Below are 72,089 nucleotides of genomic sequence, written 5' to 3'. Positions count from 1 at the left end.
TTGTCCTGGTGAAACACCCATCTCCTGTTAGCCAATTCTGGCCGTTTCTGGTCAATTGCTATATTCAAACGCTCCAATAATATCGGCGTTGCACTTCTTGAGTACATCCGCCAAAGCGGTGTTGGTTTTCATTTCCATTGCTTTTTCATGGTAGGGGGGTTTTCCGAGTATTGGCAACCCATTTTTTATATTTTTAATGGGTGATAATGGGTATAATGGTCGGATCATTCCGTTGTCGGATGTTTTTCATGGAGGCTGAATTTCCGGCGGAGGGGCCAAAAATATTTTCTCTTCTGGTTTTTGCAATAAAATCTCCTCGTCATATGCCGTTTCTCGCGCAATTTTGTAATGCAAAAAAAAATATGACAATCGCTTGGTGCCAAGTCCTGACTGTATGGCGGATACATTAAAACTTGCTAACCAAGCTTCCGAAGTTTCTGACGAGTCAATGTATATGTGTGTGGTCTAGCGTTGTCCTGGTGAAACACCCATCTCCTGTTAGCCAATTCTGGCCGTTTCTGGTCAATTGCTATATTCAAACGCTCCAATAATATCGGCGTTGCACTTCTTGAGTACATCCGCCAAAGCGGTGTTGGTTTTCATTTCCATTGCTTTTTCATGGTAGGGGGGGTTTTCCGAGTATTGGCAACCCATTTTTTATATTTTTAATGGGTAGCTACTCCAGGTTATACCGCGGGGAGGTCAGTGTTCACAATTGAGATGTCATGTTAAAGCCAATCAGAGCCGTTACTTGGTATTTATCATCTCCTACACCACCCTGTTGATCCAAACTCATTTTCAAAAAGTCCGATCTAGTGACTTCACCGGACCCTATGTCGGTTTAGATTCGACACTTTCCAATTTAAGGACCCAATCTGCAAAGACTCATCATTGTTGGTGATCGGTTAATTCATGTTTTGGTAGTAATGTGACTTTATTGGCCTTAAGACTATTTATTTTTTATAATTTTTGTAGTCCCTTCTCATTTCATATTCTTCAGGCCGTAACAAAGTACATCCGTCAAGAAGTACAAAATATTTCATTGCCATTTGTAAATGTTAACATCACATTTTAATATTCATTTGGGAAAGATTCAAGGACTCACACCTTTCTAACAGTTGTTGCTGTTGTTGGTTTTTTCTACACACTCAAATAAAACGGCATAAATAACGAATTCGCACAAATGAGGAATGGGAAAGAGGACGATAAATAAAAAACACAAAGAAGTAAAACAACAGAAAAACACCTTTGCAATTGTAATCCTGCTATTTAAACATTCTATCATTGTATTAGTATTACAAGTGAACACAAGGACCCTGGTATACATATCCATATCCATACAATTGAGAGTGCGTGTTGATTCTGTGTTTTTTACATAGAACCACCAAGGGAAGCATTGCAGCAGCGTTTACCCCCCACCATCATAGAAGTCAAGGGCCAAGGGATGGATACTAAAAAGTGATTTCTCATTTTCTTTTGACATGCAACACGAGGCAATTGAATAAATTTCAATTATTCATAACTTTGTTTTTATTGTGTAGACGAGCGTGGATTTTCAAATGTGGAGAAATTTACAGGGACAACGGCAAACACGAAGTCAAAACGCAGCAGCAAAAAGAGATTCAAAGTTGCCGCTGCTGATGTTGTTGCTGTTCGTTTACTTTAATTACAAAAAGATTAATTACTCGACTCGAATGGAAAACAAAATAAGGAATATGTCTTCTTGTCCATCACCACATTTCTGTGTCAAATGAATTTTAGTGGGGTTTTTTATATTTGTTTCTGTTTAAAATAATACGAGGGTGGATTATTCATATGACTTTATAATAATGATTCAAGAAAATAAGAACGAAAATGATGCACAAGAAATCGGGATGGAAAAAGGTTATGTTTTACAAAAATATTCCTTATTCGATTTGACTGAAGGCATGTCATCTCAAAAATAATCAGCAATAATTGAGAAGAGGTATTCCTGCATTAGAGTATCCAGTTTTACAATTTGAGGAACTCTTTAAAATGATATTCGACCTGTAGGTGTATGAGTAATCGACCTATAAGTGTATATAAATTGTAATATTAAATTTCGAACCTGGGCAATCTATTTTTAGCCCACCTAATTTGTAAAAAAATAAAAGGACTAATTAAATTACGAAATCTGTTTTATACCATTTTATTGTTCATCCCTTATCAAATCGAATCTTTCTAAATGTTTTCTTTTCTTTTTTTTTTTTTTTGTTCATTTGCATTACCACGTTTTATTTTCTTTCACCAACTAAATCTCACAAAAAAAATACAAATGTCAGATTCTATTAAATAATACAAAAAATCCAACTCCAAAATGACCCTTAAGTATTGTTATCCGAATAAGCTATGTATTCTTCTGTCTGCAAATAAAAACAACAACTTCTTCGGAGAGGGGAGGGTGAAAAGTTAATTTCACCAGAAAAAAAGATACTGGTTTTTTATTCAAGCATTTCATGTTAAATATTAACGTAATTCAAACTGAAAGGTCAAGTGGGAGTGGTATAAGAAACTGGCACAATACGGTAGGAGGGGAAACAGAAAATAATCTTTACATTTGATTTTTTTTATTTTCCGTTTCTTTATTCACCTCCTTCAAGAATTGTATTTGCCATGCGTCTTTTTTGTTGGCCACATTTAAAATGGACCACTCGGTGTGGAGAGTAGCCTCATAAACGGCCAATGGAGGATTGAAATTAAATTCAATATTTTTAATCATACTTCATTCGAACCAAAAATGGGTGAAGAAAGTTAAGAAAATAAGAGAAGGGTCAAGCATTTAACATGGGTGTATTTCAACAAGAAATGGTGAAAAGAAAATGAAGACTATTCACTTTTGACGTATTAACCCAGATAAGGCAAAGCCTTTTTTCTTTAATATCGAATATTTAACTTAAATATTTTAGTGGAAATTTATTCTATTAAACACAAGTAAAATATTAGTAGGTGAACATGATGTTCGAAATTTATAAAAATTAATTTATGTGTTTGTAATTTTCGGCATGACTTTATTGCAAACAAACAAAATTTAATACCAAGAAAAATGATTAACCTTTTTTGTTCCATCGCAAAAACCCAAATGACACGTGCTAGCCAGATAACATCTCTAATCTAAAAAACCTACATTTCAGGAGACGTTAAAAGGATATAAAAACTAATGACAAGCATTTAGACAGGTGAACAAATAAATGTCGGAATGGATGGTTAGACAAATGATTAAAATACGAAATGTTCAGCATTCATAAGCAGGTTAGTATAAATGAATGAATATTAGATGTAGAAGAAATGACCTTAGCCAAAAATACCAGAAATAAAACAATTAAGAAAACTACAACAACCAAGTTCAGTCATTATATACAAGAACAATGTAGCCTAACGTATTTATGGCATTTATAATGTCATTGACATTGGTAAAAATAAGAAGTGAAAACGTTGAGATTTGTATACAGAGAACGAAGTTAAATCGACATCAAATGTTAAATACAGTCCACCATATGTTGTTCGCTACTTCCATTGGAAAATGCGACTAAAATCTTAGAAAGACCAAAAATTGCCAGGTTGTTTAAAGGTTATGCTAAAACAGAGACTAGAGTTGGGTAGTTTCGATACAAACTAGTTCATTGGAAATATTCTTATAAAGGAACGATAGGAAATAGGACCAGTTTTTTAGTTCCTTAAGTTCCCTATCGCGATCTGGTTCCTTTCATTTATCTCATTCCTTTATTATGATATTGTTCATTCGCTCAAGTTCGCTTTTTAGATGATGTCACATTGTTCAAAATATATAAACATATGGGCTTCAATTTATTATTGATTATTTATGAACATAATGTAGATAATCAATTGCTCATCGTCCTGCAGTTGAATTAGAAATCGGAACTATATGGAGGAAACTAGGGTTATTTGGGATACCATTTGTATTTTGTTTTTGCAAAATAGTCAGGCTTAATCCCAGTTTGTTGTTTTTTATAAAAAACAACTATTTATTAGTGGGGAATGTATGGCATTGTCCGCCGAGGGGTAAGGCAGGGAAGACTATAGTTTCGGATCTCGCCACTGATCCTCATCAGTTCCCTTAGTTTTTTGTTGGGATATTCTCCCCAGAAGCTATTAATAGCTTCTTTACAAAAAACCTTTCAAACCCAAATGTCTCTTGTGACAATTCGAAGTTCTTACGTTACCAGCGATACGACCCCAATGAGAAGTTCGTTTCATTGGCGCCTGACTTCGTGGTCAACAAGGCATTTACAAAAAAAGTTGTTTATATACCCACAAATAAACCTGAAAAGTGCTTAAAATTTATTTAATGAACATCTATCCATGTTTAATTTCCTCTCTACAAAAGGGACGTTAGCACAAACAAAAAACTAAGGGAACTGATGAGGATCAGTGGCGAGATCCGAAACTATAGTCTTCCCTGCCTTACCCCTCGGCGGACAATGCCATACATTCCCCACTAATAAATAGTTGTTTTTTATAAAAAACAACAAACTGGGATTAAGCCTGACTATTTTGCAAAAACAAAAAGAAACTATTTTTTTCTAAAAAAGAAACGAGAAAGATCGATCCGCGCCGTGAACTAGATTTCCAACTTTTAAATATTGATTTTAAATATTGATTGATTCGCCGTTCGTTCCACGGGTTAATGGTATAAAGAAATATTAAATGGAAAATTTATATATTAAAAACCTGGTAAAAAAGTGTCAGTCGGTGTTGCCGAAAATTATATATATCCCCAGTCTATGGTTTGCGGCGGTCTTCGAAATTACACACAAATTTTATTATTAGCTTTATATAAGAAACATATTTTTATCAAAGAGGTTTCGGAATCGAATCCTAGTTTATACGAGAGCCAGACATGTACTCTTTCTAACACCGTTGGAATTTTTGGATTCCGATGTTCCAGTGAGGAGTTATCATGCCCGCCATCAAAAATAAGCACTTTTCTTTAATTACAAAAAACAAAAACAAAACAATAAAACATTTTTTTTTTTTTTTTTTGTAAATTATTTTTCTTCTCTTTTAAATCTTCAAATATAACTGCAATGTTACAAACCTTAACAAGCATTGATATTGATTTACGAGAATGGGGGGTTCCCTTAAACGACACTTTCGAAGACAATCTTGAATTTTTTCGTTCTTCGGAATTATTTTTTATACAATTTCGATTCCAACTTCATTTCGAAAATCAAAAATGGTTCCGACACCTTATGAAATATTTTTTAATTCTCTCAATATATACTATACGAACCACCGCTTATTTTTTACAATTAATTGTGAGACTTAAAAATAAATATATTTATTTTTGACCATAAAAGGTTCGTACGACATGAATAAACTTAATTTAGCATCACTTTTTCCGTTAATCCATCGAATTGGGTGTGATAGAATTCCATATTTCACTAATTTTTCCTCCAGTTTTTTGGGATTAATATCTTAACCGGTTTTTTATTATAGCCCATACAGTTTCAATGAGGTTTATAAAGACTCTTCCCCTTACAATTGATTTTATATGTGAAGTTAGTAAAATATTATTTCTATTAATGGTATTTGAAATAATATTTTACTAACATCACAAATTGATAGCCTTTAAAAACTATTTTTTAACCCAACCCAATTATTAAAAAAAATAATAATCCACCCTATTGATGGCATTTGAAAAAAAGTTGTTTATATACCCACAAATTAACCTGAAAAGTGCTTAAAATTTATTTAATGAACATCTATCCACGTTTAATTCTCTCTCCACAAACGAGACGTTAATAAGAAAAATAACAATTTCTTTTTAATTAATATCAATCACATTTAATTTATTTTCGTATTTAAATAAAATTCTAAACATTACACATTATTTACATAACATAATAAATTAAATAGGGAATAACTCATTTTTATGTAAGTATGTTAAAAGTCAACATTGTTTTGTTCGTATTATAAGCCAGCCTCAGATGATGTTCAATTGTTTTTGGTTTTGTTTTTTATACGTTTTTGTAGCATTTTTGTGCTAGTTTTATCATTTTATAATTGTAAATAGAAAATAGAGGTTAAGTATTTTAATTTGTTTTTGGTTTTTTTGTATACATTAAAATCGAGTGCCTTTGTAAGTTCGCATGCCTGCATTGTGGTTGTTGTTCTTGTTATGTATAATTGTGGGCCCATTTCCTTTTCCAGAGTATCCATTTTTTTCTTTTGTGCATTGTTTCCGTTGATGGTGTTGTTGTTCTTTAATGTTTGCCATAATCATCGTTAGCATCAATAAGCGAGCTATTCAATTCCTCAAATAATTCATTTGATTGATGACTTCTTAACAAGGGATTATTGCCATTATTACCAAGATTGTTGTTGTTGCTGTTTCTGTTGCCATTTTGATTGGCGGCCGACAATGGATTTAAAGCCAGGGCGGCAGCAGTTGAACGTAATAGCAGAGGATTCCTCAAAGCATGTTGAAGTTGCAGTAAGCATCTGGAAAAAGTGATTCAATTTAATACTTTATTTTGATTTACAATTTTTGTTTTAAAGATTTTTACCTCTCAAGTCTCCTTTCATTTACATCTTGAATATCAAATATTTCGGGTAATCCCTCATCTTCACGGTGAAACACATTCGTGGCAGTATTTCCAGCACCATTTCTCTTGCCATTGGTCCAACCACGCGAATACTGGAATGTTTGTGCCATACAAGCCATCGAAAAGAAGAACAACAGTACAAGGACACGCAACATGTAGTATTGGAATGTTTGACCCATAAATGCCATTGGTGAGAATATAAAGTTGCAGTATCGGGGTTTGATTACGGGCAAGCTGTGAACAAAATTAAAAAAAAAATTAACTTAATGGAAGTAATGAAGGATAACACGTTTGGTATAAAATTGGAACATGTTTCGTTATTACATTGTTTTAGAAACATGTTGCAGACTTAATGTTTGCCATACGGTAAGGTTCATGTCTTTGAAATTTGGTCATGGGAAATATAGCATAGACATAAATCACGTGTAAGGAAATTGTGCATATAAAATTTCCCACATGCTTAACAAGCAATGGCTCAAACCATAAATGACGTTATACAATCAAAGACACCATCCAACTCCATCGTTATAAACAAACAATTCAAAATAATTTTTTATTTATTTTTTTAGAAATATTTTTAAAGCAAATTCTGACGACGGTTTAAATTTCCTTAGGAATATTTTTCCAAGTAAAATTAAAAGCTGTGGTTTTGTGGAATATTTGGGACTTGGGTGTTGTTTCTTAAATATTTTTAAAACCATATCTGAGCTTTAGCTCGACCTTTGTTTAATATTTTTTTTTCAAGTGAGCAGTAAGCCTGGAATATTAAGATTATTTTTCATGCTACATCTGAGGCTTAAGAGCAGCGTTCTTAAGAAAATTTTTGAAGCTATATCAGAATTGAACACATTTTTAAAGCAATGTCGGAGCCTTATAGTTATTTCCAAGCAATATGTTAGCCCTTACACGTGGATTTTTTAAGAATATTTTTTCAAGCACTGTCGAAACATTATACTCGGATTTTTAAAGGATATTTATACACTCAGCCTTATGGCTAATGAGGGAATATATACTTTGATGCGGCAAAAATGTGTCTCATTGAAATATTGGTTTGGACCCCATGAATCTTTGGACTAAATCCGTTTCAGACAATTTGGAGTCGATTTGCAAAACCCCGTCCGACCATCTGACCGGCTGGTGCGTACAATAACCCTCTAAGGGAGTAACTAATTTCATGCAATCATTGGACATCGTAATATTTTCTCCAAACATAGTTCAAATCAGATGATGGGGATTATCGGTCCACTCCTTTGGTACCTCCCCCGCTAAATGTTCATAATTTTGCTAAAACATAAATTAAACAATATCATGCGAAGTTTGAACCAAACTTTGTACAACCTAATATCAATATTAGGCGAAATGTTTGTCAGATTTGAGCCAAACAAAATCTTTACCAAGTCTAGATCCGAAGGTGGGACCCGTCGCCCCTCTCCTTTTGGTGTTTCTCCCACAATGGGTCAATATTTTATAAACTTGTAAAGTTAATTTAAAGCGAATTGATCAAAATTATAATTACTTAATTCACTCTTCCTTCTTAAAATATATATCACCACTTTAATAAATCCACAATGTGTCTTTCAAAATTCTATATTTCTCGTATCTTAAATATTTGGAGTCTTATTTATGATCACAAAACTGTTCACACTTACATTTAGCGTACTTTGATAACTACGAAGAATACACGACCGTTGTAATGTGATTTGAAATTCAAACTGAATACCAATCTGAAATATGTTCGTGGTTTTATACCGAGATTCTTTGCTGAAACACACACACACAAATAGGATAATTTGCAATTTACTAAAGGCAGAATTTTCCACAGCAATTATTGCCTCAAAGTGAAGAAAAAGTAGTATTAACTAAATACACTGCGAAAACTGTCCCTCCTTAGAAGCATACACAACAGCATTCAAATCCTTTAACATTGCCCCGACTCCATCTCACAGTGTACCAGTACCGCCTTCTTCATTTAATAACACTTGTTTTATTTTGTTTAGTATCGGCCGAAGGATTAAATGTTATTAGCAGGCAATTGTTTTTATTCACTTAACCAAAAACGAAAAATACAACTACTACAACCACAAGAAGTCGATATGGGGATATGTGTAATGTGTGTGAAAAAGTGAAAACAAAAACATCCTTAACAAGAAACATCCCATTCGAGGATGGATATTTTGGTGCCGCACCACTGAATAAATTGAATGCATTTGTTGATTAAAAAATTATCACCTTCACTTCCAGCGAAAAATCTAACCCTTTTCGCAGATACTCATCTACGAGTAACATAAAACTCATTGCCGCTAGGCTATGCTAAAAATACGCAGAATTCCCATTGTCCGTCCAGTTCGTCCTCAGATTAACCACAAAGATGTCTATGCAGAGATTGACTACGAAAGGATTATTGTGAAGGTTAAGAATGATAGATAATTACCCACGTGTTTGATTTTTTATTGTGTTAACACAATGTATGTGTGTACGTACATCTATATAACCATATTGTTAAAACGTTAGCATTACTCCCGAAAAAGAAGCTGTATTGGCATACTTATGACCTCTTTATATTCAACTATGTGGAGTATACATATATTATTGTTTATGGAAAATTATCTTATTATTATTACATCAGAATATAAAGACTGCTATCATAACCCGATCTGTTAAAAATTACAAATTCTGCATTCTATGGCGTATTTATTTACTCCTGAGGGACACATCCAGGAGTTGTAGTTGACCTTTAAATTTATACCAATTTTTTAATTTGAATTGATTACAAATTGTTTTGTATGTATTCGAATATTGCAGTTATACATAAATATTTGCAGGAGTATACCTATTCTAATAACTATATTCTTAAGGATTAAATCCCGATAAGTAAGCATAGCATAATTACAGAAGGTAGTCTCATTTGAGAATTTTATGATGGCACCTTTTTAATTTGGAACTCATCTATCAATTTTAACTAAGATAAAAAATATTAATACATTTTTAGAGGTAGGCAACTTCAAAATATTTATAAATATAAATTAATTGTCAATTTTTGCCACTGAACACATAATATGCGTACATTTCGAAGGAAGATATTTCCATTTAAATTTTGAAAGCTGAATACTGTCAAAGGCAAATTTATGAAAAAATTATAAACATATGACTTCATGAGACTACCTTGTATAATTATGCCATGTAAGTAAGTTTAAACTACGCTATATCCAAGTCTAAATTTTTCCACTTCAACATGAAACTGTGAGCTCTCAAATCCTGATTTGGCACCCGAAAAATTTTCTTTATTCTCGCAAATAAAAATCAAATTGAAGATACATTTCTGCAAAGTTAATTCCGAACTTTGCAATAGTTGCAAAATATTGGGAGATTAACATCACATAAACCATTATTGTCCGTTGGCCACGTCCCTTCTATGTGTACAATTTCGTGATGTTCAACTCATAATTTTAACCTTTGGGGTCATCTAACAAAAGTCAAGGTTATTACCTGGCTATATCACCTTTTCATTTAAAATTTCGTGACATTCGGGTCATTTTTGTAACGTCTAAATTCCCGTAAATTTTTTCAGATAATTACCCAAAACAATATGTGGTATTTGGTAAGAACCTGACCTACATTCATATCGACTCAACTAGTCGATATATATTTTGGACTGCATGGTGGCACTCACACATATAATACATTCTAAAGTTCCAGTCGTTGTTGCAAACGGATATATATATATATATATATATATATCCTCAGACTATGGTTTTGCGGGGGTCTTCAGAATTACACACAGGTTTTATTATTCGCTTTATATAAGGTATATGCGGTTCGGTTTAAATCAAATTTACAAGTTTATAAAATATTGCCACTAAGAGGGGAGGTACCAGAAGGAGTGAATTATTATTATTATTATTTATTTATTCATTTCAAAGCCAAGCCAAAAAGCCTTATATGGCCAGTATACTACAAAATAAACTTAGACCAAATTAAAAATATAAATTTTAAACACTAGTATTTCTTTTCATGTTACATTTGTTCAAGCTCCATAAATATTCATTAAAAGTAATAGAAAAAAAATCATTTGAATAAGAACTACTCTGAATTGATTTACAAAAACATTAAAGTAAAATATTAAGTAATTACAGAAATTTATCTTCAGTATTCAACTACTCAAATTAGTCCCATCTTCGGACTTGATATATGATAAAAGATAAAAGGTTTTGTAAAGCGTCGTTCAATTCGGACATTCCATTCGCCTAATATTGAAATGTAAATATTGAAAATTTTTACCATTTGTGGGGGAGGTAACAGAAGAAGGGCAGCAATCGGACTTGAAAAATAATGTTGTGCAATGTTTGGTCCAAATCGGATATTCCATTAGCCTAATAATGAATTTATAAAAGGTATAATAAATGTTGATGTTTTGTCTAGCATATAAAAGATGAAGTGGACCAATGGGCCCCATCTTCGGATTTGATATAGGCTTGGTAAAAATAGTAGGCTGTGCAAAGATTGGTTCAAATCGGATAGTCTGTTTGCAAGATATTTTAAAATAATTTTTTTGATTGTAAATTTCCACCATTTTGTGGGTGAGGTACCAGCAGGAGTGGACCGATATTCCCCATCTTTGTACTTCAAATTAAGTTTGGTTACTCCCTTCGAGAGTTATCGCGTGCACCAGCCTGCCAGGCAGACGGACGTACATACGTAAATCGACTTCAATTGGTCTAAAACGGTTTTCGTCCAAAGAAACATGGGATCTAAAACCAATATTTCGAAGAGGAACAAGGTGTAGATACCCTCATTAGCAATACGAGTAAGGCTGAGGGTGTATAAAAGAGATTTTATGATTGATTAATTTATAAATATTATAGGGTTATCAAAGTAGGCAATGTACTTGAAGATCCGATGTCTTCAAGTTGAATTTTGTTCAGCGATGTACGAAAGCAACATAAGCAGAGCTGTCACTTCATAAAGAGAAAACCAACGGTTTGTTGTGGTTTGTGATCCAATGTAGCCCTTGTAGCTAAATATCACTCGTGTCTAAATGCTGAATAGATGGAATATCTGATGCGTATCTAGGGCCAACATTTCATAGACACACATTAATTTTTTAGAGCTTATATTTGGTATGCAGCTAATAGATATATATTCTGCAGTTCACATGTCAAGGCGTGATTATGGACGACACATATCAAAAGAAAAAGTCTAAAAAATTCAAATTTTTGGTAATTTTATGAGCTTTTCAATATATAGAGAAGAGTCCAAACATATGTACAGTATTCATTTGCGTGCAGTCCAAATTATTTAAATCGCTTCGTATTCGAATTGTACGAATTCTGCCATCATAATTATTTTTAAATGATTTTTCCGTCAATTTTGCATTTGGTTTTCTTGATATTGGACTTTTATCTTTCAGAAAGAACGATCTGTATCTCCCGAATGCAAGGATTTTGTTCATACCTTATTTAGGATAGTTGCATTAAATTTGTGAACAGAAAATTGTTCTAGGGTTGCGGAAAAAAAATTCGTGACACAAAGGGCTAAAAATTTCTAATATATTGTAAAAACCAAGGCCTATATAAGGTCGGCCAGTAAGCACAGGTGAGTATAAAGTTTGCTGTCAAATCATATTTTGAAATCTATACATACATACAAAATTATGTTAGACAAAACTAAAATATTAATATTTTGCCAAAATTCAATTCAATTTTAATTTATGTCGTCTTTGTGAAGTACATTTGGACTATTTCAAGATTTTAAAGAAAATTTTCAAGTGATTTATCTTAATAAATTATAAATTGTGTTGTGTTTTGATTGTGCTTTTTATTTCAAGGCGAAATAATTACTTTTCGCCTCGGCAAAAAAAATGATGTCAAACTTAAGTTTTCTCTATGAATTCGCTTACTGGCCGACCTTATATAGGCCTTGGTAAAAACGAGGGATTGATAAGTTTGAAAAATTTCATCGGTTTTATATTTTAAATAGTCATAACCGTTATAGAGACAATTTAACTATTTCTTAATATACACTAATCAGCTGTTAGTTCAATTATCGCAGCTTTTAAAGCTTACCATTTACCAGCTACTGCTATTCAAACGTTTTTATTTTGTTTTGACACTCATTCACCAAAAAGTAAATAAATACACAGCAACAAGTTATGTGTTTAGATTGTGGCGAACAAAACAAAATAACAAAAACCGATTGTATGTAACACATGCGCGATACATGTTATAACAAAATTTTCCTTTTGGGGGAAATGCCGATGTGAAAAATGTCAACACACACCAACCAGTCTAACGGAGGAGTTAAATTGAACGAGTCTGCAACTGATAACAAAGGAAACGAAAAATTGTGTTTGTTTTGCTCGCATTACAATTTTGTGTATAACAATTAATGGAAAATTTTAAGAAAATTTATTAAAAAAAAAGTCTAAATTAAAGTTAGTAAACAACTGCAGTTAGCTGTGTGGAAATTGTTTTACAATATAAATTCTATAAATCTAATATGAAAAGTATATAGTATAGTAAAAAAATCTTATAAATTCCATTATTGGTGACTACAACTGTATCCATATGTTTTATTTATTCCATTACAAATAATGTCTAAAACTTGTTCCACGACTGGTAAAAGTCAAGTGCATACATTTTTCATTCACGTGTTTTAATAATTCTTCAAATATATTTAATTAACTATTCCGAATCTTATGATGAATATGGAAAATATGGGTCGTCTACGCAAGGTAAGTATATTCGTAAATGTGTGTATGTGTGTCTCTGTGTGGGTGACTAACATACAAACAAAGCAATATTGTAGTAGTTATTTATGTTGTCGTTTTACGATTTTGCATTCCTGTCGCACAAACTGACCTTCACATTGGCTTTTAACCAATTCCGTTGAATTTGTGGCCAAACAAACACACAAAAAGTGGGTGGGAAATTTTCTGAAAATTGAGTACAACTTCAAGAAATGCATGCTTATTTACATAAAACAACAACAAAGAAAAATGTAACTACCAAGTCAACTATAAATTTATGTCTCTTTGAGCAGTTTAATTTGACGTTTTAATGCAAGTTCAATTTTTTTGCTCAAATTATAAACGAGCAGGTTGTTGATGTAACCCAGCAAACAAAAGTAACATATAAACCACCTTCATGTAAATATTCTTGGGATTGGTTCCACGATAGAAAATATATAATTTAAGGGGTAAAGGTACATTCTTATAGACCACACCACATTATAACAGAGTTGAACCTAGTTTGCTTTAACATGGTTCAGATGTAGATCTCAAATATTTTCTTCCGATTTCAGATAAAGGATGCACAAAGACACCACATTCGCCAAATTGACGCCAAATTTTGCATGAGTTGCATACTAGAATCTAGACAGATTTGTCCTAATTTTTGTTGGAGTATATTGCAATTTCGATAAAGGTCTTATATAGATTTTAGTCCGATTTCATATAAATGATGCAACAAAGACCCACAAGTGGGGAAAATGTGGGGAAAGGAACAATTGTTCTATTTTTGGGCGTGGATTAAAAAAAAACAAGGCTATTTGTAGACGTGTATTTAAAAATAAATACGTTTCAGGACTATTTGTTGACTTGGTTTTTAAAAAAAATATTTCTCCAAGACTATTTATATGCGTAATTTTATTAAAACCATTAAAAAAACTATTTCAACAACTATTTGTAGGCGTGGATTTTTTTAAAAATTATTTTTCGAGGACTATTTGTGGGCCTGGATTAAAAACTAATATTTTGTCAAGGGCTATTTGTAGGCGTGCAATTAAATAAATATTTTTCAAGGACTACTTGTAGGCATGCACTTAAAAACTATCTATCAGAACTGTTAGTAAGCGTGGATTTAAAAAAAATACTTTTCAGGACTATTTGTTGGATTTAAAAAAATATTTCTTCAGGACTCTTTGTTGGATTTAAAAAATATTTCTCCAAGACTGGATTTTCAAAAAATATTTTCCAAGTCATTGTAAAAAACACAGCACATCATCGTAAGTCAAATCGTTCTTAGGGCGGTTAGTTAGCAAATAATTATAATATTTTCAATGCAAATGTCAGATAAGGATATTAGTTCTTAATTTTGGTAATTTTTTTAAATTTGATTTCAGGTCTTCTTGATCAGAAAATTGTGAAACATAGCCTTCTTAGTTTTTACTTAGCCAATTCCTTTCACATACCACGGCTGCAATTTTTTTAATTTCCACCTTTTAAACGCTTTTAGTTCGCTGGGTGCTGCTGTCTCAAAAACTCTCCCACACCCCGATCCACAATTGGCCACCTAGACAGGCAAGCAGTTATTAACTAAAACTGAATTTATATTCACAACACGAGTTGTCCATTGTCAAACAACAACAAACCGACAACTTGAAACTAAAACTAAACGTTTTATTAGTTGTTGTTGTTCCGAACAAGCAATGAGCAGTGGAGTGACCATTGGTGCTGGTCAACCGTTTATGTTTCATTGAGAAGCATTTTAGTAGTTTGCTAAAATTCAACGGTAACGGTACTCATTTCAATTCAATCATCAGACGAAAACAATTTCGGTTGACATCAATAATTTATCATTACACTGATTCTCATTTGAGCAACAAAATATTTATTTTTTAATTTCTTCAACAGCCGGCCACTGCTGGTAGTAATGATACCCAACTGTTACTGAAATCTTCTCCCAACATATTGGAAAATTTTCCCTACGAGGATTTCAAATTGAAATTGGATCGTTCACAACCGAAACGAATGACGTCACCACCAATACGCCATCAACAATCCGCTGGCTCACGTTCAAAGTCACCTCTGTTTTGTGACACTCTGGAACGTCATGCCTTCATGCAAAATGTCATTAACACCAAGTCGAACACACGCAGCAACTATGATGTGCGCTATTCATCGCCCAGCCAAAAGGAGGCCACCGTAAGACGCAGTTTGGAAGAGATTTCCAAAGATATCAAAGAAATCGAAGACTTCCTCACGGTCACGGAACATGTCCTGAAACAGGAGCGCGAATTGGACATCGAAATGGAAATGGAACAGAAAAAGAAATGCAAAGCGAATGGCAATGGTAGTCCCAATAAGGAGAACAAATCTCCCTCGCCAACCGGCGGCAATCGTTCGCGACGTAACTCCAGTAAATCGGTGACCTATAAGATCAATTCATTTCGCAATCGTAAAAAGAAATGTGGATCACCGAGGTTTCTCAATTCACGTTTGTATTTTCGCAATGGCCGTATAGGGTGTTTGGAAGCTGAGAATGCCACCTCCAATGTGGAAAGTACCCATGCATTGGTCAAGCACATTCTAAAGTATGAAAACGAGAAGCCACTGGTGAGTCCGGAAAGTGTGAGCAGGGTATTAAATGGTGGTCCAAGAGATTCACCTCCAAGAAAATTATCAACCATAAGTTCCAATCATGTCCCTCTGCCAGGACAAGTTTCGGAAAATCCCAATGGCCGAGAAGAATCATTTGAAATGCAACCTCTACAGGATGTCATATCAAAGGCAGCTGGAAAAGTTCTGCTCGACCATGGAGACTCAGGAGTTCATAACTCCCCTCAAACAGAAAGTTTTGGTTCTAATAGCCAGCCCTTGGTGGATGAAGATGAACAGGATGTGCAGATTTGTTACGATGAGTTACCGGAGCTGCCCAATGAAGAACAAAATATGGGTGCTCTTATGGACAGTGAACTGGATGTCAATGACTGCGAAGTGCCGGCACATGTGATTATTAATCGTTTATCGAGTGCCGATAGTTTAGATTCGGATGGTCAACAATTTCTGAGGGACCAAGTTCGGCACCTGGTGAGGCGATTCACAGCACGAGCTAATAAAATGAAGACGCGCCTCGAAATGCCACCCACACCCAGCAGCAGTGCTTCTTCGCCATCTCCACCGCCACCACCCATTCAGCCCAAACCGCACATGACTTCTTTGCTTCACAGGGGCCACGAGTCGCCAGCAAAGAAGCATCCAACACCGGCACACACTCCGAATAAAAAACCTCTTTTTGTTGCCGACAATCCCCGTTCCAATGTTTGGCTTTGTTCTAGTCTCTGCAGCACGGATGATCAGAAGACATTAGATCCGCAAGGAACTCTGTACATCTCATGGTTATGTGTGGTCTCAATTTCATTTCTTTATAATGCCTGGGTAATACCGTTGCGGTCCACGTTTCCATTTCAAACGCCGGAAAATACCAACACTTGGCTTATTTTGGATTTTTGTGCTGACATTGTCTATCTGGTGGATGTGGTGTTCTTCAAGCATCGTATTATGTATCTCTTCGAAGGGTTTTGGGTAAAGGATAAAAATCTGACACGCAAGAATTACATGAGGAAACTGCAGTTTAAGGTAGGTGTAGCTACAGGCACCGAATCGAGAGCTGTAATTAATTTTTAATATTATTTTCAGTTGGACTTATTGGCCCTACTACCATTGGAGTTGCTGTACTTCAAATATGGAACAAAAGCTGTTTACTTGAGATTCCCACGTTTCCTCAAGATTCAAAGTTTTTGGGAGTTCTTTAAGCTGCTGGATCGTGTAATTTCTTCGCCACATATTGTAAGTATTTCGTCGATATGGATGTGGATTGTTTGCCTAATATTTTTTATTATATTATTAATTTCTTCCATTATCTTCTGATCTAGGTTCGCATAGCCAAGACACTTTTGTATATGCTGTACATGATACACTTGACGGCAACATTTTATTATGCCTACAGTGTTTATGAAGGTAAGTCCGAAACAAAAACATGCAATTCCATATTATATACAACTAATTCAATTCCCGATTAACAGGTCTTGGAACCAATCGCTGGGTATTCAATGGTAAAGGGCATCCATATGTACGCTGTTTTGCTTTTGCCACAAAAACTGCAACATCCATTGGTAAATTTTTTCAATTCACCTCTGGTGAACCCTTCAACTAATATCTCCTCTCTCTCTAGGTAAAAATCCCAAACCGGAACATGAAGGTGAATATCTTTTCATGACAGCTGCCTGGCTGATGGGTGTTTTCGTTTTCGCCTTGCTTATTGGTCAAATAAGAGATATCATATCGACAGCAACTCGGACCAAAAATGAATATCGCCAGCTGGAAGATGAAACCCTGGAATATTTGAGACGTCTGAATCTACCTCAAGAAGTACAGAAGAGAGTTCAAATGTGGTTTAAATTCACCTGGGATCAGCAACGTACCCTCGATGAATCCAACATTTTGGATTCCCTGCCCATTAATTTGAAAACCGATATAGCCATCTCGGTGCACATACAGACCTTGTCTAAAGTGCAACTTTTTGCCGACTGTGAAGAGGCCCTGCTCCGTGATTTGGTATTGAAACTAAGAGCTGTTACCTTCCTACCCGGTGATTATGTTTGCCGCAAGGGCGAAGTGGGACGCGAGATGTACATTATTAAATTGGGACAGGTGCAGGTGATGGGTGGACCCAACCATGACACAGTCCTCGCTACGCTATACGAAGGTTCAGTATTTGGTGAAATTAGTTTACTGGGTATCAATGGCGCCGATCGCCGAACCGCAGATGTACGATCTAAAGGTTATGCAAATCTATTTGTTCTTTCCAAATCGGATCTCAACGAAGTCATTGCCTATTATCCCAATGCCCAATCGATTCTTAAGAAGAGAGCTCGAGCCCTCATGCGTAAGAATGCGGCACGCGAAAAGGAGGAACGAGCTCGAAGTGCCGAACAAGCCGATGTGGTTATTGGAAATCCAAAAACACCTGAAAATCCTCCGAAACTTTTGCAAACCGTTATACAGGCATTACCCTATGAATCGCCGGCTGTTATGCTCATTACACGTGGCTCGAAGCGTATGCGTAAAAAACGTCACTCCGTCAAAATGGAAACCATTGAAGATCGAGAAGTCGAAGAAATCAATGAAGGACTGAATCATACTAAAGCAAGAGATAGTTTTATGTTACCACGTGATTCAAAATCATATTCACCGGATTTGTTATCTTCAATACAACGCGAGTTGGAGAATAAAAATCAATTTATAAATTTAACGGATTCGGAAAAAGCTTTGATCATTTCAACATCTAGTCATGATTCGGTACGAGTTGAGGATATTGAAGAGTATGGAAAGTGAAATTAAAGTCAAATTAAGAAAGAAAATGGAGAAGATGTATTTTATACATGGATAATATACTGGAGTGACCAATATATTTTGTCCTAATAGTATTTACTACATATTTACATACATATGTTAATTGCCAAAACCACTATTATTCAAAATAAATGTGCTTTTAATGTTTTAAACAAAAAAAAATATTCAATATCAATTGAATGATGAAATGAATTGTGAATAAATTAACGATAATTGCAGTAAATAATAGACAAAGAATAGGGGGATTGATTGATAAAGGATTATTTATTAAATTATTATTATTCTGCTAATTTCCTCAGTTATTCGTTCAACACTTTTTTGGTACATTTGTATCGAAATTATTTGGAAAATACATGTGCGAATTTTGTAATACTAATGGAATGCAAAACAAGTCAGAATCGAGTGAGTGGAAAGTCGGTGGTTGTTAGCAACAGAAAGAGTATTCAAATAAACCGTTGCAAAAATAACAAACTCCAAGCACATCCGAACGATTTTAGTCGCATTTTTCAATCAATCTGCTTTCCAAATTCTTTGAGGATCCCATCATTTTTCAACCACTATGACCACAAGTACACAAAAAAGTTTAATTAATATATTCTTAATTTCATTCCTACTAAATGTTCCCATATTGTACATGTACCTCGCTTAGAATAAAAAAACCATGAGAAAGCCACTATTTTCAAAAAAATTAAAGATTTCATAATTATCACAATTATTTTCCTACTTCGCTCAACTTTACCACTATTTGAGCTCATTTTCCTCTCTCTCTCTCTTAAAGACAAATATATTCCTCCCAAGAAAAAAAACAAACACCACAACCACCAGTTATTGTTCGCCTGTGTTTTGTTTTGGTATCGTTCTCCGATTTCCAAATACTTGGTGGCTGTTATTTTTATAAACGTCTATTTGACTACTGTTTCTGTTGCTAACAACCGCCGATTTTACATTCCATGGCATTCCATTGTTTCTTTATTTCAGACAATCTTACTGACCTCTGCATTGGTGTTACAAAATTCACATATGTATTTTCCAAATTATTACGATATACATGCTAAGTACAATATATGAAACACCTCTGCATTGGTGTTAGAAAATTCGCAAATGTATTTTCCAAATTATTTCGATACAAATGCTTAATACAATATATGAAACATGTGTTGATGCGAACAACAAATCAAACAGAATGTTTAATATTTTTCTAATGGAGAACTGCTTGAACATGTATGTAAATAAGAAAAACGAAGAAGAAAAAATAATATCAAAATATAATAATTAAATTTCTGTGCCATAGAAACTCGCCGCCACCACCACCAAACACACACACACCAAAATTGTTTCTTACTCTCTCTCTCTCTCTTTCTGATAAGAAACCGGTATTTAAAGTTTTATGAATTGCATTCATAAAATGCAGAAATCCCGACATTTTCAACACTTGCTGAACACTATTCATATAATATACGAATTATTCACTTCTCAGTACCTTGAAGATTTACATACTGGGTTCTTTAACCAACCACAATGGCTACAAAAGATGCTACGATTTTGGAGTTATATGTTCTAATCGGGTATTATATGTTCTGATCGGGTTTAATTTGAATTGCGACATTGTTTTTCACGTCTATATGTCTTACCTCTCCTTTTTTAATAAAAATACATAAATTTGTAGGTTTGAAACTAAACTAAAAAGTTTATTTTTATTTGTATGTAGCATTGCATGAGAAAACAAGAATATATACTGCAAATTATTGTATGATTGATATATGTGGGTAAAACAAATAATACAGCAATTATTTTAATTAATAAATTCAGGTGCTCATTCATCTAAATTTCGTATTTGCATTTCTAACTAAAAAATTCAAATAAATTATGTGTATACGTATGTCAATTGTTGTTATAATTACAGCTATGACAACAAATTGTTGTTTATTTTTTCTTCATTTTTACACAGATCAAAAATTGGGCCTAAATATATCTGGGAATTTTGTTAATAAATTTTCTTTAATCTTTTCATAATTGTTTCTTTTGTTTTTGATATAATACAATAAAATATTTTTTTATATTATACAGTTAAAGCTCATTCAACATTAAGTCTGATATTTAACTTAAATAAATAATACAATTCCTTGAATTTTTAGTTTTCAGTTTTTTTTCTTTTTTTATAATTTTAATTTTATTAATTATTTTCATTCGCATTAAAATCAGTATGGACTTGGGAAATATCACGGATATAATAAATTCATCATCACTTCTAAGACGGATACTGACAGAAGATTTGTGACAAAAATGAAAGCTTTTTTAATGAGTTGCTTAAAACAAAAAGAAGAAAAAGGTGTTTTGTAAACAGCCTGTATGTTTTTTGTATGTATATAATTTTTTCTAGAGTGTTTTTTTTATTATACAAATATTTATATATTATTTAATAATATATGAATATAAAGATTACGTTTTTATTTTGAGAGTGGTATATATTTATTACGTAGATTTTTTATATAATTTAATATATATGGTTGAGAGGCTATAATAAATGTTCACATTTTGCTATGCCGTGATATATAAGTAGCAAGCGATGTCACAATTAGAGGCGTTTGGCAATGTCGGCATTCATAAAGTAAGGGAAAATTTTTGAAGAGACAATTTTATTCTGAAATTTGTGATTGTAAGCTAATTGCAGCCAGAAACCTGAATTAATTTAGAATTTAAAAAATAATTTGAAATGAATTTTATGTTTTTACGTAGAACTGGGTAATATTTCTTTTTCCAAAATTCAATTCACGTAGAAATGGTTTTGGAGTGCTTTTAACGCTTAACGTAAGGTTAGCATTTGAATGAAATTTCGCCGCCATGACAGCCAAACATTGATTATTTTTCCATTAATACATTGCTGTGCATTTAAATATGTAAGTATGTATATAAATAATTTCTTTTTGAGTATAGCTCTTATTTGTTAATGCTTTTTTTATTATTTTTGATTTACGTTTCTTGTTTATTTGGTTTTATTGTTAAGTCATTTCGGGAGAAAATACGCATCGTTTTCGAAAGGCTAAAAATGCTATATTTTTTCTTAATTTTTTTTTAAATACAATTTTTGTTTCCTTTTTTACTTTTAAATGGACAACATCGAGTTAAACGTTTCGTGGAGATAATTTGTTTTAAAAAAAAAAAAACTTGTCTGGTGTTTTTCTATATTTTGTAGATGTTTTGTTTTTTTAAATCGTAAACATTTTTTATTATTTGTGTATATAAATATTGTATGTAGTATGTGAATCGGAGTTGTATATATATGTGATCTATTTTATTTTTTTATTTTACTATTATTTTTCTCTCTTTCTCTTTCTAGGAATACTGTTTAGACATTTGTTGAACTGGGTCTCATATAATTTGTATGGGCGTATGAACGCAACAAACGATTGTAGGGATACTGTGCTGCCGGCCAGAGTTCGGGTTTTTCAGTTAGAGTATCGGATAAGGCTTGTAATAAAACATCTGAAAACAAAGAAAAAAATATATATTGCGTTTGTTCGTCTTTGTTCTAATAGTTTCTATGATATAAATAAATAAATTGTAAATAAAAGAGATCCAATTAACGAAGCGGACATAACTTTGTGTAACGAGGAATTTTAAAGATTTTACTGAAGAAATTTGTACCTATTACAACGTTTAATAAATATAATTATGATACAGATATAATTTATGATATAAATAATAAGATATGTACAAATAACATGTGCATATATAATAAATTAAATTGTTTAATCTCTCGAATATTACTTACGTATAACTTTTTGTTCCAAATCTAGCGGTATGACACCCAATTCATGTTCACGTTCAAAGAAATCCATTAGCTTTTTAATTTCACGCTGCGCTTCATCGCCATGTGTTAGAGATTCGGTGAACATGATCTGCAAGATCATCAATTAAATACAAAATTATAAATAATCGTTGTTGAACATTGCATCTATTTTAATATTAATAAAAGTGTACAATGGTTGACTGGCTGACTTAACGATTCATCAACGCCCAGACAAAACGCCTGAACTAGAATCTAGAAATTGGGGGTTTCAGATAACTGGAACGGTACGAAAAGTACGAAATATGGTTCCTGTTTATATTATGCATAACAGTAGAGCTAGAACTCTTAAATTCGGAATGAGGTTTACTGATGTACAAACTAAAATGTACTAAATTTCTTACAATTTCGGAGTGTGTCAAATTGGAACGCCAATCAAGCTTGAGAAGTAGGGTCGATATAAGGGGATGATTTTGGAAGTGTGTACGAGTACTCATATAAACGAAAAGTACCAAACTGTACCAATTTTGATAAAATATAATATTGGAGGATCGAATGGAGCTGGAATTTTGAAATTAACATTACAGTCGGAGTCTAGGATTGGCCTATGTAGGTAGTTTTGTACTTATGTGCACGAAAATACTAAATGGTACTATATTTGATACAATTTTGATTTGGGTTCACCGATAGAGCTGGAACACTGAAATCTGGAAATAAGATCACTACTACATTGTATAATTGAGGTATGTAGGTAGTTTTGGAAATTTGTACTTATGTGTACTAATTTGGATTTTAGATGAACCGTTAGAACTGGAATCCAGGAATGAATGTAGTTTTGGAAATTTATACTCATAGGTACTAAATTTGACACAATTTGAATTTTGGGTGAACTGATTGAACTGAAAAAGTAAAATTTGAAATAGAATCACTGTTGCGGTGTAGGATTGGGGTATGTAGGAAGTTTGGGAAACTTATAACAATGTGTACTAAAGGACCTGAATGTAAATAGTTCCCACATTGGATAACGAAGTGGCGGGCATATGCTAGCGTTGTTCAATATTTCATAAAAAGGTTGGAAACTTAATATGAAATGAAGTACCAAATTACAGATTCTTAAGTGGGAAAATTGTGCTAGAAACAACCTGCCGAAAATTAAACGGGCCTTTGTATGGGAGTTATGTATCATGGTAAAACATTCAAAATACCGAACATATCATTTTACCGAAGACGGGTCTGGATCTTTATAAGAGGACTGTGTTTAAAATCGGGTATTTATACATAAACTAAAATAAGAAAGGTGTACCCATAATTACATAATTGTATGTAAAAAAAATCCAAAAAGCCCCCTCTATTTAAAATGATAAGAGGTGAAGAATCGTGTGTGATCCCCAAACAAAAGAGCAATAAACAGAAAGTTGTTCGTGGAAGGAGCTTCCAGTTTCTTGGAAGGGTTTCCACAGGCCCCCATACACGTCCACACTCTATTTTCGGCAATTTAAATATTCTATTCTAAATGTTCAAACTAGGTTATTCCCTACAGTTGTCATCTAGGGGTCGAGGCCGATTTTAGTTAATATGCTTATTTTTGTCTAAAAAAGTATTGACTAAATATTGCGATTAACACACATACACGTATTAATACACATACAAACTTTAGAATGTCGACACATTCATAATAGTTTTGAATAATTATTTCTGACCTACTTACCCTAGCCAACTTATAAATTATTTCCTCTAAATTATATTCCTTGTGATCACAGTCGGCAATTTTAGGACGTCTTTGTTCAGCAGTATCATCTTCCGAAGTATCTAAAAAGAAAACAAATACCATTCATAAAAACCACAAAAACCTACAGGAAACCCCCCACATCCATACATACCTTGCCTCACTTGATTGCCCTGGTTCATGGCTTGAAGTTTATGCCACAAGGCTATGTTGTCCAAGGCTTTGGCTAAATTTAGATTTTCTGGCTCCTCAAGATTTTGTTCAAAATTTAAATATTGTAAATCAGGCTTAGGTGTAGTTGTTGTAGTAGTCGTGGTGCTGGTAGTTGTAGTTGTCGTAGTGGACGGTTTAGTTATAAAGCTTTTCTGTAAAGCAAGAAAAAAGTTAACAATTTAAGGCGACATAAAAACTAATTTACTATTTTAAAGTGTTAGGAACTCACCTTGACAGTATTGTGATGAATTTCCTCGGGGAAGATACGATTGGCATAGGATTTCTGTAAATATTCAATACCCACTCGTATTTCATGTAAAAATTTCAAAGCATCTTCACGGCTCATCTAGCAAAAATATGGGCGTACGCAATTAACAAACTACGTTCCGTGTGTGGGATTAAAAAGTTGTTTATAGTTACCATATCCTGCTGAATTAACTCCTCCACGGCTTTGGCCACTCCAGCCTCATCGCCAGTCCAGAAAACATATTGAGCCATATCAAAGGAAGAATATTGGCCATTGCCGTGCTTCAATAAACTTTCAGCCGTCTAATTAAGAATATAAATAAAAAGCGAGATTATTAAAAAATCACCTTAACTATTGAAAAATTAACGAACACATTGAAATAGAACGAACAAAGCGTTTTTGTTTTTTTCGTATTGAAGTGCGAACAATTTTGTTGCTAATAACGGCCGATTTAAAAATTTTGTTTTTCTTATTTTTTTTGAGGATGCATTGCTAACTAAAAGGCGTTTAAGAAACAGAACAGAAACAAAGGTCCTTTGTATTTGGTGTGGGTATATTTTTATGTTTTTTTTGTAGGAGGAACTCTAACTCTATTTGTATGGAAGCATAAAAACCTTGGGAGTCATATGGGTAACAGATCGCCGTGACGTTGACTTCCGTAAGGCTGATTCATCTTCAAGAACTAAATCACCGATCACTTGGCGTTCGGGTTCTTCGTCCTTTCTCGGTTTCTTGGTAGTACGATACGGTCTATAGGTATAGACTTGTGTGGGAGCTTGAGTTGTGGCAATTGTAACAGGCACAGTGGGCACCTCAGCTGGAGCTTCAGTCACTTCAATTTCGGACGGTTGATTAATGGTTTCAACAATATCGGATTGTTCTGGTGCTGGTGCAGGTGCCTGCTCAGCATTGTCAACTGCCTCTACGGCATCTTGATTTTCTACAGCCGGTGGTACAGCAGGCTCACCAGCCTCTGCTGAAACATCCGAGTCATTATCACTTTCATCACTATCGTGTTGTGTTGGTACTTCGGGTTGTGGTGGTGGAGGTGGTGCCACAGTTGTAGTAGTTGTCGACGTTGTCGTGGTAGTCTTCATGGTTGTGGCAACCGGCGTGGAAGATGTTGTTGTTACATTCGGAAGTACAGGATTTTGTCCATAAACGAGTCGGGCAGCACCGTACATACCCAAACGGCACTACGAAACAGTTGATGTTGTTTGAAATTAATTGACAGATTTACAAGAGAATTTTGAAATAAACAAGGTTTCATTATACCCTACACCAAATTTTTTATAAGTTTTTGGAATTATTATTTCTACGAGACAGTCTATACTGATTTTAATATTTTGAGGGCTAAGTATGTATTTCTAAGAATTTTGTTTATATATATTTTTAAAAAGTTGACTCTTTGTGGGACGAAGAACCAGAATAATTGGTACTGTAACCTCCATCTTTGAACTTGATCTAGGATGTACAATGTTTGAATCAATCCGAATACTCTCGGAGAGGTACCAGCAGAAGTGGTTCGAAAGACTTAATTATACCCAAGACTTGATTAAGTCCGATTAACTCCTTCTGGTCAATCTATACAAATAAAAGAGTAAAGTGATTGATTGACTGAACTAAACTATTCATCGTCGCCCAGACGAAACGGCTGAGACTAGAATCTTCAAATTCGGGGAGAGTGCCACTCATAGTCCAAAGGTGTCAGATTAGGCTGGATGTCTGGAAATTCGTGCTAGTACGGCACGAAAAGTACTAAACATGGTAACATTTATATTTGGCGAACCGATGGAGCTAGAACTTTTAAATTTGGATTGAGGGTCATTGATGGAGTGTAGGATACATGTACCAATTCGAACTATAAGTATCTGAAAAGTACTAAAATGTACTAAATTTGTTACAACTTGCGTATCAAGGTTGATAAGTAGGGTCAATATTAGGAGGTAGTTTTGGAAGTGTGTAGCAATGTATACGATTAATAGTTTTCGTACGAAATTTGGTACAATTTGAATTTGGAGAAACGGATGGAGCTGGAATCTTAAACTGTGAAATTAATATTACCGTCTTAGGTAGGATATGTAGGTAGTTTTTGATATTTGTGCTTATGAGTACGAATGGTACTAAATTGTAATATATTTGGTACAATTTGGGTTAAGTTGAACCGATAGAACTGGAACACTGAAATTTAGAAATAAGATTACTACTGCATTGTCGAATTGAGGTTTCTAGTAGTTTGTGAAATTCATACTTTGGTGTACTAAATTTGGTAAAATTTGAAATTTGGGTGAACCAATAGAGCTGGATCCCGAAATTTGGAATTAGGATCACTTTAAGGGTGTGAGACGGGGTACGTAAGAAAGTTTTGGAAATTTATTATAATTTCTACTAAATGGTACTTAATTTGGTACAATTTGAATTTAGGCGAACCGGCAGAGCTGAAACACTGAAAGTTTGAATAAAATTACAACTGAATTGTAGAATTGAGGTATATTCATATTTTGGGAAATTCGTACTTATGTGTAATAAATTTGAATTTTGGGTGAACCGATAAAGCTTGAATCCAAAAATTTGGAATTAGGATCAGTTTAAGGGCATAAGATTGGGGTACGTAGGACATTTTGGAAAGGTATACTGATGTATACTAAATGGTTCTAAATTGGGTACAATTTGGATTTAGAGAAGGAACCAACAGAGCTGGAATCATGAAATTGGGTTATATAATTTCCTTTGGATTGCATGATGTAGGTAGTAATGGAGATTTGTACTTATGTGTACTAAATGGTCCTGAAATTTGGAATGAATATTATGGTATGTGGAAAGTTTTGGAAATTCGTACTTATTATTGTGAAGGAAGGTAGTTATGAAGGTTTATATTAATGTCTTCTTAATGGTGCTAAATTTGGATTTGTGGGAACCTAAATTTGAAATTTGTTTTTTATTTTAAGTATGTATTACAAGTGTACAAAGGGTTATAAATGATGCCAAATTTATGATGTAGTTTTGGAAATACGTACTATAAGAGAACATACGTACTAAATGGTAGTAACATTTTAAATAGGGTCGGTATTGGGTTTTAAAAAATAATAATGCTAATATTTTATAGATTTAGTTTGAATCGAATTGAATAACCGATTTGATCAACATCATATCGGAAACCTCTTTGATAAAAACATATACCTTATATAAAGCGAATAATAAAACTTTTGTGTAATTCCGAAGACCCTCCGCAAACCTGAGTGTATATATCTGTCCGCACACCGACTGGCATTTTTTTACTGTTTTAGGAACCATTGGCCATTGGAGGATTGAATAACTTCAAACTGAAGTACATAGGTCAACGTTGAACCTGTCAAATGGTCCTAGTTTTTTTTTAATGAGAACGTTTTGAATTTATGGGGTATATGTTTACTCCGGAAATGCATAGTTCGTAGAAGTTGTAGTGTGTTAAAGAAGGATGGTTGACTTTTAAGTTGATATCAATGGAATGGAAGTAAGCTATAAGGGACTGTAAGGTCACTTTAACGGTATTTTTCTCAAGTAAAAACAATAGTTCTGACCAGAGATGGTCCCTCAGAAACAGTGACGTAAATGACATACATTTCCGACGTATAATACATACGTCAGAAACGTCTGAAACCCCCCAAAAACCATTAGGTTTTTGACAAGATAGATATTCTCATTAATCAATTCGAAAATTACGCACGCTTTACTCAAATCCATATAAAATGTCAAATTTTCTTTTCAAAAAAGTTCAGAATTTTTTATCAGCACTAGTAAGGAATAGTCAGATGTACGAAAAAATAATATATATTCTTGAAAATAACTGTATATGGTTATAATATTGAAATAAATGACGTTTACTACATTTATTACATTTTATACAAGTATATGACGTTTTCGACGTTTACAACTTTTTGACAGTCGAAAACCTAAAAATTCGTCAAACGGACCATCCCTGGTTCTGACGGACACGATAATCCAGACCGTGTTGATCGATTGGTATTGCCATAAACAAAGCTAATAATATCAGCCTTGAAATCCGGAGGAGAATAGTTTTGGGCCAACAGATGCTACTATTGTGTAATTAAGCAACTCAAAAGCAAGACCACCTCTCGCAGACCAAACTCACACCCTACAAGACGCTGATTGTACCCGTGCTGTTGTATGGATTTGAAGTATCGGTACTTGCGCAAGCAGATGAGGCAGCTCTTGGAGTTTTGAGAAAAAAATTCTCCGGAAGATCTATGGGCCGATCTGCGTCGACGGTGCGTGTCGTCGTCGAATGAACCATGAGTTATACCATCTATAGACAGACGTATCGAGCTGATGCGACTACCTTGGCTAAGCCATGTTGTGAGAATGGATTAAGATGCCAACTGATGGTTCACGGGGAAGGCTACGAATCCGAATGATCGGAAAATGGTATTTTAAATAGGATGAGATCCGATAAGACTGACGCGCTTGCAGATGTTTTTTTAAGATTGGCTTATGGAACAACCATTCTGTCATAACTCAGCTATGTAAGTGTTAATCCCATCGGTCCATGGGATTTTTGTATGTTGACAATATTTTTCGTTTTTTTTTTTATTTTAATTTCGTTATCGTATCGAGAGTGCTTCTTTTATATTTACAAACATTCACAAACCAATTATTCTATTTTAAAATAGCTCAATTTTCTCTAATCTCACCTTGGCTTTTGGTTTTTCACCATTTCCATCGGTTTTACCGCCATCGTTAGTCTGTAATGTGGGTGGTCGATGGGCGCCGACACCAGCAGCACCGGATTCAGGTGGTGTTTCACCTGCACTTTCGGCCGGGACCTGTGGACCCTGAGTACTCTGCAGTTGAGGCGTTGCAGACTCCAGCTGTTGTTCCAAACCGGGAACCGTCTCATCGGCCATTATCAATGGTTGTGGTTCTTCGGCCATTAATTTTTCCGAATTTTGTTGATGACTGTAAGGCAAAGGCTCCTCGGGATGGATTTCGCGCAACTGTTCTAATTCCAAAACATCATCATCGGTCTGCAAAAAAAAAAATATTTATTGCAATTATATTTTTACGTTCAAAATAAAATTGAGTTCAACTTTTACCTGTGGAAATCCCATATTTTTATTTTGCATCCCCAATTCATTATCCATAGATCCTGTCGTAAAAAAAAAAGAAATTAAAATAATGTCATAATTAAATTACTAGTTCAAAGACATTATTCAATATTGAATTTGCCATAAAACGGATATCGAATTATCGGGGAAAATCAATTTCTTGTTTAATACATTGTCAAACGATTGCATCTGTGACCCTGAACATGACACTCAAAGAAAGTTGTTAGTTGAAGACATCAATAATAAACTAACGTATTCGAATTTATTTTACCCATCCAGAATCTGGAATATTAAACTAAAGCAACTTATGTTAAAAATGCGCATAGATCTATCAAAAGCATTAAATTGAACCTCCATGAACCTGTAATAAAAACTATAGCCACTTCAATTTGAAAATACAACTAAAACCCAAAAAATACGGAAAATGGGTGTTCCATCTTAATATGAGGGCTATACCAATTTGATAACCCAAAAAACGACAATCACTTCGAAGTTCTCAATGTGATTAAGACCTCAAAATATCTAAAAATCGTGCTTTTTGTTATATGATAGACCCAATTGAACACACATTTGCCTTTGGCTGTATTTTGATATTAATTGGCATGAGTATAAAACATGTTGTAGCAGTGCGTTGCTACCACACTGTTCGTACTCGGCTGGAGAGGACATGTGTCAATAATCTATTTAATCCATTTTAACTGAACGCCTAGCTCAGAGCAAACAATGTGTTATCACCCAACCGTTCTCGAATTTACATAATATAAGTGCTATGCAGCTAACCGACAAGCAAGCAACCAACCCTTCATCCATCCCATTTCCATTCATCTATCGACTATTCATCCATGTCGGGACTATAATGTAATGGCGTTTCAAAAAATTACGCTTTAAATAATATAATGCCAGAAACTATTACCTAGCGATGGCCTCACAACGGGTCGGAGAGCATTTGTGTAAAATGTCAATTGGATATATTCTAAGAATGTCGCAACAATCAAACATATATATACGGGCATTATTATGTGTAGGTATATAAGAATGTTACTGTTAAATTGTATAAGTATGATTGGGGTTGGGTGGTTGGTCGGTTTAGCTTGGCTTGCTTGTTTGCAATTGTGTCTCTCGTGTTGCAACATTATGTTGCGTATTAAATTTGCAATTGTGTATTCCCTCAAGTTGATTATGGAAACGATCCGGAAGCAGAAGAAAGAAAAAAAAACAAACAAAAATCGATGTAATGCAAAAACAATTTGTTTGTTACAACAAAAAACGAAAACAAACTACATAAGGGGGCCATCGTTGATGTAACGAAAGAGAAAGTAGAGAATGGTCTTTTTTCTAATTAAAACTTTTACAAGTTGCGGTTATCCGGGAGATATTGGAATTTAACAAAACTGCAACATTACGAACATAAAGTAGAGCAAAAATTGCTAAAGATATTTTATTAATCAACCCGTAATGCGATGGAGAATTATCGGAAGAAAAGGAGAAAGGAGAAACGTATTTTTAGAAAAAAAAAAGAAAACAAGAACCAGTAAGGAAAGTAGTAAAGTCGGACGGGGCCGACTATATGATACCCTTCACCACTATGGGTATATTAAACAGGACTATTAACATGAAATTGGATGAAATAAAATATGTGATATTTATCTAAATGTGAATCTACGTAGATCTATCCATAAAGTATGTAAATCGACTTCAAACAAATATAAATAGGTCATCCGTTGGGCTATGTCTGTCAAATTTCGTGCAAATTGAAAGATATATAGCGACTTTGGTCCACCATTTACATGAAATCGGACGAAACTATATGGGAGCTATATAGAAATCTGGACCTATTTTCACGAAACTTGGCAGACATAATTCTAGGCTCAATTCAGTACGTTATGCCAAATTTGGTGCAAATCGAAAGATATATAGGGACTTTGGAGCACCATTTACATGAAATCGGACGAAACTATATATGGGAGTTATATCTAAATCTGGACCGATTTTCACGAAACTTGGCAGACATCATTCTAGACCTAATTGATTAGGCTGTACCAAATTTCGTGCAAATCGAAAGATATATAAGGACTTTGGGGGCACCATTTGCATGAAATCGGACGAAACTATATATGGGAGGTATATCTAAATCTGAACCGATTTTCTCAAAACTTGGCAGAAATCACTCTAGGCTCAATTCAGTACGTTATGCCAAATTTCCTGCAAATCGAAAGATATATAGGGACTTTGGGGCACCATTTACATGAAATCGGACGAAACTATACATGGGAGCTATATCTAAATCTGGACCGATTTTCTCGAAACTTGGCAGACATAATTCTAGGCTCAATTCAGTACGTTATGCCAAATTTGGTGCAAATCGAAAGATATATAGGGACTTTGGAGCACCATTTACATGAAATCGGACGAAACTATATATGGGAGCTATATCTAAATCTGAACCGATTTTCACGAAACTTGGCAGACATCATTCTAGACCTAATTGATTAGGCTGTACCAAATTTCGTGCAAATCGAAAGATATATAGCGACTTTGGTCCACCATTTACATGAAATCGGACGAAACTATATATGGGAGCTATATCTAAATCTGGACCGATTTTCTCGAAACTTGGCAGACATCATTCAAGGCTCCATTCAGTACGTTATGCCAAATTTCGTGCAAATCGAAAGATATATAGGGACTTTGGGGCACCATTTACATGAAATCGGACGAAACTATATATGGGGGCTATATCTAAATCTGGACCGATTTTCTCGAAACTTGGCAGACATCATTCAAGGCTCAATTCAGTACGTTATGCCAAATTTCGTGCAAATCGAAAGATATATAGGGACTTTGGGGCACCATTTACATGAAATCGGACGAAACTATATATGGGAGCTATATCTAAATCTGGACCGATTTTTTCGAAACTTGGCAGACATCATTCTAGGCTCAATTCAGTACGTCATGCCAAATTTGGTGCAAATCGAAAGATATATAGGGACTTTGGAGCACCATTTACCTGAAATCGGACGAAACTATATATGGGAGCTATATCTAAATCTGGACCGATTTTCACGAAACTTGGCAGACATCATTCTAGACCTAATTGATTAGGCTGTACCAAATTTCGTGCAAATCGAAAGATATATAGCGACTTTGGTCCACCATTTACATGAAATCGGACGAAACTATACATGGGAGCTATATCTAAATCTGGACCGATTTTTTCGAAACTTGGCAGACATAATTTTATGCTCAATTCAGTACGTCATGCCAAATTTGGTGCAAATCGAAAGATATATAGGGACTTTGGAGCACCATTTACCTGAAATCGGACGAAACTATATATGGGAGCTATATCTAAATCTGGACCGGTTTTTTCGAAACTTGGCAGACAACATTCTAGGCTCAATTCAGTACGTCATGCCAAATTTGGTGCAAATCGAAAGATATATAGGGACTTTGGAGCACCATTTACCTGAAATCGGACGAAACTATATATGGGAGCTATATCTAAATCTGGACCGATTTTCATGAAACTTGGCAGACATCATTCTAGACCTAATTGATTAGGCTGTACCAAATTTCGTGCAAATCGAAAGATATATAGGGACCGTTTACATTAAATCGGTTAAATATATATATGGGAGCTATATCTAAATCTGAACCGATTTTTCCCAATTTCAATAGGGTTCGTCCTTGGGCCGAATAAGTGACCTATGCCAAATTTCATCTAAATCGGATTATAAATGCGACCTGTACTTTGTTTACAATTTAACACCAACAGACGGACAGACGGACGGACATGCATAAATCGACTCAGAAAGTGATTCTATGCATATTCTCAAAAGGAACTATGGGTCTATCTCGTTTCCTTTTGCCTGTTACAAACATATGCACAAAGACATAATACCCTGTACCACAGTGTGGTGAATAAAATAAATATATATATGGGAGCTATATCTAAATCTGAACCGATTTTTCCCAATTTCAATAGGGTTCGTCCTTGGGCCGAATAAGTGACCTATGCCAAATTTCATCTAAATCGGATTATAAATGCGACCTGTACTTTGTTTACAATTTAACACCAACAGACGGACAGACGGACGGACATGCATAAATCGACTCAGAAAGTGATTCTATGCATATTCTCAAAAGGAACTATGGGTCTATCTCGTTTCCTTTTGCCTGTTACAAACATATGCACAAAGACATAATACCCTGTACCACAGTGTGGTGAAGGGTATAAAAACGTGATCGTGAGTAAATCGAGATGTACAGAAGTCAGAATAAAGTCCGGAAATTTTACCAACGTGTAAAACACCAAACCGAAGTCTTTGGTGCAAGCACATCCTCCTATAGAGATGAAGAAGGAAAGCTGGTGGTAGATAGCGTGTTGAGCATCTAGAAGGGGCATTTTGCAAAACTTCTGATATCAAAAAGTGACGGTGCAGAAGATACCCCAGAACCAATAAGAGATGACGGTATAAAGTGTATACCACCTAGTCAAGTTGAGGTCAGAATAGCAATCATGCGGCTGAAGAGTAATAAAGCACCAGGTGCCGATGGATTACCAGCCGAACTATTAAAGACAGCTGGTCAGACGCTGATCAAGAGCATGCACCAACTGATTATTAAAATTTGGCTAAAGGAATGCATGCCCAATGATTGGAACCTCAGCATGTTGTATCAAAAAAAAGGAGACAAGGCGATATGTGCCAACTATAGAGGAATTAGCCTTCTTCCCATCGCATATAAAGTGCTATCCAGTGTGCTGTGTGAACGATTGAAGCAAATGGTCAATGACATTATTGGACCAATGCGGCTTCAGACCTGGCAAATCCACCATTGACCAGATTTTCACTCTGCGCCAAATCCTGGAAAAGACCCACGAAAAACACATCGACACATACCACCTATTCGTCGACTATAAAGCCGCATTCGACAGTCCTATCCGTTCGAGGGTGTTTAAAGTCATGTCTACGTTCGGCATTCCTCCAAAATTAATACGGCTATGCAGGATAACTTTAAGTGGCACAAGGTCAGCAGTTAAAGTCGGAAAGGATCTATCGGAGCCCTTCAACACCGAACGAAGGTGACAAGGTGACAGTTTGTCGTGTGATATTTTTAACATCATGCAGGAAAAGGTCATACGAGACGCAAAGGTGAATGCCACTCTGTACACCAAACAACACATGTTATTCGCCTACGCCGATGACATCGATATAATGGGTCGAACATTTGCGAGCGGTAACAGGTACATTTGAACAAATTGAGAAGAAATCTGCCAAGGTGGGTCTGGCAGTAAACGGCGAGAAGACCAAGCTGATGGTATCAATGCACAAAACGTCCAGTAGGACCAACTGTGGTACTTGAAAACTACAGCTTCGAGGTAGTTAAAGATTGTATATACCTTGGTACCGCCATAAATAAATCGAATGACATCAGTTTTGAAATTCGGAGAAGGATCGTGATGGCCAACAGACGCTACTATGGTCTAAGTAAGCAGTTTAGAAACAAGGCCACCTCTCGCCAGACCAAACTCACACCCTACAGGACGCAAGCATATGAGACAGCCCTTGGAGTATTTGAGACAAAAATTCTCCGAAAGATCTACGGGCCGATCTGCGTCGACGGTGAATATCGGTGTCGAATGAACCACGAGCTTTACAATTTATATGCGGACATCGACATAGTCAGTCGTATTGAGCTGCAGCGACTACGATGGCCAGGCCATGTTTTGCTAATTAATGATGCCCCAACTCAAAAGTCATATGAAAGCGAGCCTACTGATGATTACAAAATATACGAGGACGGGATTTATTCTCTGAGAAGTCAAAATTCTAATAAACAATCACTTTAGTTGGGAATGTGTTCGGAACTATTAAAATGTCTAACTACCCCATTTTTTATTTTTAAAGGATTTCGATGCCTAAATGTGGTCATCTAATTTCAAGAAATGGGGTGGGATCTTTATATGGGGGTTATGTAAAAATATGGACCTATATTGTCATTTTCTGTTCACAAAGAAAACGAACTTCCATCCACCATGCATAGTTTAACAGTGTTCGAATCATATTGTTGTTAATCCAATAAATTGAAATCAATTCAAAGGTTTTGATCCCTTTTATCTATTAATTAACATAAAAATATTAAACAGCATCCCATGCTCTATAAAGTTCGAGTGCAACCTGCTCTAGAACCTCTATTTATCTTATTTCATAATTCATTTATAATTAATTATATCCCTCAGAAGGTTTCTTAGTTATAAATTATTCAGGACATAACCTTAATTGAGAATAGACACACAAGTTCCATAACAACCATCTACGTGACTTTGAGGAATGTGTTTCACTTTCTTATTTGTATTTTTAATTTATTAATTATCACTATTTTCCCATTGTTAATGGCTTGAGGAGGATTTTATAAATTAAAAAGTGAATAGAAGTTTAAAATGCCGTTGTAAAACTTTTCATCTTTATGAAAAGCTAATGATTAATGCTTGCAGTGAAATAGAAAACTGATATAGACAAACTTTTCACGAAAGTCATTGCCATAGAAAAGAAAATTTTCTGTCCGATTATTGACATAACATTAGCCACTTATTTTTATGACAAACTTTAATTAAATTATTATTGTTGTTGTTGGTCGTCTGTTGCAACGCAACACCAACATTTTGTGACATTTAAAGAAATCATAAAACAGAGAGAGAGAGAGAGCGGTAGAGAAAACATAAAGTTTATGAAGCGTCTAAATGTTTGCTATTATTCGAAAGGTCAGACGAAGGTGATGTTACTATTTTTCTTATTTAATTGAGGTATATTTGTTTGTTTTTTTTTTTTTTATAAGAATACATAAAAGGGCTATTTTGATTGGTGTTCTTAAATTTAATGCAATTTGTATTTGGTTAAAATAAAAATAATAATTTTTAATAAAATACATTTTAATGCAAATTCTAATAATTCGGATTGTTTTAATGTCAATAGACGGGTTCGATCTTTGTCAAATTTAATGTGCTTTCAGGGAAAATTAACAATAGGGTAAAACAACAAATACGAAAATGTGGCGCCCAACTGAATCTGTATATGTGTATATACAAGGATTAACATGGAAATAGATTGTTATCCTCGATAATTTAGTCCGTGATCTAAAGCAATGTAAAAAAATTTTGGACATTTTGGTTTTAACAACAATCTCGATGACAATAAATCGCTGATTTCATATATTTCCTTTAAAGAAAATATACTCAACGGACACATAAACGTTTTTATAGACAAAAAATGTAACTCAAACCCCCACTCAAAAAAAAAACCTATCTACCAAAAAAACATAATAAAATAAAAAGTAAAATTTATTTATATGTCCTGTCCTTGGATTCCTTTTCTATGAACAGACCCAAAAAAAGAAAAAAAATCCACAGGCTAAAACATGAAAACAAAACTGTTGGCAATAAAAATAAATTCCAATGTGTCTCTCTATCATTTTAAACGTATTTCCATACATTCATACAAACATTTATTTGTGTGACGTCTTTACCAACCACATTCGGTATGCGTGCATGTGTAAGTCCTTTTTTTAACCCTCTGGGGAAACAGTGGAATACCAGCATGAACTGAGGTCATTGAACGTTTAAATGACATTCACTATCTTTTTTTATTTTTCATTGTTTGCTATTTGGAAGCTTATCTAACGCTTTGTGCTAGTCGAAAAAAATTGAAGGAAATACAAAATTTTTGTCACGAAAACACTAATTTCAATGTATAATATATAATAAAAAAAATATTGAATTTCATGCTTTACCAAACTTTACCCACATAGGAAATTTCCCTAGGACTATCAAAATGTCTATATTAGGGATATTCCAAACATTGAACCTATATTGAAAATGGTCTCACTAATAATTTCTTCCAAGAATGCCAGTAAAGTTCTAATGTACAATAAAGGTCTATTTATGTCTTACACAACTATGTTGTAACGCCGCAAACTATTAAGTATACCGATCGTCATATCTCGACTAGCTGAGTAGATATAGAAATGTGTGTCCGTCCGTCCATCCGACTGTCCATTATAATTTATAAACACGATACAGGCCACAATTATGGACCAATCGTCACTAAATCTTGCATGTAGGATGGGTTCTGGCCAAAGAATGAAATGGACCAACAATTTTATTGTTGTCTGTTTTTCGGCCGTGTATGTACACGGATGTGGGGGAAAATGTTGGGCTGATCGCTTTGAATTTTTACATAAAGTTCCGGTTATGGTCAAGGACAACGATTATAATTTTCAGGGATGTTAAGATGATGCAATAAACCGAAAACTTTATTGTTGTCAGATTTTCCAGTCGCTGGACCATTATTCTGGTATGCAGAACATTACATCTTTTACACGGTGAAGGGGATCTTACCAAATACATAGAACTGCTGTTTAGATGATGATCGCGCAATATTCCGAGGGTCAAATCAACCAAAACCTAAAGTGACCTAATTTTTATATTATGCTGTAAATATTCACCTCGGGAAAAAAGATTTGGAAAATGTGCCAGGCTTAGAACTACTATCAGAACTATACTGCTCCCCTCACTGGTTTACCTTTGTCACTGTCAACATTCCTGTGGGTCGTGCACCCATGATGATACCTAATTTCCCAGTAGAGATATTTGAAGTAGCAAACTCTTCAGTCAAACACACCCATCTAACCTTCAATACAGGTTCATCCAGAATGAGTGCAGTTTGTCTGCTTTCGTCCAGTTTTTGAACAGTTGTGTAGGTGGTACCAGAAGGGCTGGTTCGATGTACTTAATCTTCGGAATTGATCGAAGTTTTCAAAATGCCCTATCATCAAAACATGGTATTATTGCTTGCCAAAATCATTCCTTGTTTAATGTACGTCATCCTCAATAGGATCCCGAACCTCATTTATAATTGTTTTAAAATATATTATCAACCCGTATGGCAGTCTATCCACGATTAGCTTGTGAATTTAAGATTATATATATTTTGTGGTTAGGGTCATAACAAACATATATCACACCTTATAATATAGATGTGCAGAATATAAATCAGATGCTCTAAAAATAAATTATATGAAAATATAAAACAAGATTATGAAGAAATCTCTATTGCTCTCAATATTTTTAAATCTTAGTTAGCCGATCACTTCTTTCAACATACTTTCATTTAAATCCCCAAAGTGCTTATGGGTTAACTAACAATCATGTTCACCGAAATTGTTTTCGTTTAAAGAAATCCAATGTTAAACTGTTGGATTAAAGCCAACATCTTTATGTAGAACAACAGCAACAACAACGACAACAATAATAACAATCACAGACAATAACCAAGACGCCAACAGTTTTATTTTTCCACAAGAAAACCCCAAACAAATAGAAAACACAAAAATATATCGGAAATCGATATCAGCTGCAGATATTTCTGTCTTTTACTCTTTAAACAAATGTAACCCAAGTAAATTAAATCATGTGTAAATGTTGGACTGCCCTTACTGTAGCAACAACAACAATACATCATCATCATCATTTTGATTCTTTTACTGAATACTTACTGTGCAAACGAGGCATAACCAACGATGGAAAGGCCACGGAAGTGCCCATCCAACAAAACACCAAAAGTGATGCGAATCCCAACATCAAAGTGGGATTATGTAAATTCATGTTTGCGGGTGAGGATGACGGCAAACGGCGACGGTGCACGGACACGATTTTAATAAACTGCAAATAAAGAAGACATTTTACAAAAAAATAAAAAAAACATTTTTTATTGAATGGATTTTGATAACAATGGGTGTGCTATTATCATATCATGAACAATAAAACATTGTGAAAAAGGAAAAAAATGGATGAATAAGGGTATTGGTGAAAAGAAAATTTAAAAATAGATTTTTTCGTTTTCTTTCTTTATCTCTCATATTCCATTGAATTAGAAAGTTGATTGTTGAATTAGAAATGGAAACGAAAAAAATATGGATATTAATTTATTAGATTATGACATATTATTTTCAAAAATCTAATAATATTGTTATTCTATGCCGTCAAAAAATAGGAATTGACAATAATAAATATACATACATACTCGTATGTTGATACTATATGTACTCATGGTTACAAATAATTTGGTAATTATAGGATAACATTATGCAAATTGTATTCAATAATGTGTTGAGTGGAAATAATTAATACGACATATCGACGCCTCCGAACCATAGTATGCTAAGTCGACTTAGCATGTTTTAAAGTTCTTTACGTTTTTAGATACTACGGTCCCTAATTTAAATTCTCTGAAATGTTGGTAATCATCGGCCAATCCAAACCAAAGATATAAGCAAAAATGTACTTAGCATGGCACGTAAGATTAAAGAAACTTTCATACTTTGAAAGCTTCTACTGAAAAACTCACTTTTCAGACTTAGCATACTATTCTTCGGAGGCGTCGATATATCATTCCAATGGTATTCTAATTCAAAAATAATATTTTACTTCTCAGTTTGTTCTACTATTCCTTTGTAAACTGGTAATTCGTAGTGGCAAAGCCTTTAGACGGTGTGCAGTAAATACCTTGCTTTGCAGAATTATTTATTAAAAATTATTTTCTAACGGTAAATATATGTTAATAGATTATGTGTACACGAAATGTTGCATGTAGATTCGGTTCTGGCTAAAGACGTCCTCTATTGGTTTTGGCAATGAAGGGATAACATTTAGGGGATGAAATGGACCAAATCGCTGTAGATGCCACAGTTATGACCCGAACATCACTGAATTTTACACAGGGGAAGGGTCTGACCATGGAATAACCAGAACTGGTTTGATGAAGATGGGTCAATATATAACGGGTCAAATGGATCCAATATTTTGTGTGAAAATGACAAAATTTATATTCTAGGGCGTGAAAATATTTACACCTGAAGGTTATATACCACAAATATATATATATATATATATACCCGTGTAGTATATCCAAGAGGGGTGGTTGACCTTTAAATTGATACCAATTATATGTACTCGGATATAGGAGTTGTATAATGATAATTACATATGTCTACGTATTTTGGAATTGATTAGTCTAATGTCAGTCTAATGTTAACCATGTCCTATCAGGAGAAACAACAAAAATAACAAAAAAACATGTATCTATGTGAAAACAATGGCATTGCTTAGGAACAAATATGAGTAACATTTTTTGTATTTTAAAGCCCTCAAAGTCGTTAATATTTTCTATGATAAAGGAATATTTCCTATGAAAATGGACGTACCCGAAAAAGTTTCCCATTAGCAATACAGACTTTTCCTAAACAGTAATATTTTCATAAAATCTCAAAAAATATCCTAAACAGGAAATATTATCGGGTGGGTGCTATATGCAAGCATGGATTGGTAGAATAGACTTGTTATCAAATATATAAATATTGATATTATTTTGGTAGGTACAATCGCATTCGGTGAGAAAATATTTTCATAATCTAATTTGGCCAGGGATTATCATCACAATGACAGCTATCCTGCAACAACAACATTTTTTACACCAGATCGCCATAATTACCAAGCCGTAAAATTTAGACTTCTAAGTTTTTAACCATCCTCACATGTTTTCTTACCTCTCCGCACCAAATGTGAATATATTTCCAAATATGACAGTATTATTAGACAAGGATGAATATATCAACATTTAAAATTTTACCACAATTACAATTTAAAATACCCAAATTCAGGCGATAACGGTGCACTCCTTTGAAATTTATCCAAACTAGATCATGTCCAAAGTTGTGGCCCATTTGACAGTTGAAAAACATGGATCGAAACAACTCAATATTGAATACAATTCGCCGTAACATCCGCTAAAAACTATCGAGTGTTTGCCTAAGTTGCGGAATTGTTAGTAACTCCCCTATAGCAGACCTTGTTTAATACGATGTATATTGCACAAGAAACATTAAACATTTAATATCTTGCCGTTTTTAATAATTTCGAATAAATATAGCCAAACATGTGAATCTGATCATGAACATAAAGTATGTCATTGGGTCTCATGCATAAAACGTGAGTTGAGCTCGGACTCGATTTTTTGAGTAAAAGGTGCTTGTCGTATGCATAATAAAATTTGATGTATTTGCTTTTACTCACTGCTCACGTTTGATCTCTTTTTGCCAAGTTTGAACTTAGAAATTGATGTTGGATGAGATTGTTGTCATTTTCATATGCATAAAAAGAAGCTTTTGCTTACTTTTGTGAGCTCTTGCTTAACTTTTGTTGAGCATGCCTCTTTGACTCGCGTACACTAAATGGAATAATTATCAGTGATTGTGAACATAATTTATCACAGAAAATGATTTTTGAAAAATATTCCATGAATATTTTGTGTTGAAGCTTGACAATAACCCCCAAACATAAACCAAAACATGTCAACGATTGGTTGCGGCAGTCCAAAATCCGGATTTTATGATAGCCAACACAATCATCAGATCTTCACCCTATAGAAAAATTTTTGGATCATCATCATTAGCAAAATTCAAAGGGATTCACTAACAAACAAAATAACCTCTTCCCAAAGGTTCAGGATGTGAGGAATATCAAAGGATAAAATTTTGGATCGTATAGTTTCAATATCTCGTAGGTGTAATCAAAAATAACGGTTTTTCTGTCGATTACTAGTTAAATCTCCTTATTTATATTCTTAAAACAAACTTTCTCAATAATTTAATTTTCAAAAAAAAAAGTTACGGGTCATTAATACAGTTTGCAATTTTAGTTTCTTTAGTTTTGGCTACCAGTGCATATATTTTATGCGGTCTCAGGTGAATATTTCGAGATGTTATAAACGGAATGAAAAATTGAGGAATATTAGCCAAGTATTTGCAAATATTCGGGTTTCAACAGGCGGGTATGGATATAATTGATTTAGATCAGGAAAATACGTATACTTTAGGAGGTCTTCGACAAATATTTCAATGTGTGGCGTATATGTACTCCGCCTTATGGTGCGGATAATAATAATAATTTGTTCATTTCTTTGACACTTGGTAACTGACTTTTTTCAAGTAAAGAAGAAGTTTGATCTCAATTTGCTCAAGTATTTGCAATTGGTTTGAACTCATTTTTATGCATACGAAATTGAGCAGAAGCAGTTGCTGTTCGATCTAACTCAACTTACGAGCAATTGCTTACTTGACTCAACTCATCGCTTTTGCTCGTTTTTATGCATGAGACCCATTGTCTTACAAACGGAATGAATATACCCTGTAGCGTATAATTAATATGTATAATAACTCATACGCTTCCTGATATTAGAATTTTAATAAGACGATTATTTTTGTTTTAATTATGTAATTCGTACTAATAACTATTCCAGAATGTACCTTCAACAATTAGAACTAAAATAAAAATTTTCGGATTGGGTATACTGATCACTGGTATACAATTGCCCCATATGAAAAAAATATGTATATTTACTTTATTTCTTTAAATGTGTAATATTTTCTGTACTCGACGAATTTGTATTTTGTATTTACTGCGTAAATTATAAATGTGTTATATTAAATTATTTGTCTAAAAGTTTATTACGATATATGCAAATTCGTCCTTTGGAAAGCTTTAACATATGTCTCCCAGCTTTATTAGGCACACAAACCAATGATATATATCCGACAGTCTGTTTGACAGACTGTTTGACTACACTTAAGGGGACCCCCCCATTCTCGGGGTCAAAATTTTTGTTGACTTCATTCCAATCTACAATAATTCAAGAATGTCCCTGCAAAATTTCAAGTAAAAATCTCAAGAACTCTTGAAGATATATCCGATTTATTGTGTCAGCATCAAGTGACGGCTGAAGGGCTTCTCAAACTTTAAACGCGTTTTTCTCTAAACATTTTTTTGCGAATGGCGGGCACGATAACTCAAAAACTAATAACCCAATCGATTTCAAATTTTTACACGTTTCTCTGTGAGTGTATAGCTATCGTATGAACTAGGATAAAGCCAATCGGTGAAGATCTTCCTTATCTTTTAACTTGGTTTTTGGTAAAAAATCGGCGATTTTCCAAAAATATTTTTCCAAAGGTCCGCCATTTTGTTAATTTTAGAGCGAAGTCAATAATCCTAGTTCATACGAGAGCCAGACATGTACTCTTTCTAACACCGTTGGAATTTTCGGATTCCGATGTTCCAGTGAGGAGTTATCATGCCCGCCATCAAAAATAAGGACTTTTCTTTGATCACAAAAAACAACAACAAAACAACAACAAAATTTTTTTGTAAATTATTTTTCTTCCTCTTTAAATCTTCAAATATATATGTGCAAAGTTACAAACCTTAACAAGCATTGGTATTCATTTACCAGCCCATTTAAAATCTTAAAAATAAAAAATCGAGAATGGGGGGGTTCCCTTAAAGGATAAGGAGAAGTTATTGGGGAGTGGGATAGCGAGCGTGTGAATGTAACCGTTAGCACGATTGGCTAAAAATAGCTAAGCAAACAACAACAACAGCAATAGGAACACCAATAAAAATCAATACTAACAAAAAAGAAATAAAAAAATGAGAATAACAAACAAAAGAACGACGGAACGAAACAAAATAAAAAAAACAATAACAACAACATCAACATCAATTGGTTACCAGGAATAATACTATCATATATACTAATACTTTAAAAACAACAAAGAAACATACATATACAACACTATGCCACAATCTTAATCTTAATTACATTAACATAAGATGGAGTGTAAATATGTATGTGTATATATATATATATATATATTCTTAAAATATTCTTCTGAGACCATTAAATATTCAGTCCCAAATTTCGATATTTTAAGAGTTTTTGTCGCAGTTAGTGTAATATGGTATAAAATATTTAATATAGGTCAGACTCAAATTTCGATATTAAAAATAATGCGACTATTTCCAAAGAAATTGAAGTAATTTAAAATTTCGAATTTCTGTTGAATAAAAAAAACGATTTCTACAAACCTATGTAATTTTTTTCTCCACAGTTAAAATTGTAACGTCGTCGCCAGTCTTTGTAATCAAGACGCACTTGCCAATGCATTGGCAACTTCAATTTTAATATTATTATTAGATTTTACAATATAGACTACTTTAATAGCTTCACAATTTAAATCACAACATTTTGTAGCACAGTGTTATAGAAAACATATACATATTCACAATATAAATGTTTTTTGTATTTTGTATCAGATTTCTTGTGCCAACGGAAAATGTAATAAAATAAACTGGTAAATGGTGGCAGGTCAGACTTTTTGAATGGAACGAAGAGGGGAAGCACTCATACAAACCCACATACTACATTCTACATTCGTTATTCTAAAACAAAAGGGGAAACAATGCAAACGGAAGTTGCCAAAACACGCACACACAGATGCACACATACAAACCAACATTGCATTAAAGAACCCAACACTCCACTTCACAACAGCAACAACAACAATAAAGCACTAGATACAACAAGAAGTACTCAATTTTGAAAACTCCCACTTCTTCTGTTGTTTCACTTCCATGAAATATTGCAAAAAAGTAGAGAATAACAATAACACTCATCACAATTACATATATACAAGTACACTATACATTGGACTCTTTAATTTCTGGGCAATTCGAGAATATGTATGTGTGTATGTACGGGTTTTAAATAATTTTCTATGTCACCGCAGTGTCGTTGGCAAGGGAAATGGAGATGAAAGTGAAATCGGAATATGCTAGTTAGAGTGAACGTATGTGTGTGTGTGTGCGAGTTTTTCAAATGCACCCAATGATTAGAGACACTTGATAAAGGTCCTTTGAGGGCAATAACATAGAAACCTAAAATCAATTAACCATTAAAGCTGCTATACAGAAACATTGTTTTGATTTGGTTCCGAAACCAGCAAAGATACTTCCGCAGGTATATATTTAACTATGACACTCATTCGGAATAACAAGCAATATAGAACAAAGAATTTATTTTAAATCCTTCTTTCAGATATTCACCTTTATTTGTTAAAAGTTTTTGTTGTTGTTTTAATTGAAAATTCGTCTCAACTTCTTCCGTTTTATTTAATGTTTTCGTTTTGTTCTGTTCTTAATTTTTTTCTATAGTATATTTATGACCCGTTTAAAATGTTTTTGGTGTTCTCCTTATTTACGTTTCTTCCGTTGTAAAAACACTTGCCGTACAAACGCCACAGTTATGTCTTATCGAGCCGATGGTTACAAACACTTTGAATGGTGAAACTCAAATATTGTTATGCCTGAACCTATGACAACTGCCTTTGGCCACAAAGCTTTAGCGACCTTAGAAAGCTTTTATGTGTGTGTGTGTGTGTGTGTGTGTGATTGTATTCGAGAGTGAGGGAGAATCGGTATGACAGTGATTACCGGTATATGGTTGTAGCAATAAATTATATATTTCCACAAAAATTATCAATTCTAATTTTTGGGTCCTTCAAGATAACACAACCAACATCACATTTCGACTTAAAATTCCATACATTAATAATCAAATCATGCGGAGAATTTGAACACTCACAAATATGCATAAACCTTTATAGTACGAATTGCAAAATTTTGATTCTCGATTTTAGCCCTCCAATGACAATCAAAGGTAACAAAACAACAATAAGAGTTCCCTTATTTTTGTTTTAACAATCACAGTGACACCCAAACAGTTACAACAACAACAGTAATTGAGCTGATATCCGACATCATAAATTCCGCCCTTCCGAGTAATATCAAGCGTTCCCAACTACCTTCATGGGCGGCTAGCCTTCGTTGAGCTCCGTGGCAAAAAAAAAAATCCAACATTTCGCAAGATCTATATGGGAGTACCGCAAGGTGACCTATCTCCCACACTGTTCAATATGTATCTTGCAAAACTCCTTATTCCTCCACCAAATGTTTCAATGGTGTCGTACGCCAATTACTGTACGATTATTTCATCCGGTGTTAACATTTCCAATCTAACATTATCCACTGTGTCGTTATTTATTTTCTGTCAATTTCGAACTTGACATTTCCATTGAAGGTAGACGTTGGTAACGACATACAAGGCCATACTTATTTATGCTGCCCCATTCTGGACATATTTCCATAGCGACACTCAATGGAGATCATTGCAAACAACCCAAAATAATGCACTCCATATTACAACCGACTGCGTCCACAAGACGAGCGTCGATCACCTCCATGAGGAGACTAGGATACTGTCAGTCAAGCAACATAATGTGTTGTTGACTAGACAGTTCCACGTCATTCCATCGGACGTCAACAGATCGATACGAAATTCGATGAAATCCGTGCATCAACTGGCGGTCTCCGAAGTCATAAATGGCTACAGATGCAATAAAGTCCTACTCCAACACCCTCCTGCAAATTCGGACAGTGAGAGGCTTCTTCCAAGGCAAATCTGTTCGATCCGGGTGTTCTCAATTCGTATTGAGAGCGCATTGGAATCCCCGGATTCCCCTATAGGTTTCCCCCCTGAAAGCAAAGCCCTCACGATAGACACCGTATATTCAATTGTCCTTCCGAGCCTACTAGTATATTGCCTATAAACTTAGGCTAAAGCCAATAGAGGTGACACAGTTTCTCCGGCTATCCTCTTCAAATAATAATTCCTAATTATTCCTAATCTAAGTCTTCAACCGTCCACACATGTTGGTATTATTACAAATATTGAATTGAATATTTTCGCTAATATGGCGTTATCACATAAAAGCATTATTTAAGAAGATGTTAGAAATTTAAATCGAATGCACCAGACAAGGATGAATATCAACTTTTACGATATAATCGCCCAAATTAGGGGTTTATACGAAATAATAAAATGTTCACATACAGCGGTACCTAACATATATAATATAGATTTTATTCCATATTCATATAAATGCATGTATACACATCTAACCACAGTCTTGATTGCAGTTAACACAACAAAAAAGCTTTCATTGAAATTCCATTTCTCCCTGTTTCTCCGAAAGTTAATATGAATGAATTTTAATGGAGGTAGGTAGGATACATTGCTTTGTTCTCGTGTGAATGCGTCTAACAGGTTGAGGAGATTTTGTTTTCGTTTTTAGTCTTCGCATGTTGGGTAAATTCAATTTTATTACGTGTTTTTAACAACAGTTTTTTTCTGTAGTCACTTTGTTTTCTGTTGTTGGCAAATTCGTCGTCATTCGTCTTTCTCTGAGTTCAGGGGGATTATCCTGCGAACGATGGCAAATAGAGTAAAGACAGCAAAACAGTAATGCTTCGTTGTGGTTATTTCTATTTTTAGATTTTTTGTTTTTGCTTATTTTGTTCGAACAGACAACAAAATTTATATTTCACGAAACAAAAAGAGTGGAATGTTCTTGTGATAGCATGAGAGTTGTGGGTCTTGATTGAAACATATGGTCATACCAAATGTAAATTAATGATTAAGCAAAGTTCCATTGATGCCATAAGAGCATATGGACAAGGACCAAATACATTAAAACAACAACAAGAAAACCCCAACACATACAATTGCATACACACACATATAAGTGGGGATATTTCCGGTACGCATTAATACAAACATATATACATGCGTAGTGGGTTAATCGGATTATCGAGATATGTTAATTTTGTTTTGGTTTATAGTACATCAAGGAAATGAAAAGATTTATTATAAGGCTATTTTATGGAAAGTTTTTTTTTATTATTTGTAATAGCTTTAGAGTCTATTAATTATTTTTGGCACTAGGTCCTCCCATTAAAGTAAAATATGCATATATCATAAGGAAAATGATAAATTGGTATTCGTAAAATGTCCTGATTAACATTAGGCAATATTACTTGTGGCAATTGTTTATTTGTGGATGAGTTAGATGCCATATCTCTCAACTCTCTTACCAATAAACTACAGAATTGAGGCAATTAAAATTGCCTAATGTAAATCAGGAGAATTGCTGTAATGCATTTCAGTTAATAAATGGTATGTTCCCGTACAGCAAGAATCTACTACTTTTTACTACGATAAAGAATTTTCCATTGTGATATCGAAGAACATAGTAAAATCTAGTAGATTCTTGCAATGCGGGATCATATCAAATAATCGTAATATTTTAAAGCCTATTCAATACTGTATATTGTTAATTACTGTATATTGTTATAATTTAAAAACGAATAATTTGTACATAAAATTTATCGAGCTTATATCGTATAAATGGGAGTCCCGACAAGTCTCAATACGATATATTACCTTTTGTACTGATTGAAATATACCGAATTGTACTGAAATATATGGTCTAGTAGATTCTTGCAGTACGGGAACAGACCAATAAATTCTTTTTACTGAAAGAATTCAAATTTATTTTATGAGAATTAATTGGTACAGTTCATAGTCTGTGAAATGGATCAACATCGTTATGAATCAAGCCAAATAGGTCATTCAGCCTTACTGCACACAATTTCATCGAACTTATTCAATTTAGTATGTGATTTTAGTACACAACACCAAGAGCGATTCCAAAATCAACTACTCCAAAATTATAAAAATAACAATATATTTACTAATATAACAACATAATTCCATATTTAAATTTATGATTTTTTTGTGAAGTTATAATGTAGCACTGAATGTCTTAAACAAATTTTAAGTTGTTAAGTAAACCGTCATATGCTATATAAAGAGTTTTCTCCAATAAAGAAGTCGAATTCGGCACATGTACTCAGGGACTATCCATAGCAGTGGATTTCTTAAATAAATACATTTTTCAGTAATTATTGTATTCCTCCATAGACATGGATTTCTTAAATAATATTTTTTCAGAGACTATCGTAGCCCTCTATAGGACTAGATTTTTTAAATAGCATATTTCAGGGACTATCTATAATGTTATTGTTGTAAATCTTCACAGTAGTACAATTTTAAATACAATTTTAAGGGCCTATAGGCGGGAATTTTTTAAATATTTTTTAGAGACTCTTGTAGGATTTTGTATTGAAATCAAATAGCATTTTTAAAGGACTACCGTAGCCCTCCATAGTTGTACAATTTTTAAATACTTTAGGAACTTTCGTAGCCCTCCGTTAATTATTAAAGAATATTTTTTAAGGACTATCGTAGCACTCTACAGACTTGCATTTTGTAAATAGCATATTTCAGGGACTATCATAGCTCTCCACAGTCCTACAATTTTTAAAAATTAATTTTAACGCATTATCGCATTGGCGGGTTTTTAATAATTTTTCAAGGACTGTCGTAGGATTTTGTAAGTGTAAACATTGAAAAAACAGTTCACAGGGACAATCGTAGCCCTCTATACACTTGGATTGTTTAAATTGCATATTTCAGGACTATCGTACAAGTATAAATTCGTAGGCGGCGACTTTTTACATTTTTCATGAACTGTCGTATGTATTTATAATAGAATCAAAATTTTGATTATTGTCTTGTTTTATCCCTTATATTATGATGTTCAATAACATTTATTACCAATAAACACTTAACATAATAATTTTATCAATTATAAATCATATATATTCAATAACATTACATATATATGAACTATAAAGCATTGTTTAACTGCAACCTGGGAATGGATCTACACGATTTTTGCGAAGTACAAATTGGATTTTACGATTCATATCTTCATTGTAAATGGCTTTGCACTTTTCGAAATTTACACGACGTCTGACCTGCAAAGAAATGAAAAAGAAAACAAATTGTATTTAGTTTATATTCTCAAAAGATCCGAATGTTTTTTTCATACTTGGTATGGCTTTTCATAGTAACGTGTACGACGAAATTGATCAAAGATTTCTTCCTTGCCCAGAACACGATTCAGTAGCCGGCATGCCTCTTCCACATTGTTGTTTTGCACGAGCACAGTACGTGCCAAGAATTGTGCGTGCCTCATTTTGTTGCTAAAAGACAATAAATACAAGGTTAATTTCAATTATGTTTTTTAATAATTATTTGGATTTTTACTTGTATTAAGTAATCAAAATATTCACTAGAGAGTACCTGCGTGAAGATAGCTACGTTGCTAGGTTTCAATAACAAATGTTTTGTCAAAACAACAGGGTGACCCAAACATGCAAATCTTTACTATTTTCTTTAATATCATATGTGGTCTGTTCCCATACTCCAAGAATTTACTACTTTTTACTACGATAACGAATTTTCCTTTATGATATCGAAGAAAATAGTAAAATCCAGTAGATTCATGCAGTACGGGAACAGACCAAATACTAGTCAATATCATTGAAAAAAGCAAAGTTTCCTCTATCATTTCGTCTGTTCTAAAACTTGCAAGAATGTACGTTTTTTACTACGATAACAATTTTCCCTATATGTAATATTTATATATATATATATATATATATAATAATAAAACATATTATATTCTTGTATTACGGAAGCAGGGTAATTATATGTCGACTTCGACTTGTTTACATTTCAATACAAAAAGTTATTTCCCATGTCACCCTTTCTTTACAAGGATCAATTTTCTCAAGCGATGTCCATCACATTCCATCACTCGTAAATATTTGTCTGTTCTCTTTAAGTTTCGCCTTTATCAGACATTTGGACTGTTCCCGTACTGCGAGAATCTACTACTTTTTTTTTTTACAATCCCACGGCAGCGGGTTCTACGATACCGGATTGACCCGATTTATTTCGGCCAGCGGCTGCCAACCCAGTTATATATGTTTGTATTGTTTTTCTGTTTTGGGAGCAACATATCCCGGAATGCTTGCTCCGGATTCTTTTGGTCCGTGCCGGGATCGAACAAAACCCCGGACCGTGGTTCTGTTCGGTTTGCCAGAACATCATTCACCACAGGTCAGTGTCGGTGAGATGTAATGGGTGCAGGGAGTGGGTGCACTTCAGGAATTGTTCCGGGTTGGCCCGGTTGCGAGACTACAGCGATAGGGATTACGTTGCCTCGTGCTGCGACAGCGCAATCCCCAGAGAGTCTTCGTCTACGTCGTCGTCTTCTTCGTCGGAGTACGGAACTCCACCGCAGTCTCCTGAACAGCAATCAAGTATGCAGCACTTAACACCGCACGTTGCTGTTCCCACCCCTGATAGTGCATCGTTTCTGCAATTTAATTGCAACGGTCTCCGAGGAAAAATAGATGAGATAGTGGATTTCATGAATCGGAAGAATATTTTGGTCGCGGCGGTGCAGGAAACCAAGCTCAATGAAAATTGTAGCCTACAGCGTTGTGATGGTTACAACGTTCTGAGGAAGGATCGCACCAGAAGTGGAGGTGGAGGCCTAGCATTCCTTATGCACCACTCTGTTCAATACAGGCCTATCTCGCTTGAGCTTGACTCTAGTGACCCATACATGGAATGTATGGGGGTAGCAGTTAAATGTGGTACTGCCGAGGTAGAGGTGCTTAACGTGTATATACCGCCGATTAACAGCTGTGAACCGCGTTATTTGCCCAACATTAGTTTTCTATTGGAGGGCAATAACCGCCTGGTGCTAGGGGACTTCAATGCCCACCATGAGTTGTGGCATTCCGTCCTAGGTAATGACCAGAGGGGATCAGTGCTGGCAGAGCAAATTGATAGCTCCACGTTTTGCACGGTAAATGAGGATGCCCCCACCAGAATAAGGGGAGAGTGTCACAGTTCGCCAGACATAACCATTGTGTCACCGGGTCTGATAAATGACGTCAGCTGGCAGCCCGTCATTTCTCTTGGATCAGACCATCTCCCCATAATCGTCTCCATCAGCAGACCGCCCGATTTCGTCATCTCTGAACGCCGCACTTTCCTTAACCATAGGAAAGCTAACTGGCAAGGTTTCAGAGAGTTCACCAACCAACGCTTCAGAGAACTTTCCATTCCTTCTGATGTACGGGTAGCAGAAAGGAAATTCCGAGGCATCATCACTGCTGCAGCTGCTAGATTTATACCTGCTGGTCGAATACCCGAGATGAGACCCAATTTCCCAGCAGAAGCAGTTGGTCTGGCAAACGAGCGTGATGAGCTCCGTCGATCTAACCCAGCAGATCCCAGGGTCAGGGAACTCACGTTGGAGGTCAGCAGATTAGTCGCGGAGCACAAGCGGAATAGATGGTTGGAGCACCTGAAGAGTTGCAACATTGGTACCGGAGTAAGTAAACTGTGGGCAACGGTTAAGTCGCTCTCGAACCCTGGTAAAAAGGATGATAGGACCTCAGTCACATTTAACGACGAAACTGTGACTGATCCGAAGAGATGCGCAAGTCATTTTAACCGACAGTTTGTCGAGCATCCCGAGAGCGACAGGGCGAAGAGAAGAGTACTTCGTCGTATAAGATCTCTTCCAGCCGAGGAGGTACCACCACAGTTTACGATGGGTGATGTTGCATATGTCATCCGTAACGCGAAGTCATCTAAAGCGTTGGGCCCAGATGGAATATCTATGTGTATGCTGAAGCAGCTGGATGAGCCGGGAGTCGAGTACTTGACCAACGTCCTCAACTTGTCGATAGCCACCCACGTCGTCCCCGAAGCCTGGACTATGGGCAGGGTGGTCCCGCTACTGAAGCCGGGCAAGGATGCCAGCAAAGGTGAATCGTACAGGCCGATTTCACTTTTGTCGCCAGTAGCGAAGACCCTTGAGGCTTTACTCCTCCCCAGCATTAGAGAAAGCTATCCAGTTGCGGATCATCAACATGGATTCCGTAAGCAACATAGTACAACAACAGCGTTGCACGCCATTTCCACGCATATAAGTAGAGGACTTAACCAGAACCGGCCGTGCGATAGAACAGTGTTGGTAGCGCTTGACCTATCAAAAGCCTTTGATACTGTCAGCCATGCCACGCTGTTTGAGGACATTGAGAACACTTCCCTCCGGCCGAGTTTGAAACGTTGGATAATCAACTATATGTGTGGACGCCAGTCGTACGTGGAGTTCCGGAACAAGAAGTCCAAACCCCGTAGAGTTAAACAGGGAGTTCCCCAAGGTGGAGTGATTTCTCCGGAACTGTTTAATCTCTACCTTTCCGGTATTCCACGCCCTCCGGACGGCATAGAAATCGTTACGTATGCAGATGATTGTACGATTATGGCGTCGGGTCCCATTGTTGAAGACATATGTGTGAGGTTGAACGCATATCTCATCGATTTAGCAGCATTCTTCAAAGCGAGGAATATGAAAATATCCGCCTCGAAGTCGTCAGCCACACTTTTCACCACATGGACTGCGGAGATGAGAATGCCGTTGAATGTGCAGGTCGAGGGGCATACAATTCCGACCACCAACTACCCCAAAATACTCGGGGTCACATTTGACAGCATGTTCAAATCGTCCGCGCATACCACAGCTATCTGCGATAAGCTGAAAAGTAGGAACAAGGTCCTCAAGTCGCTTGCCGGCAGCACTTGGGGCGCAGATAAGGAAACCTTGTTGACCTCTTACAAAGCGATAGGTCGGTCTGTGGCTAGCTATGCGGTTCCAGTGTGGTCTGCGAATTCCAGTGATACGCAATGGAGAAATATTCAGACCTGTCAGAATGCCGCCCTGAGGACAGCGACAGGGTGCCTCCTCATGACACCAGTGGACCATCTTCATGAGGAGACGAAGATCCTTCCCGTACGTCAGCATAGCAATATGCTTTCGTTGCAGTACCTGCTTGGGTGTTTCAGGGACGATCATCCCAACCATTACATGGTGGATAGGACTCCCCCGCCCAGGCGTGTCAGGAAGGATCTGCATGATCTAGAGAGAGAGGTCCAACGATACAAAAGGGAGCCTCTAGATCAAGTTGCCTATCGAGCGGGTCTGAATGGCATTCATACAGATGCAGTAGCCGCAGCGCTGAACGGTTACAAAGTGAATGCCGTCCTCGGAGCTCACCCCCCACCCATAGCAGCTGAAGAACGTCAGCTGCCTAGACAAACCAGAGTAGTTCTGGCTCAATTACGTTCTGGATGGTGCAGTCGGCTCAATTCGTATTGGGCACGGATTGATGACCAGGTGCTAAATGTCTGCCCAGCATGTGGTACAGGCCCTCATACCACACTGCACTTGTTCAATTGCCCAGCCAAACCTACTCACCTTACTCCGGAAGATTTGTGGCTACAGCCAGTGGAGGTAGCTGCATTCCTAAATCTGGAGACAGAACTGGAGGAAACATAACAGGAAACATTCAATACATATAACTGCTACAACAACAACAACTACTTTTTACTACGATAACGAATTTTCCTTTATGATATCGGAAAAACTAGTAAAGTCCAGTAAACTCTTGAAGTACGGGTAGAGACCTGTTATTTCGTTCTCTCCCTATTTGTTCAGGTGGAACGTTTTTAATTTCAGTATGTTAAAAAAGCTCCAAATGACACAATAGACTTTTCAATACAAAAACTCGATAAATCGATTAGTCGAAAGTCGATTTACTTCTCCCTAATACATTGTAGAAAAAAGAAAAACAAAAAAATAATTTTCTTGAAAAAGTCAATATATTTATTTTTGTTTTCTAACTCTGGATGTTCTAAATTTTACCATAAAGGTAGGCAGCCGTAAAAATGTGTTAAAATATCGAAGAGTATTCGTTCAATTCCAACAAAAAGGTGTAATTACAGATGTCTTCATTGATTATCTTGAAATCATAAAAAATATTGAATATTGTGTGTGTTAACGTGTACCACCAATGAAATTGTTGTTGTTCGTCCCCAAAAACTTATTTACTGAAATCTAATCAAAGTGTTTTCATTGCATTCTGTGTGTGGCCTATTCACACCTAAAATTTTCCCTGCTCTGTTTGATTACTACTTAAGGTTACAGCACTTGTAATAAGTATGGGAATGTTGATTGTACTGATATGACTCAACCCTTGCTTGCTTTGCTACTTTACTTTCAGCTGATCGACGACAAACAAATACCTGAGGTTAAAACAAGACGAGTTTGACCAGCTCTGTGCTTGCAGTTTCTAACGCGACCCCCAAATTTAACATTTGGCCAGACTATTTGCGTTGACCCCGTTTCTCGGTAAGTGGACGCTAGAGGTGATACGGATCTAAGAGTGCAGATAAGTCAGTTTGTGGAAAATGAATGTTCCACCAATACCACCACTATTATGTAGTACACCACCACCCATCGATTTTGGTGATGACGACGATGATGTTCTACCACCTGCCTTGGATGGAGATGTTGATGAAGAATTTGGAGATTTCTCCGGAGGAGATATGAAATTGGACGGTAAGTTTCGATTTTAAATTTAAAAACAAAATTAACTTATATTATTTATTTTTTCCAGAGCCCCTACCGTCACCCAGACCACCCTCAGTTACAGATTTACCTCCAGTTAGTATCTATGATGGTTTCGTTCCACACGACGACGACACTTTGTTGGGAACAGCAAATGAGCCATCAAAGAAAAGTCCACAAACAACTCCCATAGTGGAGGCATTTAATTACAGTATTATGGAACAGGGAGCAAAAGAATTTACAGAGAAGAGTAAAACTGAAGAGAGCAATCATAATGTAACAACATTTGGTTGTGATAATGAAAACCTAGCAACAACAATTGAAAGTCAACAAGTGGAGTCCACTTTAGAATATCCAGATGATGCGTCTCTTTCAAATGCCAGTCAAATTAATGAAGAAAAAGAAAAGACAATAGATGAACCATCTTTGCAAGAAGATATTAATACCCATATTGAAATTCCTATTAGCAGAGGTGAGGTCTCAAGTCCTCCCACGGCAGATGTACCTCCTCCACCAATAACGAAACTAGAAAGCAATGCCAAACCCACAATAAGTCCCCTAACCAACATAGTGTCAATTGAAGATTTGGAAGATGATCTAAGTGAAGACGAGCTGTACTCGCCCCGTACTCCCAAAAACCTAACTGAGGCTGATGTTACAAGCAATGACTTCTTTAAAATACAAGAAATCGAACACGATAGCAATGTAACGAATGTTACAAAGACCTCCTCCGACACCTATATCTCCAAAAAGTCGCCAGACAATTTTGTCTTTGGAGACATACATGAGCCGCCACCTTTAGATGATGTCCCACCTATAGACGACAATAATGACGTTGACGATGATTTTGGAGATTTTGCAGATTTTCAAGACTTTTCAAGCAATATTACAGCAGCACCAACAACGTTTAATAACCCTGTCTCGCTGGATACTACTCCTGTTGTACCTGTCGCGGAAAGCAAAATTGAACAATGTTGTAATGATACTGAAGACGATTTTGATGATTTTATACAGCACTCACATTCAAGCGAAGAATTTAAAGGAGAACATTACTCTCCTCCACCAATGCAAGAAAACAATCAGGGAGAGAGTATTTGCCCATCCGATGATGATGATTTCGACGATTTTACTTCTGCTTGTGCGGTAAACACAGTGGATCTCGCACAGACAGATGTCAATGAAAAAGTCGAAGCAGGAACAGCGTCCTACTTAGAGGATAAATCAAACGAAGTTGATGACGATAGTTTTGGTAATTTTGATGATATACCAATAGATGCAGCGCCTGCGTTATTTACTGCACACAAATCAGCAGACATCGTATCCAATGAATTCTCCCATAGCCAGTGTGATGAAAACGATGACTTTGGTGATTTTGCAGATTTCAGTGCTCCACCTCCAGTTACTATTACAAATCCTCCCCAAGTCCCTGAAAAAAGTGACCAACAAACGCATAATGAAGTTAAAAAAAGTGATAATGTAGAAGATGACTTCGATGAAGATGATGATGATTTTGGAGACTTTAATACAGCCGAACCAATTACACCACAAATTGATACCACAACTACAAAACAACAAACTAGTCAAGCATTAAGTTCTAATACACCTACTTCAATTCTGCAAACACCCACGAATCTTAATGAACGCATATCAACAATTCTGGAATTGATGTTCTCGACCACTGCATTTCCTTCTAACACACCATCTTCAAATGATAATGACACCGAACTAAAGAAACGGAAAATTCAAGACATTCCCTTCACCTCAATAGATGCTGCCAAAGCTTTAGAATATCAATGGTTGAATTCGGAAACAAGGCATGCTTTTATCAAATCACTGGGTATTGATTCACGAAATATTGTAAGTTACACTTTAGATTTTCCATTTTAAATGTAGTTGCGAATTATTACACATTTTTATCGCTGTCTTTCCTTCCACTGTTTAGCTATACGGTGAAAATTGGAACCCTTCTTTGCCACGTTTCGCTGCTAATTTGAGTTTTAATCCCTTAAAGCCTATGAAACCCGTAAGCTCCAATAGCGGAACTAATTCCAGTACCAATCCTCCTTGTCCACCATCCTTAGATACAGCTCCTGTAGGCAACAAAGATTTAAATAATCCTATAAATGACCATCGTTTAGCTGAAGACAAAAAGGATACTGCAGATCTAAATTGGAAAATGTCATCAACAGAGCAGAAAAGTGAAGGTATGTTTGTTGCTGTCAATGTGAAATACATTTTAGTAAAGCTATGTATTAAATTAATTTGAATTTCTAGCTCTGAATGACAATACAAATGAAGTTCGATTGTCCAACAATACTTCATCAACAACTCAAGTGGCGGCATCTCTGCCGTATGTATCATCTGAACCACCGGAATCGTTGACCATCTTCGACAATCCCTTAGATATTGAGGCAGACAAATTTTCCAAAACACCGCCCATATGCGAAATGGAGTCTGTCAATTCATTCTCTTCGCCAATACCGTCTCTATCGGGCCTAGAAATAGATATGCCACCAATGGTAGCTGCACCCATCGTTAAATCAATGAAGAATTTAGACTTAAATGAACCCGATAATTCAGATGATATCCTCGAAGTTGTAACATCTACAACATTTTCAGGATCTTTCAAAGAAACTCATATCTATACACCCCCCAAAACGCAGGACAATTCCTCATCCACTCCGTCGTCGACTTCAACGACATCGCCAGCCAAGACAAATAATATCGATTTTGATTATGAAAAGGCAGCAATGGGTGTAATAATTGATGAAACTGTTGTCAAGAAGGAGTATCGGGATATCGAATATAACCCACCATTTACCAGGGAATCTCTAACACGCACTCCCTCTCTGAAAACCGAATCTGTGGAAGCATCAAATAACTTGTCGAATCAAACGACCGCAGTAAGCGGTTTTAGCAATGACAATGCTGAGGATGATTTCAATGATGAATTTACTGAATTTCAATCGGTGCCAAGCGTTCCTGCAGCACTACCTATCACCAACGTGTCGTTGGCAAATAACTCGAAACCACCAACAAACACTCAGCCTAATCGTACAACATCGGAAATTTCAAAAACATCCAGTTGCGGCATGATTCTCAGTCCAGCGATTCTAATACCTCAGGCCATCTCGATGGAATCCAATAAACCAAAAATCGAATGGGGGGATTCTACTGCTTCTATAAACCCAGAAGAACTTGCACGTATTGAAGAACTATTCCCGGAACCCACAAAAGTTGTTAAGTCCAACAATACAACAAACTCTTCGCAAAAATCCACACCAACTCACCAGGCGACAGCTCCAAATACAATCAGTGCTACTGTCGCCAATAGGGAATTTGAGGGTATTAACAATGGTGATGACGATGATTGGTCGGACTTTATCTCAGTGCCGGTGGCTGCCAACAACAACAATAATAACACTAAAGCACCACTAACAAACAACAATGCCAGCACAAGGAGTCAAACGAATTCACCATTCAAGCAGAGGTCACCACTTAATTCGTATAAAATGCCGAACTATAATAACTCGTCGACTAATGACGACGAATGGTCTGATTTCGTGAGCAGTGCTCCATCACCAGCAGCACCACAACCTGCTGATATGGCTTCAAATGTGCAGGGACCCCCACCAACGCACAGAGTTCCTCAGTTCAATAGCGGTGCTTGGCAAAATGCAAATTTCTACAACAATCCCCTAAGTTTGTATCACAAGGGTCCGCTTAATCTGCACTCGGGCTCACAACAGTCTCCAAAAACCTACTTAAACAACAACAACTATAATCAATTTCAGACAGCCAACATTGCTGGCCATCAGCAGCAAATTCATGTAATGCAAAATTTCTCCACAGCACCAGTACCTAATGCCACAGCAGATCGACTAGGGAGTTCGGCAAGCAAAGCCTCAAATCAATTCCAAATGGGATCATCGGTCAAGGTGGCACCCAGTATAGCATTAATTCCTGATTTGGGTTTTGTGGCACCCGCTATACCCACACATACCTCATTTATTAATTCATTGCCCAAGCCTAGTATTAATACGAAAAAATGACGATTGCTCAATAGTCAGAATCAGAATAAGGACCAGTCGCAGTCACAGCAGAAGCAAAGTCTGGTAAATTCCCAACAACATTCCCAACGTTCTCAACGTTTTCAACAAATAATGACAACAACGACAACCGTGTCGAAAAACTCTACTTACCGTTCCAACAATGCAAATGTATGTGTGGCTTCAAGTTACAGTGATGATATTTTAATATAGAACCAAATTCCTTTTAACAGTTTTAACCATTTTAGAGTTGAATGTATGTGCGTGCGTACGTGCATACATACAAACGTATGTGTACATTAGTTTAGTTGGTCTAGTATTGTTTGTAGATCGAAAGGTATGTAATTTGATAATAATCGCAATCTGCGGGTATTTATGGGAAAACATTTTTGTTTGTTTTAAATAAAGAAACACTACGAAGTTTGTTTCTTAAAATCCTTTTTTTGGAGCCACTTAATTTGCTTTAACAACTTTTATGTTGCCAATTCCTAAAATAGATCCGCAGGCTAATACAAAATTGTACTTAATAACAATATGGACATTTCACAAGGAGAAGCTTGTGGTAGAAACAGTGAGGTATTCCAATTGATGTTCATACCACATTATGGTGGTACGTGTGACACTTTTTAGGGATGGAGTTAGTCGTGTAGCTCACATATGGCTATTACATTTAAACTGTACCAACTTGTATTATGTAGCACAGAGTATTTGGCTAGATATTATTCACTCATAATATATGGATTCTACGTAATTTCCCAACTCTAAATTTGAAATGTCCATATTTAACAGAAATACTTACAGCTGACATATATGGTATTTATATTTTATTCATCTTGTTATAATTTTTAAGTTTAGAAACAAAATAGATTTGTATATACTATAAATATTTTGAAATTATTAAACTTATCTACACAAATTAGAACGCATGTGTTTCTCTGAGTGTTTCGTTATTATTTTAGTTATAATTTTTTCTCTTGTTTAAGCGATTATGCGAATTCAAAACGAACGAATTATTTTATGTTGTTGTGTTTACATTATCTCTGAGTTATAAAGTAATACACATATATAATGAAAAAAATCAATCAATAACAACTAACCCAACATACTATTACAAAAGAAAATATATATAAAAACAAGATATTGTTATAATAAATTTAAAATAATTTGAAGAAAAATCGTTTTATTTTATTGTTTTATTTTATATCTAATTCAATAATCAATTTATATCTAAACATATTTGTGTGTACATTCACCGGATCCCAAAATATTATATTCCGATTTGTTGGCAAATGGATCTATTAATGTGTGCGTGATATCATTGTGTATATTAGTTGTATCATATTCGATTGTGTTTCTATACGGCTCTATATAATTATCACGAACTTCGGTAGTCATGCCAGTATTTGGTACAGCTTTAACGAGGCTAGGAAATTCACAACGTCGTTTTACACATTCATTGGATTTTAATTTATCACACTGCTGTGGATCTTTGTCAGGGAATACCTTTTTTGTACGATTTTCCATTTCTTGCCAATTCCAAAAGGTTATGTTATCTTTGGCGGCAATACCGCTCATTATATCCTGCGGACTTCTGTGGCAATAATCTAAACGAGATGTGGTTGCTGCAGTATCTAAATACTTAGAATAACCTGGTTTGGCACGATCTATTGAAATTTTCGTGGCTATCACGGGTGTGGGTAAATGCAAGGAAATGGGAGGTTCTTTGATTGGTTCAGTATTCCACAAATAATCCGTATGTGAAACACTGGCAGTCGGAACCATTGGACGCTGTAGAAATTTCATTTTACACTCATAAAAGGGTTTAATACCGTCCAACTTGGCTATGGTTGGATTACGAACTTCATTGGGATCGCCAAACTGAAATGAGCAAAATAATATATTATTGTAATAATGTGATTCTTTGTTATCACAAATACCTTCCATGTATAGTTTGTTTTGTAATCACTTTGCCTATGCATTGCCAGGGTAACATCCTCCTTATATGACGGAGTTTCTTTAAATTTACAATCAATTGTATTGCCCAGCATTGTATCGGTCATATATTTATTTCCGAAATATGTTGATGTTCTCATATCCTGTTGCTTATTTAGTGGTTGTTGATAATCAATGAAACCGAATTCATTAAGTTTATGAGATTGCGGATTTGTTGATGGCATTTTAATGAAAATTTTTTTATTGATGTATGTACGTAAGAAAAATATTTCTCAAAATCAATTACAAAACAAAATAGAAGCTGATATTTAAATTAAGTTCCCAGGAAACCAATGTAGATTATTTACAGGTAATTCATTGTTTATTGTTACTATGATACCTACAAAAACAACAGTGCAAATTAAGTATCTGGACAGTTTGAAAATGCATTTTAGAATGAAAATATATCTCTTTATGGACTTGTAATCTATACTAATAAAAGAGTAAAGTGATTGACTGACTGGCTGATTTAACGATTCATCAACGCCCAGACGAAACGGCGGAAGCTAGAATCTTGACATTTTGGGTGAGGGTTATTCTTGGTCCAAATGTGACAGATAAGGCTGGGTTTTTGGAAATTCGTACCAGAACGGTACGAAAAGTACTAAAAAGTACTTAATGTGATACCATTTGTATTTGGCGAACCGGTGGAGCTAGAACTTTGAAATTTTGTTTGGTGGTTGTTGATGGAGTGTAGGATAGATGTACCAAAGGGTTTTTGGAAATTCGAACTATAATTATCCGAAAAGTACGAAAATGTACTAAATTTGGTAGAGCGGGAACAATGAAATTTGGAGTCAGGATCACTGTAGGGGTATGGGATTGGGGTCAGGATTCAGTTTACGAGAATAATACTTATGGGTACTAAATGGTACTAAATTTGGTACAATTTGTATTTTAGGTGAACCAATAGAGCTAGAATAATGAAATTTGGAGCCAGGATCACTGTTGAGGTGTAAGATTGAGATATGTAGGAAGTTTTAGAAATTTGTACTAATGTGTACTAAATTTAGTACAATTTGAATTGTGAGTGAACCGATAGAGTTGGAATCCTGAAACTTGGATTTGGGATCACTGTGGAGGTGTAGGGTTGGGGTATGTAGGAAATTTTAGAAATTTGTACTAAGTGTACTAAATTTGGTACAATTTAAATTGTGGGTGAAGCGATAGAGTTGGAATCCTGAAATTTTGATTTAGAATCACTGTGGAGGTGTAGGATTGGGGTATGTAGGAGGATTTGGAAATTGGTACTACTATGTAATAAATTTAGTACGATTTGATTTTTTGGGTGAACCAAAAAAGTTGGAATATTGAACTTTTGATTTATCAACACTGTGGAGGTGTAGGATTGGGGTATGTAGAAAGATTTGGAAAATTGCTACTACTATGTACCGATAGAGTTGGAATCCTAAAACTTGAATTTAGTATCATTTTTGGGGTGTAGGATTGGGGTATGTAGGAAGTTTTGGAAATTGGTACAATTTTAATTGTGGGTAAACCGATAGAGTTGGAATCCTCAAATTTTGATTTAGGATCACTGTGGAGGTGTAGAATTGGGGTATGTAGGAAGTTTTGGAAATTCGGACTACTGTGTACTAAATTTGGTACAATTTTAATTGTGAGTGAAACGATATAGTTGGAATCCTGAATCTTGGATTTAGGATCACTATGGGGGTGTAGGTTTGTGGTAAGAAGGAAGTTTTAGAAATTCGTACTACTGTGTACTAAATTTGGTACAATTTAAATTGTGGGTGAACCGACAGAGTTGGAAATCTGAAACTTGATTTTAGGTTAACTGTGGGGTGAAGGTTTGGGTTAAGTAGGAAGTTTTGGAAATTCTTACTACTGCGTACTAAATATAATACAATTTGAATTGTGGGTGAACTGGTAGGGTTGGAATCCTGAAATTTGAAATTTTGTGGCGTGTAGGATCGGAGTATGCAGGAAGTTTTTTTGGATCATGGAGGTGGGTACTTATGGAAATAATATTTGCTAAATGGAACTAAATTTGGTAAAATTTGGATCTGGGTGAACCTTTAGAGCTCGATTCGTGAAATTTGGAACTCAAATTAAACATATGATCGATATTAATGTCTCGATTGTTTAGTTTTTTTTTTACATATTCTGTTTTCTGTGAAAATAAAATAATATGTTAATACATGCTTAAGTATTTCCCACATTCGCTAACGAAGTAGCGGGCATATGCTAGTATATTATAAAGAAAATGACATAGAATTAAAATCTGTCTTAGTAAAGCATAGGATTCTAGAGGCTATTTAAGAAACATTAGAAGAGGCAATAACAAACAACTACAACAAACAACAATATTAATCGAGTGAAATTCTATAAAATCCTGTGTTTTTTAATTCCATTCATTGTTGTTTTGAATCGATCTAAATTTGTTTACATAAAAAGGGGAATATCAATAAGATTTTTTTTTTTAATTTAGCTGTTAATTTATTATTTAAACAATACGAAACTATTTCCAAATGTATTCATTTAATTGAGTTATTTTCGTTGAGAAGATGATGATCGTACAGCCATGGGCTACAATGAATCATCCATTCATTCATTAATATGCCAAAGAATGATGAACTGAACGTAAAATAATTTTTAAGTCAAGTTTAAAGTCATCGCTTGTTTATACAAGTGTTTAGCAATCATTTGTGCATACATATACATACGTAACATATTAATTGTATGCTCTTCGCCGAAATGTAATGCGAAGAAATGCATGAAAATATTATATTGTATTAGTGCATTTGTTCGTTAAAAGGAAAGGAAATAAGATGTACCAATAAGTACCGTCTGCCTGTCCATCTATTTTTGTAAAAATTGAAAATGCAGGTCGCATTTTTTCGAATCGATTCAAGTTGAACTCCCTGTGAAATGAAATTTATCATGAACTACAATGACAAATGATGAGTTTAGTTCAAATCGGTTCAGATTTAGATATAGCTACCATATATATTTTCGTGTCATTTCATGACATTGCGTCTGTCCGATTAAAACGCAATTCTGAATTCACTTAGATATAGTTCCAATATATAATTTAGATCGATTTGATTTGATGATGTACCAAACACACATCTACAGTGTGTCAGAGTCAAAAGTATCCACTTGTTTTTTTATAAATAAAATGCTAATGAATTAAATTTTATTCATGGACATTTTAAATTATAATTAATGAATTATGTGAATTCAATATAAAAAATATTGACTGTTAAACAAAATCAATTACAATCTCACAGTAAAAAGATAAAAGTTTTTTAATAGTTAATAGTATCTCTTACAGCATTTCATCTTTCCAGCATAGATTTGACCATGTCTTCCGTTCCCCATTCCCCAGTTTCTACCCATTCTACTTAAAAAGCAGTTTTCAAACTTGGTATGCTTAAGATGTTATGGGTTCTAATATTTTTCTCCAGAATACTCCATAAGTCCTCTATAGGATTCAAATCCGGGGACTGAGGAAGTATTTAAATTACTTTTGGACAATCACAAACCAACGTTTTGGACTTGTGTTTAGAGTCATTATTTTGATAAAATTGAAATGTTGTCCGCAATGCCAATTTTTCAAACAAATTAAATTTGGTTTTATCAGCAAAAATAACAGATTTCCAAAATGCAAAATCCTCTTTTTTCGTGTTCCTGAACGAAATCCAATCGGATTTACCGGTTTTTTGGGTGTATGAATAACTTTTTCAGTTCAACTCTACAATGGCGAAATTCTTCGAATTGTTCTGGGTTACATTTCTTTTCCACATATTTCTCTACGATTTCAGCAAGTTTAGGAGCACTAAGCTTTGGATTATCGGCCACTTGTCGGCACAACCTCTTTTCGTCTCTTATATAGAATATTTTTTTTTCTCCATGGTTTCCGGATTGTTGAAAATTCGATTCTCTGGTTTGTGCCTCAATATAATTTTTTGAACATCAGATCCGTTGAGATTTTTCTTAATTTCCGTTGAGATTTTTCAGTATAGTGACCTAATTTTAGGTCGGATGCAATATTTAACTTGGTATTCGATGAGTTTATAGACTTTTAACCGTTATTAAGTTGTAAATAATACCGGTGGGTACTTTTCACTGTGAGATTGTAATTGCTTTTGCTTAACAATAATTTTTTTTATAAATATTGGCTATTTTATTTCAACAATTTTAAGTTAAGAAGTTTCTGGAAGAGAGCATATATGCAAGTGATACAAACAGAATTACTGTGTTCAGCAGTGCTGCTATTATTTCTTTCACAACTGTATGCTTGTTTTCACAACTACCCACCTCAACAAACATAACACATTTATTGAGTAACGTAGAATACAAATCGTTACCGTCATCAATGGCTATGTTTTGTTGTATTTTTTGAAATATCAGTCAATCGTTATCTTTCGGATTTACTATTTACATTTGGTAGTTGTTGTTCTCTATTTTAAAATGTATCTCATATATACAATTTAACTTCGTTCAGATACATTATGTTACTCTCAATTTACCTACACACACACCATTACATTCGATATAGGCTCCACCACCATGGTGAGAGCAATCGGCATTGTGTGGCTGAATGAGCTCAAACTTGTTGCCGTTGTTACCAGCATTTCCAGTTGGCGGCGAGTGGTGAACATCAGTTATAGCTGAATATTTGGAAACGCCAAACGTGTTTTTGTATCCGATGAATGCAACTTCACCTACTTTTTGACTTTGTTTTGATTTCGATATTTTGTTTTGATATTTACCAATAAACAAAAGTGAACGAACGACCAACAACGGAACAACGTTACTAGAAACATGATTATCTTGTAAGAAAAGTAAAAGCGTTAATGAAACCATAAAAATAAAAAAGAAATACGGAAAACAAAATAACTGTAGCAAAATATTCTGAAACTGTGAAGCAACTTTTTGTTGTTTTTAGATGAGTAGTGACTAATACAACAACTGTACTACTGCCGCTGCTGCTGCATAACAAACAGTAAATTCACGAAAACGTTCAAAAATGTCTTATAGCACCGAAAGATCATTGGCTTTCCTATATACGCTGGTGATTGTCTCCTCGGTTATTTGCTGTGTTACCGCTGGCATTGGCTGGTCCCATTGGCGCTATGTCTTGAATGCTTGTCCCGAAACCAATTGTGGTTGCTATTTACATGCTCGCTCCACCTACACCTCCTTTGAAGGCGGCCACATTGCGTATTGCCATTATGCTACCTATGGTCTGATATTACCGCTCTTGTTTTGTACCGTTTTGGGTATTTATCATGTGTATCGAGTTTGTTTGGGTACGGGCAAGAGGAGAACTGGAACTACCACTATTAGGCAAAGGTAAGTAATAATGAAATAGAAGAAGAGATGCACAATAACAAAACAGCCTGTAAGAGTAACAATATTAATCGAAATATGAAATTCGATCAGCATTTGTCTACACCATTTCCAATAGAAATTAAGAGTGAGTTTATATTACTATAACAATTTAAAAGATCAGTTGGTAAAGCTTAATTAAAAAAAATATGGGTCCACTTTTTCTTTCAACCTCCATACAGAAATATTGGCATACTTTTTGTTATTATTGAAGGGATTTAAGATATTAGTTAAGATAGAAGAAATTGTAGACGATTAGAAATTTATCTTCGTAAAATGTCTATAGCAGAAACTGCAATAATGTACAATATTTTACTACTATAACAATATTACCTTTATGATATCGAAAAAAAAATAGCAGACTCTTCAGCACGGGGACAGACCATATACAAAATAATAAAATCAAGAAGTTTTCACGTTTGAATGGACCGAAATTATATACCCTTCACCATGAAATGGGCATACAAATAAATAAAAACCGTCGCTGCCCTACAACATAAATCATCAAATCATACACTCCGAACATGGCACAATAATAAAGATAGATTTAGTCGAAGAAATTCATAAAAACTGTAGTCTAGTGTAATGTCCTATAATGTCATATTTACATATTTGGCATAGTTTTAAAATTTTAAATAAGAAAAATATAGTTTTTCACAATAGTGGGTTGCAAATATGATTATTACAATATTTCTTTCCAAAACTCTGAAATAGTATTCTCTCGTATGCTGTAAATATTTATTTATTTTTTTTAATATTTTTAAGACATTACATACATATGTACAAATTGAGTTTTTGGTTAAACATAACCTCAAGAAAAAATTGCAATCAACATGTACTATTAGCCTACTTATTGTATTGTACCATGCCTACAACATACTAGAGCTATAGAAATACTTCAAATAGGGCGGGGCATTCCAAATTTAGCGACTACTTTATATTTTCCCATTTCTACTTTGTTCCAGAATTTTGGTAAATCTTAAAGAATTTGAAATTTTCTTAAATGTTTCACTTATAAATTTAAAATGTTAATACATTTAAACATCAAGTTATATATATTTAGATGCCTTTGGCTAGATTCCGTATAAAAATTTTTAAAAGAAAAATACATTTGTCAAACAAAAGTTTATATACATATGTATTTCAATTGTATACATCATTATTATTTAAACAATACAAATTCGTTGTTAATAGATGGCGAATATTGGTGTCTGTCATTATGCATGAGCTGGGCTTCGTTCAATTGAACGTATGACTGTATTCTAAGCATTGACCAGAGGTCACCATTCATTACTTAAGAGTGCAGAGGCAATTTGTTATTTATGATTCATATGTAGTAATTTTTAATTTAATTTATTTGTAATACTAAAATTGGACATAAGAGAGAAATTATGAAAATTTTCTAAAACACAAATTTAATGAATAACCATGAAATGGTTGTGGTCAAGAAATATTTCATAAGCATATTTTTGTTATTAAGAATAAAATTTACTGAGGGCACATCTTAAAACAACAATGTAGGGTATCTTGAGGTTAATATGAAAAAATATCTGCAGGTTAGACTTAGTTTCTTCATATATACATATAAATAAAATCCACAATTTTTTGTATTATGTAACAAATCATGTAGCTATACCAAACCTTGTAATAATTGCAATGTATAAAAAATTTATAATTAACAAATTCCCGAACCAACACTACATGATTAAACTTAAAATTGAAGTTAATACAAACATGTATGATATTCATTCTTTTTTATAATTTACAGATCTGGTGAAGTGGTTGTTGTCACTACCGAATCCGATGTAAAAGATGACGGTATATCGCCGTATTATTGGCTGCCAACAAGTATTATAGCAACGATTATGGCTCTCTATACATTGGTATATGCCTCAGTTTATACCGATGGTTTTGAGGTGACATGCAAACAATATCGAGAAGCTCTGTTGAAGGAAATCCAAGGCGTGGGCAATATTGTACCAGTTATTAAGGGACGGCTTTCATGTTCAGCAATATTTGATTTTATGGTAATATATACATAATTAGTATGTACTATAACATAATAATAATTTTTAATTCTTTGTTTTTAGGATTATTTAGTCGAAAGCATATCCTATGAGAGACGTCGTTATGGTCGCATCAATAGTTCAATTTGTTTCCATATGACATTGATATTTGCTTGGTTGGCGGTATTTGGTTGGATTGTTATTGCTGTCATCAATATTATACAGACGCGAAAAACGAAAGCAGCTCGAGTTTAGTTCGCAGAGAGACATACACATATATTTTTTTTAGGTTTAAGAGATGCCATTATTTTGTACAACACCTTTTTATTTGTATTTATAGTTGCTATTTATATTAAGCAAGTTACACGACATAAATTATAATTTGAACTTTTTAACGAAACATTTTAATAAAATAATGTTGATATAAACAAATATATATTTTATATATTTAACGAGAGGATAATGACAAAGTAAAATGTAATTAGGTGGGAAATTTCATAAAAATTATCACATAACTTAATTAAAATGTACATCGTTGCCATGACAGATGGATCTACCATTAGAAACGACCCAATTCGGCTAACATATGTCATTTCAACCTATACTACAACAATAATAATCAAGGTGTAGATTTTAAATAATTTATTCTTAATTACAAGGGATTCTGAGTGATTTTTAATTCCTACTTGTTTAGTATAAATGTTTCATGTTGTAAGCGAACGTTTTTCTAACAAAAATAGTACAACACATGGTACAATTATAGACGTTAGGGTATATTTTGTCAACAAAGATTGAATACAACTCTTCCTTGTGGCCTATTATGTCAAACCAAAAATTCGTTCTGTTTATTTGTCATCTTTTTTAAATTTTGCTAAAAATGCGAAAAATAAATGGAATGTCAGTTTTTCTTTTCAAAATCGAATTGGAAAATATAATTTTGAATTCAAATTGAAAATACTTTTTTATAAATTTTTGAAAACATTACGCATATATTAACATTGTATATGATTTGACATAACAGGCCACAAAAAGAAACATTTTAACTTGTATGTTGTTACCAAATAGTACTGTATGTTACACTTAGTACTACATTGTTAATTCTGGAACACTACTTATATACAGAATCTAGTTCATAAGCTCTTTTCAGTGAATCGTTCAATTGAACGTGTTCGTTCCTGAACTACACCACCCTACTTTCTACTGAGGTGTCCAGATCAAGAAGACCAGAAAGATGACCCATCCACTGGAAAATAAAGATCGTCCCCGCAAATATCCATTCATCAATATGAAAATTGATGATTACACAATACTGGACACCATCGAGGGACGTTTCAATTGCTCCCAATGCCTGCGCTCACGTAAATTTTTCTGTTACAACTGCTACATACCTGTTGGGAATCTGGGCGAGATTATACCAAAAGTGCGGATACCCCTCAAAATAGATATAATTAAACATAAGAAGGAAATCGACGGAAAAAGTACGGCCATCCATGCTGCCGTTTTGGCACCGAATCAAATTCAAATTTATACATATCCCGATATACCAGACTATAGCCAAGAAGAAGGTGTAGTACTTATTTTTCCGAGTGTGGAAAGTGTAACGGTGGCACAACTATTCGAACGTAATGTAAGGCTGTGTAAGGAGAATAACTTCGGTTATCCCAAAGGACATAATGTGGGGACATTGCTGAAGAGGCGAGTGGACGAAATTGTCGAGGAAATACAAGAAAGTACAGATGAACACTTGGGGCGAATATACACATATGACAATTTGCCAATTAAAAAGGCGGTATTCATTGACAGTACCTGGAATCAAAGCAGAGGCATTTATAAAGATGAGCGTGTGAAGTCACTGAAACCTGTTATATTACAGAATAGATGTTCACAATTTTGGCGTCATCAAAAAGGTAGTCCTCGCTGGTACTTGGCTACCTTGGAAGCGGTGCATCAATTTCTATTGGAAGTGCACGTCAATGCTTGGGGATTGAATAAACACTATAGAGGACTAGATAATTTAGAAATATGTGAATCGTTTTATAAAACTGCGAGACTTGTGGAAGACACTGAAGATAATGTAGATCCATTAGCCCCGTATAATGGTCAATATGATAATTTAATGTATTTCTTTGCCAATATGTATGACTTAATTCATAAATATTATGATCATCATGAACTCAAGTCGTATAGAAGACCTATATGAAAATAAATATCCGTACTCTAAATGTGTGTAATCGAAAACATATTTGTTTATAAATACAACAGAGGTGACCAAGAAATCCTACAAAATATAGGCTAAAAATACAAACGAATGAACAGCTAAGAGGTTTTACATTTCAAGTCTAAAATATATTTCAGATCAATTGTAAGATTGAATCTAACTACAAGAGTACTGATTACTATCTTGACTACAGAAGACATGGAAATATTACTCACATATAAATGTGCAATCGTGTTTATATTTTATTTACTGAGATATATCGTGACCATTTATATTACTAGGGAATGCATTATTTTAATGATGTCTAAACTACTTCTTCTTTTTTTGTTTGTTTTCATCGCCGTTGTTTCCGCCACTCGATGGTTCAGGTTTGGGTTTTTGCCAGTGCAAGGGATTGCGTCTGTACATAGGCCATGGGGGAATTGTCAACTGCCACAAAAATAAGTCATTAGTAAAATTCTGCCGATATCAAATATCATTG

General features: G+C 34.8%; 9 protein-coding genes across 9 annotated transcripts in view; 4 read left to right on the top strand and 5 right to left on the bottom strand.

Moving 5' to 3' along the window:
- Nucleotides 1-6,239: 6,239 nt before the first annotated feature.
- LOC133329913 (pro-corazonin) lies at nucleotides 6,240-6,776 on the bottom strand. Its single transcript, XM_061538372.1, has 2 exons — nucleotides 6,549-6,776; nucleotides 6,240-6,483 (listed from the first exon to the last, which is right to left on the bottom strand). Exons 1-2 carry the CDS (start codon nucleotides 6,773-6,775, stop codon nucleotides 6,246-6,248), a joined length of 465 nt encoding a protein of 154 aa, XP_061394356.1. The 5' UTR covers nucleotide 6,776; the 3' UTR covers nucleotides 6,240-6,245.
- A 6,489-nt stretch (nucleotides 6,777-13,265) lies between these two features.
- On the top strand, nucleotides 13,266-18,699 carry LOC133329902 (cyclic nucleotide-gated cation channel beta-3). The gene is made up of 6 exons (XM_061538361.1): nucleotides 13,266-13,317; nucleotides 15,217-16,941; nucleotides 17,002-17,151; nucleotides 17,238-17,322; nucleotides 17,388-17,477; nucleotides 17,537-18,699. The coding sequence occupies exons 1-6, from the start codon at nucleotides 13,282-13,284 to the stop codon at nucleotides 18,697-18,699; spliced, it is 3,249 nt and encodes a 1,082-aa protein (XP_061394345.1). The 5' UTR covers nucleotides 13,266-13,281.
- Nucleotides 18,700-22,042: 3,343 nt separating this feature from the next.
- On the bottom strand, nucleotides 22,043-47,247 carry LOC133329901 (uncharacterized). The gene is made up of 11 exons (XM_061538360.1): nucleotides 47,155-47,247; nucleotides 39,351-39,516; nucleotides 29,784-29,836; nucleotides 29,382-29,714; nucleotides 25,305-25,886; nucleotides 24,864-24,992; nucleotides 24,673-24,789; nucleotides 24,385-24,595; nucleotides 24,213-24,313; nucleotides 22,490-22,616; nucleotides 22,043-22,200 (listed from the first exon to the last, which is right to left on the bottom strand). Exons 1-11 carry the CDS (start codon nucleotides 47,245-47,247, stop codon nucleotides 22,064-22,066), a joined length of 2,049 nt encoding a protein of 682 aa, XP_061394344.1. The 3' UTR covers nucleotides 22,043-22,063.
- A 3,096-nt stretch (nucleotides 47,248-50,343) lies between these two features.
- Nucleotides 50,344-50,687, bottom strand: LOC133329912 (small ribosomal subunit protein bS21m). The gene is made up of 2 exons (XM_061538371.1): nucleotides 50,541-50,687; nucleotides 50,344-50,466 (listed from the first exon to the last, which is right to left on the bottom strand). The coding sequence occupies exons 1-2, from the start codon at nucleotides 50,685-50,687 to the stop codon at nucleotides 50,350-50,352; spliced, it is 264 nt and encodes an 87-aa protein (XP_061394355.1). The 3' UTR covers nucleotides 50,344-50,349.
- A 5,130-nt stretch (nucleotides 50,688-55,817) lies between these two features.
- Nucleotides 55,818-60,267, top strand: LOC133329900 (mucin-2). The gene is made up of 4 exons (XM_061538357.1): nucleotides 55,818-55,979; nucleotides 56,038-57,845; nucleotides 57,931-58,192; nucleotides 58,263-60,267. The coding sequence occupies exons 1-4, from the start codon at nucleotides 55,829-55,831 to the stop codon at nucleotides 60,038-60,040; spliced, it is 3,999 nt and encodes a 1,332-aa protein (XP_061394341.1). The 5' UTR covers nucleotides 55,818-55,828; the 3' UTR covers nucleotides 60,041-60,267.
- A 997-nt stretch (nucleotides 60,268-61,264) lies between these two features.
- Nucleotides 61,265-62,214, bottom strand: LOC133329899 (uncharacterized). Its single transcript, XM_061538356.1, has 2 exons — nucleotides 61,975-62,214; nucleotides 61,265-61,915 (listed from the first exon to the last, which is right to left on the bottom strand). Exons 1-2 carry the CDS (start codon nucleotides 62,212-62,214, stop codon nucleotides 61,265-61,267), a joined length of 891 nt encoding a protein of 296 aa, XP_061394340.1.
- Nucleotides 62,215-67,022: 4,808 nt separating this feature from the next.
- Nucleotides 67,023-69,645, top strand: LOC133329905 (uncharacterized). Its single transcript, XM_061538364.1, has 3 exons — nucleotides 67,023-67,348; nucleotides 69,153-69,411; nucleotides 69,475-69,645. Exons 1-3 carry the CDS (start codon nucleotides 67,023-67,025, stop codon nucleotides 69,643-69,645), a joined length of 756 nt encoding a protein of 251 aa, XP_061394348.1.
- Nucleotides 69,646-70,621: 976 nt separating this feature from the next.
- LOC133329906 (tRNA-uridine aminocarboxypropyltransferase 1) lies at nucleotides 70,622-71,598 on the top strand. Its single transcript, XM_061538365.1, has one exon. The coding sequence runs from the start codon at nucleotides 70,622-70,624 to the stop codon at nucleotides 71,588-71,590; it is 969 nt and encodes a 322-aa protein (XP_061394349.1). The 3' UTR covers nucleotides 71,591-71,598.
- A 319-nt stretch (nucleotides 71,599-71,917) lies between these two features.
- LOC133329911 (signal peptidase complex subunit 1) overlaps nucleotides 71,918-72,089 on the bottom strand; it is a 436-nt gene continuing 264 nt past the window's right edge. The window contains exon 3 of the mRNA XM_061538369.1: nucleotides 71,918-72,037. Within this exon, the coding sequence (XP_061394353.1) occupies nucleotides 71,918-72,037 (120 nt within the window). The remainder of the gene's footprint in view (nucleotides 72,038-72,089) is intronic.

This window comes from Musca vetustissima, unplaced genomic scaffold (genome assembly GCF_032173495.1).
Source record: "Musca vetustissima isolate MV318-11 ecotype Yass unplaced genomic scaffold, APGP_CSIRO_Mvet_v1 utg14449, whole genome shotgun sequence".
NCBI lineage: Eukaryota > Metazoa > Arthropoda > Insecta > Diptera > Muscidae > Musca > Musca vetustissima.
The sequence above is the reverse complement of the archived record's forward strand: the minus strand, read 5'-3'. Positions and strand labels throughout refer to the sequence as shown.

Bases quoted from the DNA above. Each gene is read 5' to 3' on its own strand.
- LOC133329906 (XM_061538365.1), top strand. From the start codon at position 70,622: ATGACCCATCCACTGGAAAATAAAGATCGTCCCCGCAAATATCCATTC.
- LOC133329901 (XM_061538360.1), bottom strand. From the start codon at position 47,247: ATGCGCTCTCAATACGAATTGAGAACACCCGGATCGAACAGATTTGCC. The intron at 29,715-29,783 runs GTAAAAGTTGAA...TTTTTTTTGCAG, and splicing joins AAAATATGGGATTTCCACAG to ACCGATGATGATGTTTTGGA. The intron at 24,596-24,672 runs GTGAGTTCCTAA...CTTGCTTTACAG, and splicing joins TTCATCACAATACTGTCAAG to AAAAGCTTTATAACTAAACC.
- LOC133329905 (XM_061538364.1), top strand. From the start codon at position 67,023: ATGTCTTATAGCACCGAAAGATCATTGGCTTTCCTATATACGCTGGTG. The intron at 67,349-69,152 runs GTAAGTAATAAT...TATAATTTACAG, and splicing joins ACTACCACTATTAGGCAAAG to ATCTGGTGAAGTGGTTGTTG. The intron at 69,412-69,474 runs GTAATATATACA...CTTTGTTTTTAG, and splicing joins CAGCAATATTTGATTTTATG to GATTATTTAGTCGAAAGCAT.
- LOC133329912 (XM_061538371.1), bottom strand. From the start codon at position 50,687: ATGAGGCACGCACAATTCTTGGCACGTACTGTGCTCGTGCAAAACAAC. The intron at 50,467-50,540 runs GTATGAAAAAAA...ATTTCTTTGCAG, and splicing joins ACTATGAAAAGCCATACCAA to GTCAGACGTCGTGTAAATTT.
- LOC133329902 (XM_061538361.1), top strand. From the start codon at position 13,282: ATGATGAATATGGAAAATATGGGTCGTCTACGCAAG. The intron at 16,942-17,001 runs GTAGGTGTAGCT...TATTATTTTCAG, and splicing joins TGAGGAAACTGCAGTTTAAG to TTGGACTTATTGGCCCTACT. The intron at 17,323-17,387 runs GTAAGTCCGAAA...CCCGATTAACAG, and splicing joins TGCCTACAGTGTTTATGAAG to GTCTTGGAACCAATCGCTGG.
- LOC133329913 (XM_061538372.1), bottom strand. From the start codon at position 6,775: ATGGCATTTATGGGTCAAACATTCCAATACTACATGTTGCGTGTCCTT. The intron at 6,484-6,548 runs GTAAAAATCTTT...CACTTTTTCCAG, and splicing joins AATGAAAGGAGACTTGAGAG to ATGCTTACTGCAACTTCAAC.
- LOC133329900 (XM_061538357.1), top strand. From the start codon at position 55,829: ATGAATGTTCCACCAATACCACCACTATTATGTAGTACACCACCACCC. The intron at 55,980-56,037 runs GTAAGTTTCGAT...TATTTTTTCCAG, and splicing joins AGGAGATATGAAATTGGACG to AGCCCCTACCGTCACCCAGA. The intron at 58,193-58,262 runs GTATGTTTGTTG...TTGAATTTCTAG, and splicing joins AACAGAGCAGAAAAGTGAAG to CTCTGAATGACAATACAAAT.
- LOC133329899 (XM_061538356.1), bottom strand. From the start codon at position 62,214: ATGCCATCAACAAATCCGCAATCTCATAAACTTAATGAATTCGGTTTC. The intron at 61,916-61,974 runs GTATTTGTGATA...TGCTCATTTCAG, and splicing joins AAACAAACTATACATGGAAG to TTTGGCGATCCCAATGAAGT.